This window comes from Rousettus aegyptiacus, unplaced genomic scaffold (assembly GCF_014176215.1).
Source record: "Rousettus aegyptiacus isolate mRouAeg1 unplaced genomic scaffold, mRouAeg1.p scaffold_m13_p_2, whole genome shotgun sequence".
Taxonomy (NCBI): domain Eukaryota; kingdom Metazoa; phylum Chordata; class Mammalia; order Chiroptera; family Pteropodidae; genus Rousettus; species Rousettus aegyptiacus.
In genome coordinates, this window is record NW_023416295.1 from 128,559,659 (window position 1) to 128,611,581 (window position 51,923).

General features: G+C 48.4%; 5 protein-coding genes across 11 annotated transcripts; 2 read left to right on the forward strand and 3 right to left on the reverse strand.

Annotated features, from left to right (window-relative positions):
• The first annotated feature begins 1,196 nt into the window (after positions 1-1,196).
• SP7 (Sp7 transcription factor) lies at positions 1,197-9,524 on the forward strand. 3 transcript variants are annotated; one of them, XM_016142589.2, is made up of 3 exons: positions 1,197-1,391; positions 1,838-1,905; positions 6,660-9,524. In XM_016142589.2, exons 2-3 carry the CDS (start codon positions 1,885-1,887, stop codon positions 7,932-7,934), a joined length of 1,296 nt encoding a protein of 431 aa, XP_015998075.2. In that variant the 5' UTR covers positions 1,197-1,391; positions 1,838-1,884; the 3' UTR covers positions 7,935-9,524. The 3 variants fall into 3 exon arrangements, with proteins under 3 accessions (XP_015998075.2, XP_015998076.2, XP_036092137.1); XM_016142590.2 differs by lacking the exon at positions 1,838-1,905; XM_036236244.1 differs by lacking the exons at positions 1,197-1,391; positions 1,838-1,905 and adding an exon at positions 4,728-5,271.
• A 3,124-nt stretch (positions 9,525-12,648) lies between these two features.
• On the forward strand, positions 12,649-22,915 carry AAAS (aladin WD repeat nucleoporin). 2 transcript variants are annotated; one of them, XM_016142723.2, is made up of 16 exons: positions 12,649-12,891; positions 13,522-13,649; positions 15,485-15,540; positions 15,853-15,944; positions 16,127-16,173; positions 16,428-16,526; positions 16,825-16,968; positions 20,588-20,708; positions 21,056-21,180; positions 21,370-21,430; positions 21,562-21,652; positions 21,859-21,952; positions 22,037-22,104; positions 22,249-22,330; positions 22,445-22,529; positions 22,657-22,915. In XM_016142723.2, exons 1-16 carry the CDS (start codon positions 12,769-12,771, stop codon positions 22,879-22,881), a joined length of 1,641 nt encoding a protein of 546 aa, XP_015998209.2. In that variant the 5' UTR covers positions 12,649-12,768; the 3' UTR covers positions 22,882-22,915. The 2 variants fall into 2 exon arrangements, with proteins under 2 accessions (XP_015998209.2, XP_036092136.1); XM_036236243.1 differs by having other exon boundaries at positions 12,696-12,891; positions 16,118-16,173.
• Positions 22,916-23,196: 281 nt separating this feature from the next.
• MYG1 (MYG1 exonuclease) lies at positions 23,197-28,473 on the reverse strand. Its single transcript, XM_016142725.2, has 7 exons — positions 28,110-28,473; positions 27,826-27,938; positions 25,675-25,834; positions 24,124-24,276; positions 23,849-23,971; positions 23,562-23,743; positions 23,197-23,416 (listed from the first exon to the last, which is right to left on the reverse strand). Exons 1-7 carry the CDS (start codon positions 28,341-28,343, stop codon positions 23,218-23,220), a joined length of 1,164 nt encoding a protein of 387 aa, XP_015998211.2. The 5' UTR covers positions 28,344-28,473; the 3' UTR covers positions 23,197-23,217.
• A 138-nt stretch (positions 28,474-28,611) lies between these two features.
• Positions 28,612-31,519, reverse strand: PFDN5 (prefoldin subunit 5). The gene is made up of 6 exons (XM_016142726.2): positions 31,388-31,519; positions 31,093-31,195; positions 30,760-30,791; positions 29,722-29,796; positions 29,506-29,611; positions 28,612-28,798 (listed from the first exon to the last, which is right to left on the reverse strand). Exons 1-6 carry the CDS (start codon positions 31,457-31,459, stop codon positions 28,725-28,727), a joined length of 462 nt encoding a protein of 153 aa, XP_015998212.2. The 5' UTR covers positions 31,460-31,519; the 3' UTR covers positions 28,612-28,724.
• Positions 31,520-32,464: 945 nt separating this feature from the next.
• ESPL1 (extra spindle pole bodies like 1, separase) lies at positions 32,465-51,227 on the reverse strand. 4 transcript variants are annotated; one of them, XM_016142719.2, is made up of 31 exons: positions 51,145-51,227; positions 50,631-50,723; positions 49,384-50,439; positions 49,025-49,129; positions 48,739-48,859; positions 46,787-46,923; positions 45,564-45,757; positions 45,026-45,265; positions 44,702-44,846; positions 44,452-44,590; positions 44,117-44,256; positions 43,056-43,190; positions 41,953-42,072; positions 41,314-41,485; positions 40,794-40,922; positions 40,508-40,664; positions 39,912-40,021; positions 38,077-39,074; positions 37,309-37,645; positions 36,954-37,115; positions 36,365-36,578; positions 36,086-36,276; positions 35,413-35,540; positions 35,159-35,281; positions 34,497-34,652; positions 34,216-34,386; positions 33,982-34,086; positions 33,679-33,809; positions 33,445-33,528; positions 33,113-33,277; positions 32,465-32,836 (listed from the first exon to the last, which is right to left on the reverse strand). In XM_016142719.2, exons 2-31 carry the CDS (start codon positions 50,709-50,711, stop codon positions 32,635-32,637), a joined length of 6,348 nt encoding a protein of 2,115 aa, XP_015998205.2. In that variant the 5' UTR covers positions 50,712-50,723; positions 51,145-51,227; the 3' UTR covers positions 32,465-32,634. The 4 variants fall into 4 exon arrangements, with proteins under 4 accessions (XP_015998205.2, XP_015998208.2, XP_015998206.2 ...); XM_016142722.2 differs by lacking the exon at positions 51,145-51,227 and adding an exon at positions 50,935-51,134 and having other exon boundaries at positions 33,694-33,809; XM_016142720.2 differs by lacking the exon at positions 51,145-51,227 and adding an exon at positions 50,935-51,134.
• Between the last annotated feature and the right edge of the window lie 696 nt (positions 51,228-51,923).

The window sequence follows — 51,923 nt, forward strand, 5'->3', positions numbered from 1 at the left end:
GGGCTGGGAGGGGGGAAAGGGTGTGTTGGGGAATAACTTGTAAAACAACCCTAGCTGGCTGGGCCCCTCTGAGGGAGAGATGCTGGTTCTACCACTTGGCTGCTCAGTCCTCATTCTCCCACAAACTTACCTCAAGACTCAGGTTTCAGTTAATAGACTTTTTGGTTTCCCTCTCCCAATCTGGTTGAACTTCTCTTCTTCCCCATTTTGATGAGAAGTCCAAGTTGGGAAGTCCTGCTTATGCTCTAACTTCAATTTTTCCTGCTGCAGAGGAAACTGATGCATGGCAATGAGAAAGGAAACCAGGAACCCCTCCAAAGAAAGCATGGTCACTCACGAGAACTATCTGTCAAAGGTTGGAGATTTGATGTGTGGCCAAGAGGGGCCTGGGAAGGGTAACTGGCAAGGGATGATGAAGGCTAGGGCATATCTTTTAGGGGGCTTAATTGAGATGGGCTAGGTTTGAGTAGAGATGAGTTGACCCAGTGACCTTCTACTCCCACTCTCGCTCCTCCCTGCCTTAAATTTTCTCAGAATCAGAAGATCCAGGTTCTGCCCCACACAGTGACGTAGGCCTAGGGATCACTTCCTAGGAGGGAAACTGAGGCACTGGGAGGAAGGCTAGGGAACCCCCAAGCCTGTGCCAAGCCCTCCCCCACTCTCCGTTTCTTCCTCTAGGCCTTGCCGTGAACCTTTTTAGGGTTACTAGACCCTAAAAGCTTGAACAGCAGAAGCCTTTACTCTCCCTGCTGTCTTTCATAACATACATGTTATGTTATAACGCACATATACATAAGCACATACACACTGTTCTCCTGACCTAGAGGGGGTGACTGGGGAAGCAAGCATCTTTGTGGTCAACTCGGGTGTGTATGTGGTGTGTGTGCTTCTAGCCATGTCACTGAGCTCATTTGTGTGTGAGTTTGTCTGCATTCATTCATGACAGTGACCGTGTCCTTGTGAGTAGCACTGTGTGTGTGTACGTGTGCATGTATCATCCTGTGTTTGTCCATGAGTGTGTATGTCAGTGTGTTCCAGTCTCTCTGTGTGAGTGTCGTCCCCAATCCCCCATCCCCCCCCCTCGGATCTCTAATTAGTGGTTTGGGGTTTGTTCCTTTTCCCTCCTGTTCCTTCCCTCAGCGGCAGCAGCAGCAGCGGCAGCCTCAGCAGCAGCAGGAACAGCAGCAGCAGAAGCAGCAGCAGCCGAGCAGCAGCCAGGACTCTGGAGTCAGTAGGATTGTAAGATCGGAGCCCGAGTGGGAGCAGGAGTAGAGCTGGCCTGGGAGAGGAGCCGAGCCCTCCCAGGGCCCTCAGGCCACCTCCTGCCTGCACACCCACTGCCAGACCTCCAGAGAGGAGAGACCCAGGACACCCAGCCCCAGATTCCCCAGGTATCTGATACTGGGGAGCTCTGGTAGGGGTTCCCGCAGATGCCCATGTGATTGCTGGGGGGCAAGGTGTGGGACACCTGGACTGACCAACCCTTCAATCCTTCCCCTCAGCATGCCCCAGGACACCCTGACAACTTGCCCATGTCCCTACCCCCTCCTGCTTCCACCTCTTCCCTGGGAGCCCTGTTTCTCCTCTCCCGCCCAGATCCCTTCTTTGGGGAGCTCAGCAAATGGAGCAGGAAATTTGGACCCTCTGCCTCCCTCTCTCGCCCTGCTCATTGGATCCGGAGCCTTCTCCACTGGGAAAGCTGTAATTAGAGGGTGGATCCCTACAGACAGAGAGCAGCCCCCCCACCCCCACCCCCCAGTCCCTTCTAACTTTAGATCTCTTCTCTCCCATTCTCCCATTCTCCCTCCCTCTCCCTCTCCCTCTCTCTCCGGCTCAGCTCTCTCCATCTGCCTGGCTCCTTGGGACCCGTTCCCCAGCCTCAGGATGGCGTCCTCACTGCTTGAGGTAACTGCCCCTCTTCCCCCCAGGACACGAGCCACTATCTTAATGGTCCTAAACCCTGCCCACCCCCCACCTCCCAACTCACACAGTTGCTGTGGTGCTTGTTACTTTAGGGGGTCTCTCTGATGAGTAGAGGAGTGGGGTCAAATGAGCGGGGAGCAAGGGGAGGAGAGAACAGGGCCAGGGGTCAGAGGGCAGACCGAGGAGGAGGAGAGGGGATTAGGTCAGAAGAAGGCAGGACCTCTAAGGTCGGCCAAGCACGCCAACTCTGAGGAGTGGAAAAAGGATGGAAAGAGGAGCAAGTGGAGGGGAAAGTGGGGAAAGAAGGGTGGGAGATAGATAAGCTGGTAGCAGACAGGGGGAGAGAGAGAAGGCCAGAAGGCTGGTTGAATGAGCACAGAGTGGCAATTGGGTATGGTTCCTTGGGTCTTGTCTCCTGGAACTCTTAGCCTGAGTGGTGTCTTGTCTGGTTTGTAGGTGGAGACAGGGCTGGGCCTCTGGACTGTATGTGTAGGAGAGGAAGTGGGCTATGAGAGAAGGGAGAAGGGCAGTCCTGTGCATGTTGGGGGGGTTGACCAGAGGAACTGGTCCCAGGCCTGAGAGGGAACCAAGGAGGAGGGCCAGGGTCTGAGGCCGCCTGCCCAGCTCACAAATATTTAGCTTTCAGCCAAAGACAAACTCTGCTCTATTTTGGGAGTGGGAGGCTCCAGGGCGGGCTAAGCCACTTCCCCTCCAGGCTGGGACCCCAGCAGCCCTTCTTCTGGCACTGGGATGGAAGGAACTAGGGTACCATGGGGGTCAGGGTTTGCGGTCTTGAGAAATCACTAACTCTACCAGGACTTCTGGAGGACTCATGGCACATAATTGGAAAAGGGGACTCAAAGCCACTCAGAACCTGTTTGAACATCCTGAGTTCTCCCTGCTTCCGGGTTTCTGATTTGTTTTTCTGTCACCATCTCTATCATGCCTTCTAGGTCCCTCCACAGGAAGTTAGAGCCCTCCCTTAAAGTCAACCCCCTACAGAAGCCTTCAACCTTCCATATTCCTGGGCCCCTCAGAATCCCCTATCTCTGTTCTCAGTGCCCTAGCTCATGTGCCAGGGGTGATGGGCCAAACAGGAAGCCGACTCATTCAGCCTGTAGGAGAGGTGTGTTTGAGATGGAGCGGGATCGTAACGCCTGTGTTCATTGGCCTGAGTGTAAGTGTTAGAATGTAAACCAGCGACTGCACACATGGCTGGCTTTATGAGAACTCAGGTATATGTGTATATAAGCCAGGCCAAGTGGATACCTTAGTCCAAATGAAGAATGGTATGTTTGTAAGGTTGGGAGTAGTGAGTTTGTGACTGAGTTTGAGTGAATGACATGCAAGCCAATGGGGTGGACACCATGTCCCTTGTCACCGCTATGTATCTTGTCAGGGATCCCCAGGTATCAGGCTCTACTTCTGCTGCAATGAGGACAGGCTGCTCGCTCTGACATTTACCAATTACACTCTATATTGAGCCATCATTGAAAAACACTGTGGTTGGTCTTGAGGAAGCTGGAGGACCAAGGTGCATGTAAATCCTGGGTCTACCCAAGGCAGGGGCAATGTCAGTGGGCGTGGGCATCATGCCAGAGTTGCCAGCGTGGCACTGGTTCCTAGCGGAAGGGCTGGCCCAAAGGCCTGCTGGAAAGACACTGGATTGGGATAACACTTGGCAAGAGAAGGGTGTCATGGAAAGTGGGCCTCTATGTCCCTCACTCCCTGTGAGCTAGAGATGCCCCAATACAAAGGCATTCCAGTCCCTCTGTCTCTTTCACCAATTTTGGGGCACCTGGGCCCTTAACCTTCCCTCCCAAGCCACCACCATCAGGAAGATGTGCCTGGTATGGGTGGGCTCTTTGGCAGTGAGAAGAACTTGGGGTTCAGAGAGGGAAGCAGCTGCTGTATGATGGGGGGCTCACCTGGGCTGAGTGAGATGCAGGGGAACAGGAAGGAAGGAGAAATGAGGGTGGAGGCTATGTGGGGATGGAGAATTAGAAGTTGGGAGAACTAAACAACTTGGGAGGAGGCTGAAAAAGTGGAGAGCTGAAAATCAAGCGAGACCTTCGGTACTCAGAACCCATCGCCAGTCAGCCCTCAGATGCACAGTGAGCATTCCAGTGGGAGGTCAGTCGGGGGCACTGTGAACAGCATGGGAAGAGGGGCTCCCTTCCTGGCTGCACATCTAGGTGAGAGCTGGGACAGCTCCCTTTCTGTACTTTAAGCCTGCCCTTGTGTTGTTTTTTTAACGGATGGTGAGTGGAGGTAGGAGATAAAATAACTGGAAAGTGGGACTCCTGGTTCCCTGGAAAGGTAATGCATTTGATCAGGTGTGTGGGCTCATATTTAGAAGCCTTCACCAGGACTGTCTCCCCAGTTCTCAGGGGAGAGAGCACAAGCAGTAAGAAAAGGAAACTGAGGCCGTAGTGAAAGGTGCCCAGCTCTTGGCCTCTAGAACAGTCTGAATGGGTCTGGTGCTTTCTGCCTTTTCCCTGCCCTCAGGGGCCCTGGGGGCCTCTGCTCCCCAGGTCTGGGGTCTCCTGTTGGCCTGGGACTACTTGCTTTCTTTCACCCCTCCTTCCCTCCCCACACTGGGTGGGGTCCCTGGGCTTGGCTGAGGCCCCTGTGGCCACAGTGTGAGGGCCGGGCGGGGGACGGCGTCGGCGTTTTTAAAAATAAACCGACCGCAGGGAAACCAACGGAGCCGGGCAGGGCTGGGCAGAGGGGGAGGGGGCAGTCGGGGGGAGAAGGCGGGGCATGTGGCCTGGTCTGGGGGTTTTCTGGGCCCGATTCCATAGTGGTTTTCTTAGGTGGGAAATCTGTCTTCTTCCTCCTCCTCCTCCTCCCCCTTTTCTTTTCTCTTCCTCCTTTCTTTTCCTGTTTTCCTTTGCCTTCCTAGTCCACTCTCTTTCCATCCCCTCTTTGTTTACACTGCTTTCTCCTCTCTCTCTCCATTTTGTCTTTTTACCTTTGTGCTTTTTGGGTCCCCGCCTGCCTGTTTCTGCTCCTTAATGCCAGTTCCCCCCTCTGTTTCCCTTCTGCTCCTGGGGGCTTTTATGTCAATTCCTCACTCTGTGCTAGGTGCTTTTCTCCCCATGTCTCTGGATCTCTGACTCTCCCCTTCCTACTCCCTGTTTCTACCTCTCCTTTCTGCTGGGATTGGGCTCCTGCCCCAGCAGCTACCTGCCTCAGCCCACCCTCTGCTTTGGAGATCAGAGGCTCTAGGGGAACCTTGGCTGGGAAAGACCAGGGCTTTTATCATGGTCAGATTTGAGAAAGCTTTTGGTGGCTCAGATTTGGGAGTCCATTTCATCACAGTGGTCAACAGTATCTCAGAAAGAGGTAAGTGGACAGGGAGAGCAGCAGGTTTGCACTCGGGGAGCAGTGCAGGAGTGGTGACTGCACACGCCCCTCACTGCAACCTTAAGTCCCTAGACCTACTTCGAAGATTGGTGTCACACACACACCACATTCTAGGAACTGGTAGGCAGGTCTGGGAACCTGTCAGGTTCTTTTTCAATTTTACCAGGAAGGCACCAGGTACATCAGCTTTTGAGGATCCCAGTCAGAGAACTGTCCAGGGTCAGCTTTAAAGGCCATATTTTTTGGTGGGATTCTCACTAATGGACACATATGTATGTCAGCCAGGATATTCCTGGGATGTCCTGAGGCTGACCCAGGGAAGGGTACCAGGAGCTCCTGAGGATGGTGATCTCAGGGGGCCCTGGCCTGATAGCAGCAGCAGGATGGGCTTTAGGTGTATTTTGTTTCTAAAAGGCCCCCATGTCCCACATCTACATATCTTCTTTTGCTCACTGTGCTAGAAGGGTGAAGAGAGACCAGATATGTGGGCTACATGTTAGGGGACACTGAGGCACAGAGGGGTTTGGCTGTGAGACAACATCTTAGCTCCCCCAATTCTCCACCCTGGTGAGGTGCGAGGACTTCATTTTCTTCCAAAAGGGGTACCAGCTGGCTCCACAAAGCAGGAGATGCCCATTTGCCGCTTGAAAGACATTCTTGCCTCAGCCACAGTCCTGGTTTGGCTGCAGCCCTGTTCCTTCTCAATGTCCCAGTGTCTCTGCCGTCGCTTCCTCTTGCTCTCCAGCCCCAGAGTCCCTGCCAAGAGATTCCTTACCAGGGACATGAGGATGAGGCCTCAGGGAGAGCAGGCTACTGCCTTAGACAAGAGATGAGGTGGAGACAGGGAGCGGAATATGGGGTAATGCTGGGAAAATCTGGAATGAGGGCAACTAGTCTCCTAATATTTCTGCTCCTTCCCATGCTGCTCTTTGAGCCTCATCTTTCCTCTCCAAGTTCCTGACCATGGCATCCACTCCAAACTCTTTCCCAGTGCTCAGGATCCCTAATTTTTACCTCACTCAGGTGCTGCCTCTATCTCCAGATCTTCTCACAGCTATTTAAGAGGTGTTTTGTTTGGAGGCCCTTGCACATCCCCAGCTACTCTACAGTGAGCCCTACTTCCTACCTCTTGGTTTGGGGTGTTAAGCTGCAGTCTTGGGCATTTTCTCTCCTTCCACAATGCTATCTGAGCTCTGCCCTGGGACCCAGTCCTCACTTGTTCCCCCCTTACCTCTGATTTCCCATCTTTTCAATTCTTCCCTGATATCTCTGTTCTCTTCTCCATGTCTCTAGGTCGCAGTCTTAGAGTTTGCCTTTCCCTCTGCATTCTCTTCCTCTCTCCTAATCAGTGTTCCCTCTCTCCCTAGGAGGAAGCTCACTATGGCTCCAGTCCCCTGGCCATGCTGACAGCAGCGTGCAGCAAATTTGGTGGCTCCAGCCCTCTACGGGACTCAACAACACTGAGCAAAGCAAGCACAAAGAAGCCATACTCTGTGGGCAGTGACCTTTTAGCCCCCAAAACCATGGGGGATGCCTACCCAGCTCCCTTTTCAAGCACCAATGGGCTCCTCTCTCCTGCAGGCAGTCCTCCAGCACCCACCTCGGGCTATGCCAATGACTACCCTCCCTTTTCTCACTCATTCCCTGGGCCCACGAGCACCCAGGACCCTGGGCTACTAGTGCCCAAAGGTCACAGCTCTTCTGACTGCCTGCCCAGTGTCTACACCTCTCTGGACATGGCACACCCCTACGGCTCCTGGTACAAGGCAGGCATCCACGCAGGCATCTCATCAGGCCCAGGCAATGCTCCTACACCTTGGTGGGACATGCACCCTGGGGGCAACTGGCTAGGTGGTGGGCAGGGCCAGGGCGATGGGTTGCAAGGGACACTGCCCACAGGCCCTACTCAGCCTCCATTGAACCCCCAGCTACCCACCTACCCATCTGACTTTGCCCCGCTTAATCCGGCCCCCTACCCAGCTCCTCATCTCCTACAACCAGGGCCCCAGCATGTCCTACCCCAAGATGTTTATAAACCCAAGGCAGTGGGCAATAGTGGGCAGCTGGAGGGGAGCGGTGGAGCCAAACCTCCTCGGGGTGCAGGCACAGGGGGCAGTGGTGGATATGGGGGCAGTGGAGCAGGGCGCTCCTCTTGTGACTGCCCCAACTGCCAGGAGCTAGAACGCCTGGGGGCAGCAGCAGCTGGGCTAAGGAAGAAGCCCATCCACAGCTGCCACATCCCAGGCTGCGGAAAGGTGTATGGCAAGGCCTCACACCTGAAGGCTCACTTACGCTGGCACACGGGCGAGAGGCCCTTCGTCTGCAACTGGCTGTTCTGTGGCAAGAGGTTCACCCGTTCAGATGAGCTGGAGCGTCACGTGCGCACTCACACCCGGGAGAAAAAGTTCACTTGTCTGCTCTGCTCCAAGCGCTTTACCCGGAGTGATCACCTGAGCAAACACCAACGCACCCATGGCGAGCCAGGCCCAGGCCCTCCACCCAGCGGTCCCAAGGAGCTGGGAGAGGGCCGCAGCACCGGGGAAGAGGAAGCCAGTCTGACACCCCGACCTTCAGCCTCTCCAGCACCCCCAGAGAAAGCCCCTGAAGGCAGCCCTGAGCAGAGTAACCTGCTGGAGATCTGAGCTGGGCAGAGGGTCTCCAGCCCCAAGGCTATTTGCCAGCCTCTCCTGGCTCCATGGACCACTGCTTGCCCCTCACTCCTTTTGCCCCATGCATGCTGTCTTTTGGGGCTCTCACTATCTCCCCCTTGGCTATTCTGAGCCTGGGTATCTCCCTGCATGCCTCCTCAGCTTGCCTCTTTCCCTTGCCTTGAGCCCATTATGCAAATTGTCATCGTAGGCCCTCACCTTGTGCCTGATTTCTCCACTCCTAAACTCTCCCTTCCGCATTTTCACAGATTCTCTCCTCTGCTTTTACCACACCAGCTCACTTTCCCTCATTTGGGCTCTGAACGTTTTATTTCTCCATTTCACTGTCTTCGACATGCATCCTTCTGCTTCCCATGCTTATTTACCACTATTCCTTAGCTTCCAGGCTCCAGTCTCCCCAACTTGTTCTACTGCTCTCCACGCTCCAGAGTATTCTTCCTTTTTACAAACATAATGATAATGATGATGATGATGATGATGATGATGATGATAATTTATTGCCCCCTGGTGGCCTCTTCATTAGAGACCAGATTTAGGGGGATTGGGGTTAGTGACCTGGCAGGGAGCAGGGTGCCAAGAGGGGGGCAGACCAGTGGGGATCTGATCCCAAAGATGGGGTGACCCCAGGGTCAGGGAGGCTGCCCCCAGTCTTGTATATTTAACCCCTATGTTCCAAGAGAAATGAATAGTAATAATAATAATTCTATTTATCTAAGTTATGATGACAGGTCAGATAGAGTGAGCTGGGGAGGGAGGAGGTCCATTTCTGCTATGGAAATTTTGGACAAATACATTTCTGTAGAAAGCGTTAGTGCAGATCTTGTTAATAGAATTTCTGTGGTCAGGGTCTCAGTTAATGGGGTTTCTCTTAATAGAATCTTTGCTAATAAGGTTGGTTAGCTAGATCTCTGTTAAAGAGTTGATGGGGTATCTCTTAATCAGGGGACCCCTAATATTCCTACCCCAGCCAGAAGCTGTGAAACCTCAAGTCCTATGGAGGGGATGATTGGAATGCATCTCTGCTCCTTGGACCTTAGAACAGGTTCTTCCACTGCCCCTCCCTGACACCATAACCCTATCAGCCTAATCCCTTGTTGCCATGGTTATGGAAAGCCTATAGTTCCTGTCTTCGGCTCTTTGGGGAAGCCTACTTAACAGGAGGAGGACTTTGGTTTGGAGGTGCCTCTCCTGAAGAATAGGTGAGAAGGCTTTCCCTGGGATCAGATTCAAACAAATCAAGTATTTATTGAGTGCCTACTCTGTGCAAGGCACTGTGCAAGGATGGCTAGAAGTTACGAGAAAGAACAAATTGATAGAACTAGGATAAATGAGGTCCCCCGAGCGGATTTGGGTGCATACACAGGCCCCAAACCTGGGACTTCCGATGCTCCCAACTCCACCTCCAGTGACTTTTAAAACCGCTTTGTGCCTTTGAATGCCTTTCCTGTGACTTTGGATTCTCCTTTTCTATCTCCTGCTCCCTCGAGGTCCCAAGTTAAAGGGTTAAAGCCGTTGGAGCTTGGGGAGAGGGTAATATTATGGAAGGAAAGAGATCATGTCCTAATGGAGTCTTTTTTTTTAATTTAATAAATAAAAGTTCGATTTAAAATTTTGTCCTGGTGAGAAAAGGGCAAGAGGAAGGGAGAAGGGTGAGCCACAGGATTTTTTTTCTTTACAAATTGGGGACTCTTCACGGACGTTCTATGGTGCCTGTTTGCACAGTATGTCCGCGGTAGAATACTTCCTCGTCCAGGCTCTCCGAAGGCGGGATTCAGCCTTTGACCTTGTAGAGCTCTCTGCAGAGTTGAGAAGACGGAACGGTTTCTTCGCCGGTTCTTTCTCGGACTCCGAACTAACGGACCTTGGTGGGCCAGTGCAGTGACCTGGCCGGAGCGTCGGCCCCGTGGGCGCAGCGCGGACTACTGCGCAGCCCGGCCGGGGCCCAGCCTAGGGGTGGCTCCCAGCGGGCGGTCCTGGTCTGGCACGTAACCCGCCCCCTGCCCGGGCCTGCAATCAGTTGTGCCCGCCACAGAGTTAGCGGAGGAACAAAAGCCACTCTGTGGCGGCCATCCCTCAACCACAATAGGGCTTTGTGCGGCCCCTGCCCCCAGGGCTCCCCCGCTGGGCCGAGGGGGCGTCCCAGCTGCGCCCCCTGGTCTGGGCCCGACTGCGGGCGGTGCTCCGGCTCACCGTCCCCCTCGTGGGTTTGAGAGCGGCGCTGGGGCGCCGAAGCGGGGGAAGGAGGCGGCGGGTCCGAGGCTGCGAGCGGGGCGGACTCGGGGCGCTAAACCCCTCCCCACCCGCTTGCCCTCCCACCCTGGCCAGGTGCTAAATCTGCCCACAGGCGGGGCGCGGCTTCAAAGGCGCTTTGAAGAAATCCGCGTTCGGAGGACATCTCCAGTGGACTGGGTGCAGTGGCGGGAGGCCGACTGGATGGAGGGGGTTGGGGCGGCTGAAAGCAGGGGGCGCCTGGGAACTGGCCTGCTAGAGGAGGCTGCCCCAAGTGGAACCCTGGCTCCCGCCCCCGCTCGCTCAGCAAGCTCCCTGGGACCCCCCAGGGTCTGGCCCCTCTCGCCTCCCGGTCTCCGCCTGCCCGGTGCCAGCTCCCGCCCGCCGCAGCCCCACGGTCCTCCCCTCCCCAGCCCCTCGGCCCCTTTCATCTTCCCTAGACTCCGCTTGGGGTTTTGCTGGTTTCTGGGAGATAAAAACCGCCTCAAATAGCCGCGGCGCGCCGCCAGGACAAACAGGGCCGGGCGGGCCATGTGCGCCTGGTTACCGGCCCCGACCAGGGCGCCCGGGAAGGGGCGGCGGGCCGACTTCCAGGCACCCAGACTCTGGCGATGGCCCCCGCCTCCCGAAGTGGGGGGCCCATGTCAGAAATCCCGGGCAAGGTCCCGGCGCTGCCTCGGTTTCCTGCCCAAGGAGTAGGGAGGGGCGGTCCAGACCGCCCGCTAAGCTCTCGGAGCCCCCGAGGCTATGGGTCACAGTCACAGTGTCGCCGGGGCCGCCGCGCCCCCTGGCGAAGTTAGTGGAGAGTGCGCTAGGCCTGGACTTCAGCCTCCCCAGACTCTGCTGTGAAACTCATTCAACAAACGTTAAATAAGCAGTATGGGGGAGGTGGCAGCGGAATGTGAATACACATAGTACTGTTCCTCCTCTCCAGTTCACATTACATGGTAAGAGGCAGGCACGCACCTGATAATTATAACACGACCTGTTGGTGAAAATCAGGCTTCATTAAAGGGAGATGGAAGTTGCAGGTCCACCAGTCGGTGGGGGTCTCAGCTCTCTCCACTAATCTGTTAGTCACAGGCTCCCTCTTTTCCTTCAAACCTGTCCTGCTTTCCCTTCTCAAGGAGAGCTTTCCCTTCTCAAGGAGAGCTTTCCCAGCCAGCTTCTTCAAGTCAGTTTTTTACATTATGCTCTTTAAGTCTTCTGTGACTCCCCAGGTGACAGCAAATTAAAAGCGGTCTACTCAAAGTGTGGTCTGCGTGATATCACCTGGGGGCTTTTTGGAAATTCAGCTTCAGTGCTCCACCCAGAATCTGCATTTTAGCAAGATCCTCAGTTTAGTCCTATGGCCATTAACATTCTTGAGCCCCTTGTTTTTTGACTGGAATAATCCTCTTCGGGGGAACTTTTCATGTAGAAAGGAGAGGCAAACACAGAATCCAAGAATGCTAAACTACAATACCCTCTTAATTATCCCATGAGGCTAGCAGATCTTGGGAGTGGGCACTAAGCGGTATACATCTCTGTCCCCTGAGCATGGTCTTTGGAATTACTCATTAACATTTGTTAAGTGAACGAACCAACCAATGCCCAAGGTCCTCTAGTTCATGGTAGTTATGGCTAATGATCCCTGATATCTGGTTAGCACTCTACAATTTATTAAATGGCTTTTTTTCCCATTATTTTGAGTGGGAAACAACCACGTGAGATAATTAGGACTACTGCGAGTGAGGAAGCTGAGGCTCAAAGAATTCAACTATTTCTCTAAAGCCACACAGCTGTAAGCAGAGGAGCCCCCATTCTTTAGACTCCAGTTCTAGTCTCATCCCTTAGAGTTGGAATAAGATCAGTTTCACTTTTTTTTTTTTTCTGGAGTCAGAATGCCTGGTTTTGGTGTTTTTAGGTGAAATTCCTCTGTGTCTCATTCTCTTCATGGTGTTATTACAGTACCTACCTCATGGGGTTATTGTAAAGATTATACAAGCCCTTACCACAAGCTGAGGAAATGTTACTGTTTTCCAGTTTTTCCTTGCAGGAGGCCTAACCCTGCGGGCCCTAGGTTCAGGCGGGCACAGCACTTTCGCTCCCAACGTCTTCGGCTTTCCTTCCGGCGGCTTTCCAGCCAGCTGCCGGTGTATGACACAGTCTGTATTGTCCTCGGAGCGATCCACAGTCCTGGGAGGGTTTAGGTACTTCCCTGAACGTGGCTTATTTGGGACTTTCCGAGCACTGAGAGAGTGGGAGACTGTGTTGGGGAATTCGGAACTGGGAAAAACAGTCTCATAGGAAGAAAAAAAAAAAAAAAACGAAAAGCGCTCCGACTCTTAACTAAGGGGTTGGCCCTGACAACGTGTCCGCGCCGCTCTCCCGCCAGCCGCCAGGCGGCGCGAGGATGCTCCAGAAGTCTGACCCGGATTGCGCACGCGTCCTTCTCCGTTAATCGTCCCTTCACTTCCGTTGAGCTTTGTAATGCCGTTTGTCCCAGGCGACTACCCGTACGCATCCGAATCTAGCCCGGGAACTAAGGAGCGGGACCCACGAGTTTGCGGATTCCGGGCATCCTCGGGACGGCAAGATGTGCTCACTGGGGTTGTTCCCTCCGCCGCCGCGTAGGGGTCAAGTCACCCTATACGAGCACAATAACGAGCTGGTGACAGGCAATAACTATGAGAGTCCGCCTCCTGACTTCCGGGGCCAGGTGGCCGGGGCGAGAAGGGAGAGGATCTTCAGGGATGGGGCGGAGTCTGGGAGAACCCAGGACCAGAGACTGTGGGGTGGGGGCGGGGTTGTACCCCTCACACTGGCGGACTGGAAACCGCCTGGCTGCGGCTGGGGAATAAAAGGGATGGGATTGGATGGAGGATGAGGGATGCTGAGGAGCTGTGGGGAAGGCCTAGAGGGAGTAGAGAGAATGAGGGCGAATCGAGAGAACGTGAGAATGTAGGAGAACTATTGAAAAGTTGGAGACAGTATCTGGGAGAGTTGAGAAGGCACAACCTGGAATGCGTTTTTCCATGGTGTTGCTGGGAAGGAAAAGGAAGAACACTGACATTTGTTGAGCGTTTGCTATGTAAAGAGTCTCTGAGCCAGGTGCTCACAGATGTTATAATAATCACAGCAACCCTGTGAAATATTATCGTAGTTTCACAGATAAGGGAGCTAAGACCTGTTTTCCAGTCTCACAGGTGTTATGTTTGTGAAAATGGGAACCAAGTCTCTGGAGCCTCTTAAACTAAACTCAGCCATGGGTTGGGGATAGCAGGGCGTTCAGCAGAGATCTGGGGAAGTGACTGACTCAACTGTCACACCTCTCACTTCTGGGCTATAGTGGATCAATCTTCCTGTCCTAAACCTGACTAAGGATCCCCTGAAAACCCCTGGGAGGCTGGACCATGGCACAAGAACTGCTTTCATCCATCATCGGGAGCAAGTGTGGAAGAGATGCATCAATATTTGGTGAGACATGGCAAAGGGTCTCCAGGGCCACGGTCTGCATATCTTCAAACAAATGGGGTCACCACCTCTCTGCCTTGGTTTGCCAGGCTCTCTCTAGCTCAGAGCCTTATGTCATTCAGTATATCAAATTGTCAGTTCTTATTGTGGAACTTAGGCAGTGCAACAGAATTCCCATTTTATCTCCAATGACTTGGCTTTGCTTTCTAGATTGATTATGTGAACCTGCTCCCTATCCCTACCTCATGCCATTAGCACTGTCTGAGCATTGAGCTGAAGTCAGTAAGGTTAGGTATAAGGTGGCAATGAATAATTTCATAGGTCATTCATTTTGCACATGTAGGATTCAATTCCTGGCTGTGCCGCTTTTTAGCTGTGTGACTCTGGGCAAATTACTTAATCACTCTGTCCCTAAGTTTCTTCATCTGTAAAATGGGAGTTTGTAGTGATTAAATGAATTAATGGACATGAAACACTTAGAGAGAACAGTGCCTAGCCCATATTAATCCCCTCGAGGGTTAGCTGTTATTATCATTGTCATGTGTAGGGTGAATTCTTAAAAATGAAGTAGCTGGGTTCAAAGGGTATGTTCATTTGTAATTTTGTGACCTGTTGCTAAATAGTACACCATTGAAATTGTATGTATTTACAGTCCTACCAGCAGTGTATGGGTGAGAGTCCTTGTTTCTCAAAACATGATATCAAACTTTGAAAGTTGGTAGTGAAGTATGGTTTAATTTGCATGTCTATTTGTGTGAGTGAAATTAAACGTCATTTCATTGTCCGAAAGCCATTCAGTTCTGGTTTCTTTCCCACTTCCTGCCTTTCCAGCTGCTGCTGCTTCTCTTCTTTCTGATGTCCCTTAAATGATGGTGTCCTGGGTTGGACTTGCAATTGATGCTCCACACCCGGGTGTTCACTTGTTTACCAAACACTCTCTTTTGGATATTCCACAGGCATCACACACTCAGCATGTTCATAATTGATCTCTTCATTTTCCTCTCCAAACCAGTTTCTTTCTTGTGTTTTTCGCCTCAAGGAATGGCCTTACTATTCATTCATGACAAGTAGTTTGAGCCCAGGCTCTGGGTTAGGCAGACAGGTTGAATTCTGACTCTGCTACTTCCTAGCTAGGTCACCTTGATAATTAATCTCTTCATGTTTTCTGTTCTCTCATTTAAAAATGCAGATAACAGTACCTATTTTGTAAGGTTGTGATAGTGGCTAAATTAGATGATGCATGTGAAGCATCTAGCCCAGCTCTGACACACTGTAAGCAGTATTAGCTGCTATATATAGTTAGTACCTAGGTGTTTCTGTTGATACTCTCTTTCCTTTACTAATGTCTAATTGGTTCTCAGATCCTGGCATTCTACTTCTTCAAGTTCTTAAATCTACTTTTCTCCATCCCCTTTGTTCAGGTCACTTTAGCCTTTTTTCTAGGTTCCTGAACTAGACTCTTAACATATCTCTTTCTTTCCATTCTTGTAGCCTTCTAATTTGCAGCCAGACTGATCTTTCTAAAATGCCAGTGTGATCAGTTCATTTCTCTGCTTAAAAACCTTCTGTGGCTTTCCATTCACTATCTCAGGGCAAGTCTTGACTCCTTGACCTATTCACAAAGCCCTGAAGGACGTCTGAGCCTTAGTTGCCTCACTGGCATTCTGCCCATTTTAGTGTGATAATTAAAGGACGATAGATAAAGTGCATGACACATAGTTGCCACTCATAAATGTGAATGCTCTTCTTTTTAATACATGTTTATTGACTGAATAAAACTTGTAGAGGGGAGACTGAAGAGGATCAGAGTAATTTGACTCATAGCTTCCTCTCATCAGGCGTGATATGGGCCTATTTGGGGTGCTGAATGAAATTGCAAACTCGGAGGAGGAAGGTAAGTATTTTTCCCTCCAGTCTTTTCCAGTTTTGTGGTTGGCGTCTCACCTCTATGTTCTCCCTAACCTATTAGCTCATCCCAATTACCTATTAGCTCAGCCCCTTTCCTGTAGCTCTATTTTCCCTGGCTCAGTTGTCTACATTGGTGTCATCTTCACTTCTCCCTTCTACCTATGTGAGTGGGTATCCAGACAAATTGTTGGGTGGAAGGACCGGGGGAGTACTCATTCTTGCTTGTCTCTCACCTAAGAGGGTGCCTAGTGAGAGCCTTTTGAATGGTTTAATCAGAGCTGCTTTTTCAACCCCACAGTGTTTGAGTGGGTGAAGACTGTGTCCAGTTGGGCTGTGGCACTCTGTCAATGGGCCTCCTCCCTCCATGGGTCCCTGTTCCCCCATTTGTTGGTAAGTTTGGCTGCCTTCCCTGGCCCTCCCCACTCCTGCCTGCCTCTCCACTTCCTATCCCTTAAGGGTTGGGTGGAGTGAAAGACTGTAGAAGGCAGGAGTGGTCCAACTTCACTGTGGAACTGTTGAGGGGATAAACTCCCTTTGTCCCAGTGTGTCCTCTACTGATTTTGATTTTACAGCTCAGGAGTGAAGATCTGATTGCTGAATTTGCTCAAGTTACGAACTGGTGAGTGTATAAGCTCTGGGGCTTTTGTGGGAAGTCCTGAACCTTGGAACTTCTTTTGGGAAGAGGGAAGTCAAGGCAGAGACTCCTCTCACCCCTTTTCAGACTGCTGCCCACATTCTCACTCCTACCTTCTAAAAAAAGAAATAAAAGAAAAAGTGAAACACAATGGTGTGCTCATGTGGAAGAGAATTTGAGCTTCCTGGCTGGGGTATGGGTAGGTGCACGTTCAGACTCAATGCTCACTCCTACTCCAGGTCTAGCTGCTGCTTGCGGGTCTTTGCATGGCATCCCCATACCAACAAGTTTGCAGTGGCCCTACTAGATGACTCCATCCGTGTGTATAATGCCAACAGGTATGTGGGGGCCTGCTGGGTTGGCTCTTGACTCTTTAGGCTCCATAGATTAGTCTTCCCTTCACTCTCTATCCTTGGGCCCAGGGGAATCCTGCAGTTCCTGGGTCTGGTCCACAGGGCTCCTTCCAGAATTGGATGTGTCCTTTATTCATATTTAACTGTTATCCTTCTGTCCCACAATACCCTGGGGCCCTGGATGATCAGCTTACTGGTCTGTGAATTTGTCTGTTAGCTGTACTTAGGTCCCCTGAGCCTTAGTGTCCCTGCTTTGACTCAATCCCCTACCCTTTTACCCCAGCACTATAGTCCCCTCTCTGAAGCACCGGTTGCAGAGAAATGTGGCAGCTTTGGCCTGGAAGCCCCTTAGTGCCTCTGTCTTGGCTGTGGCCTGCCAAAGCTGTATTCTCATCTGGACCCTGGACCCCACTTCCTTGTCTACCAGGTGAGTTCCAGCAGCTTGTCTTTAACCTTGGCCTGAGGGCTGTGGCCATGCTAGGGGTAGTGAGGAGGGCTGGAAGGAGAAGTTCTTTGTCCTCACAGCACTTCATATGGGAGAAGCAGACCTAAGGTCAAGGTGGAGGTGCTGAGAATAATCTAGAGGAAGAGATAAAACTAGGGGCTTCTGAGATTGCGGAAAGTATGTACCTATGGAGGGATTAAAAAGTAGAAAGACTGTCAGATATAGGTTTAAAGTAAGGTGGGAAGGGAATTAAAATGGATATAAGTTGAAACCAGGATAACTAACTAAATATAAAACCAGAAACTGGTTCTTTTAATTATGAATGAAGAAGTAAACTTTTTTGCCAGTCTTATTAAGGTAAAAGAGAATATATTAAAGTACACTATTTTCAGAATGGGAAGAGAGATAACCACAGATACAGAAGAAAATAGAAGAATTATTAGAAAATATACACAAGTTTAGACCAACAGATTTGAAAATCTAGAGGAAGTGTTTGATTTTCTAGCAAAATATAAGTTACTAAAGTGGATTATAGAAGAAATTAAAGGGAGGAATTATACTACTATAAAAGACGCCAGGCTAAGATGGTTTTATGAAAGTTCTAATTGTCAAAATTTAATGTTATTTGAATTAATCCAGACCATAGAAAAATTTAGAAAGTCTCCTGTTTTATTTCCTTTTAATAAACTTCATTATGGCATAATTTTAGATTGTTAGAAAAGTTGCAAAGAGAGAGTTTGGTATACCTTTCACCCAGTTCCTCCATTTTTAACATCTTATATTTATGCTAACATTTGTCAAAACTAACAAACTAACATTTGCACATTGTTATTAACTAAACTCCAGATTTTGTTCAGATTTCACTACTTTTTCCATTAATGTCCTTTATGGGTCCCAGGATCCATTCTGATTTATTTTTATAAAGCATATGTAACCCAAAAACCTAAACCTGAAAATAGTAAAAGAAAATAAATATTTGAGCATAGATTCAAAAATTCTAAATAAAATATTAGTGAATAGAGTCCAAGAGTATATTTTAAAAAAATCTCAAGTAGGATTTTCCAGAAATTAAAGACTATTCATCATTAGGAAATCTAGTCACATGACTTATTACATTAGCAAATTAATGGAGAAAAATGCTTATATCAATAAATGTCCTTCTCACAAAGCAGACATTTCAATTGAAGACAAAGTAATATAGGAATTCAAAGAGACAACCTAAACATAAGAGTTTTTACTCAAAATCAGCAGCTACTGTATTAAACTGAAATACGAAGTACTAAAAGTATTTCCAATAATGTCAAGATAAAGACCGAGATGTCATTGTCACCATTATTAATCAACATTATTTTTGGAGGTTCTAGTGAGTGCAGTAAGACAAGAAAAAGAAATGTGGTAAAATCTTGAAAGAAGAGAAAATTATTCTTATTTGAAGATGATATGATTTTATGCCTAGATAAAATAGATTAAACTAAAAAAAACTTGTTTGATTTAATAAGAAATATAAATGTAGTAAGGTGACTGGATCCAAGACATTGAAAATGTAATAGTTTTCCTTTATACCAACAATAATAGTTGAAAAATTGAAATGGAAAAAAATTCTATTTACAATAGGTAAAACAATTACTAAATGACTAAAAATAAATTGTTAAATTTATTTGATATTAGATATCTGAAGACATTTGAAGAATATTAAACAAGAGCTGAATAAATGGAGATAAGCTATATTCCTAGATAGACAATTTAATCATAAAGATGTCAAATTAAGTGTACTTTCAATTACAATTCTGATGGGATTTTTGTGAACTGCACAAAATTATATTTAAGTTTTTATGAAAGAATAGATGTGGAAGACTTGCCAAGAAACAAGTTAGAAAAGGAATATTGAGAGACTTGCCCTACCAGGTATTAAAAAATATGTATGTGTGTGTGTGTGTGTGTATTTAGATTTTTATTATTATGGTGACATTAGTTAACAAGTATTAAAATATTTTATGAAGTTACAGTAATAGGAAGTTATTGGCATAAGAATAGATAAACAGATCAATGTAACAGAATAACATTCAGGAACAGATCTAAGAATATATGGAGATTTAATGTATGAATGTGGCTTTCACTGTAATAAAGAAGTTTAGAGGATGTGGTTCCATAGTGTAGCAGTTAGCATGTCTGCTTTACATGCAGAAGACCCTGGGTTCACGCCCCAGTGGAGCCACGGTCCATGGTCTCCAGCCATGCTACCCTGAACAAGCTCAATGTCTGATCTCAGAAGCTAAGCAGGGTCAGGCCTGGTTAGTACTTGGATGGTAGACCACCTAGGAAGACCAGGTGCTGTAGGCATAAAAATAATTAATAAGGAAGAAGTTTAGATTTCTTTTTTTCAGTGGTATTGGGATAATTAGCTATACATTTAGAAAATAATAGTCCTTTACATTTATGTAAATAAATACTAAGCAGCAAAAGAATAAATGTTAAAAGGACTAGGAAAAAATGCAGAACATTTTTTGCCTATTCAGAAATGATAATATTAATAAAATTAAGATGTTTGATAATATCTAGTACTAGCAAGAGTAGGAAAACAAGTATTTTTATATACAGTCAGTGGGAGTACACTGTGGTACAAACTTCAGAAAATAATTTGTTGGCATATTTATTTTTTTAAAGATGCAAACCTTCTGCCCCATTCCATTTTAATCCTTTGTTCTACACAAATAATGACATGAGTACATAAAGATATAGAGAATATATTTTGTACATTGTTTGTAATAAAAATTACAGACAATTTAAATGTCCATTTGTGGAGGCATGACTAAATAAGTTATAGTTATCTCTTCAGTGGAATACAGTGGAGTCACTGAAAAGAATGAGCTAGGTCTCTAGGAACTGACCTTAAAAGATAACAAGATTTACGTGAAGTTAAAGAACAAGTTGTAGATCAGTGGCCTAAAATCTCACTGGAGCTAATGGTAGTTATAGCTAGGTGGAAAAGGGAGAGGGTGGCATTAACTCAGGCAGAAGCCTATACCTGTCAGGCCAAGTGTGTGGTCCTGGAGTTGTAAAGCTGAATGATACTGTGGTGCCCTCAGGTAGTTCCCAGCCTAGTGATGGAGGCGGACCCACAGGCAGCATCTTTATGACAAGCAAAAAACAATTCAGGAGCAGATGAGGGAGATTAATTCTGACAAGGAAAGGCAGAAAGACAAGTTTTGGAGCACAGGATAAGTTCTAGAGAGTGGAAGATGACTTTGGAAAGGGAAGAGATTGGACAATATCATGGATTATCCCAGGCCCCGGGTGGGATGTTCCTGTGGGGAGGGCTCTCATCTAGGACAGAGCATGATATCTTCCCAGCCCAGCACCTTCTAGATTTAGTCATCAGAAGTTTTTGTCTTCTTGAGACCTATAGTGAAAGCTTATTCCCTTTCACCCATTTTCCTCTGTGGACCTACTGGTGTTGACATTGCCCTTATTTTTTCTTTAACTTCCATGATCCTTATTAATTTTTCCCAGTCTAGATTTGAGCTCCAAGGGGCCAATGGGATTTAGAAATTTTAGGGGCTTTCTTCTTGTCTTCTGACTCCACACCATTTCCCCTTGGTAGACCCTCTTCTGGCTGTGCCCAAGTACTCTCTTACGCTGGACACACACCTGTCACTAGCTTGGCCTGGGCCCCCAGTGGGGGGCGGCTGCTCTCAGCTTCACCTGTGGATGCTGCTATCCTGGTGAGTTGGTCCCCCCAACCCCCACTGCCCCCGCTTCTGGTCATTTTAGCCATCCCTCAAATTAAGGAAAGAGCATTCTTTGCCAGGTGGTAGAAAATATCTCCTGCAGTAAGGAGAGTTAATTGTCCATATATTCTTAAAATTATCCAGAGAGGGAGCTGTACCATCCAGATTCAGATTTAAAATTGTGCCTGCTATAATTATGAAACCTATTTCCTTTTGTTTTAACATCCCTTTTCCTGCTTCCTCCATTTTTGGTTCTTTGTACCTGAATGAAGGGGAGCTGGCTATGACACGATAGGGTGCTTGAATTTCCTTTGTCTCTCTCTTTGTCCACACTCTCCTAGGTATGGGATGTCTCAACAGAGACCTGTGTTCCCCTTCCCTGGTTTCGGGGAGGAGGGGTTACTAACCTTCTCTGGTCCCCGGATGGCAGCAAAGTCCTGGCTACCACTCCCTCAGCCGTATTTCGGTGAGTGGGAAGAGGACAGAGGGAGGGCAGGAGCAACCTGGAGCAAGGCACTTGGCTCCTGGAACTCCCAGCAGGCAGAACATTCTGTCCCCATTCCCATTCTTTGACCTCATTCTGGGACTGACAGAGAGGGAAGTCCAGGTTTTGGAATGCAGAGATCCTAAGCTGTGATCTGTCTGTCTGGTGCAGAGTCTGGGAGGCCCAGATGTGGACGTGTGAGAGGTGGCCTACGCTATCAGGGCGATGTCAGGTAAGATTCATAGATGCTGGGGAGGAGGTAGTCCCCTGGTTCCCCAAGTCTGTCTCCCCACTTCCTCTACTTTTCCTCTTATAGTCTCTTATAGACCACCCTTCCCCCTGCTTTTTGCTCCCTGACCCCAGACTGGCTGCTGGAGCCCAGATGGAAACCGGCTGTTATTCACTGTATTAGGGGAACCACTGATTTACTCCTTGTCATTCCCGGAACGTTGTGGTGAGTTAGGGGAAATGTATCAGGATGTGGAATATCTGGGGTAATGGAAGGGAAGTAGGAACCCTCTGGAATATGCTGTTCTGAAGAATACAGGGAGGTAAGAACTGGGAGCCTTAAGAACTGTTGATGCCTACAATGGGAGAGGTGGCAGGAGACCAGTGAGAGGCCGGTTTCCTATACTGAAGTGTCTCTGCCCTTATCCACAGGTGAGGGAAAGGGGCGCGTTGGAGGTGCAAAATCAGCAACGATTGTGGCAGATCTGTCTGAGACAACACTACACACCCCAGATGGAGAAGAAAGGTGAGCTGAGTGGGTGAGGGAGAGGCAGTGAAAGAAAGGTGGAATGGGCCATGCTGAGCTCTCCCAACCTGTTCTGATCCACAGACTTGGGGGAGAGGCTCATTCCATGGTTTGGGACCCCAGCGGGGAGCGTCTGGCTGTGCTCATGAAAGGTAAGAGGTAGGAGGAAGGACTTTGCTTAGGTCACAGCCATCTTCCCATTAATTCAGTGTCCATGCCTTGGCTATAGTTCTTCTCTGCCCCTGCCCTGCGATTCTGCCTCAAGTTCCTTCTGGCCCTGTATCCATTCCTTTTAGGAAATCCACGAGTCCAGAATGGTAAGCCAGTCATCCTCCTCTTTCGTACTCGAAACAGCCCTGTGTTTGAGCTACTTCCTTGGTAAGTGCTAGGTAGGCCTTTGGTCTAAGCGTCTCACTAGCCTTCCCACACAAAATCCACATCCACTACACCTGCCTCTACTTCCAGTTGCCTGCTTACCTTTTCTTCCCCTAGTGGCATTATCCAGGGGGAGCCAGGAGCCCAGGCCCAGCTCATCACTTTTCATCCTTCCTTTAACAAAGGGGCTCTGCTTAGTGTTGTGAGTATCCAAGGCTGCTGGGGTTTGGGGAGTTGGGTGGAGGAAGTGAGGGTTCAGTTACTGTGTGGCTCTGTCATATGGCCTTTGAGCCCAATCTGATAAGACTTTTTTTCTCCTCCCTCTGTAGTGCTGGTCCACAGGCCGAATTGCCCACATCCCTCTGTACTTTGTCAATGCCCAGTTTCCACGTTTTAGCCCAGTGCTTGGCCGAACCCAAGAGCCCCCAGCTGGGGGCGGAGGTTCTGTTCATGATCTGCCCCTCTTTACGGAGACATCGCCAATCTCTGCTCCTTGGGACCCTCTGCCAGGGCCACCACCTTCTCGGTCCCACTCCCCTCACTCCCACTTCTAATAATAAAAAAATTCCTTCTTTGTTTTCCACTCAATTACAAGACTTTTCAAGGGAGTTGCATTGGGGTATAGTGAAGAAAAAAAAGGGCATGGACTTTAGGTTAAGATCTTGGTTCTGTCACGTTTTAGCCACTTCTTTTGATTTGGTCAAGTTATCTAACCTTAAGAACTGGATGGTTTTCAGTTAAGTAAGAAAGCAAAGCTGAGAAAATACCAATAGGCCTGAAAGTCTAGTATAGGCTCTGGTACTTAATAAATATTTTCCCAAGTTTCAGCAAGTTCCAAGAATGGTACAAGGCAATAATGGGGCAAGGACTTGGTCAGTATGAGACAAATTTTATTGGACAATGGGATTTGTGGGAGGCATAGATGCTGGGCGTTGAGCCAAAGTGGCACGAGCCATGCTTAAGGCACCCTCTCGGGTGCGGTGCCCACCAATGAAGCCGCTGGCATGGACAAAGATGCAGCCAGGAATTCCACTGACCTGGTCCAGGGCCTCATCCCGAAGACCCCACCATGGCTCTGGAAGGGGCAGCCTACAAGTGAGCAGAAAGAGGAAGTTGGTAGGAGCAAATGGAGGCCTTGAACTGAGAGAGAGGGAGCAGAGGCCAAACTTAGTGGCCTCCTCTGTAGGGCTACAACAGTCATGAAGGTCTGTGGAGTGATTCCTTAGGGTCTCACCTGCTATGGAATGAGTGGAGCTCCTTGGGCACACATTGTACCCGCCACTGTCCAGCCTGATCAGTGTAGACAACAAAGGTGATGGTCACCGGGGGCAACAGCCCAGATTCTAGGTAATAGAGGTGCTCCTTCCAGGGGCATCCACCTTTTGCCAGTTCTATTATCTCCCCACTTGGGTCTACCTGAAAGGGAAGTGGGGCATGGCTGGAAGCAGGAACCATTGTTGACTAGCAGCCTGCTAGCAGTCCCTACTCCCTGAGCCACAACGCCTATTCCCAGACCTGTACCTGTAATCGCTGGGCTAGGGCTTCTTCTACCAAGGCCCGGGCTGGCAGCCAGCTGTGCTGGTAGAAGTCTAATCTCTGCAGAAACTCTTCTCGAACCATATCCATTGCACGCTTGAACCCAGCCTGGGAATTGTGGGAATCAAAACAGTTGTGCTGGCCTAAACTTTTGACTTTACTAGGGTTTGGGGATGAGGAGGGAGGTGGGCAACCACTCTTATTTCCTCCCTTGATGCTCTTACATGCCTCACAGTCTCTTCCCCTGGGGACCTCCTTACCTCAGTGTCTTGGTTGGGCTGGTTCCATGTGGGATTAAGCCGGGCAACCCGGGCACTCAGCGTAGTGGTCAGTGCATATCGAGGCTTTCCCTCCTCCCACTGGGAGATCCCATTGTCGACTGCATCTACCTCCTCTATGAAGTTCTCGTACATCTATGGCAGTAGCAGGAGAAACATTCTTGAGGATACCTATCATTTGCACAGTTTTACAGGTTTCAAAGTATGTGCATATACTCTTCACAATAGCCTTGTGGGGATCTCAACATCATAATCTGATTTCTAATCCAGTGCTCACTCCACCACCACACAAAGCCCCAGCTGAGGCCAGCATCTGTGGGGAGGGAGCTGCCAACTTCTGAACAAAGATCTTGAGTTCCATGAGGGGCTCTGGGAGTGGATCCCTATGGCTGAGGGAGGGTAAATTGCCGCGGGATGGGGGAGGTTGAGTAGGCTATTCAGTGACCTGGTTAATGAGGTCTAGGAGGGTCTTGCCAAGCACACAGGTCGTGTAGGAGAGAATGGGTGCTGGACTAGACATCAAGTGCTGGTCTGTGGTCCCAGAGAAACCCATTACGTATTATGAGGCATCAGCAATTGCTATCTCCTAAACCTGAAGAATGGTAGGACAACGCCTCAAATAGTTTGGGGGCAGAAATGATACAGGGTATCACTGCTTAATGCTAAAGTACCCTACAGTAGGTTTATATACCAATACATCCGTGGTACATAAAAAAAGTGCTACTCTCTGGGAGAGCCGAAGAAGAAAACTCTATGCCGAGGACCTCTTGGTCTGGACCCCAACCTGATACTCAAAATTTAATTTAGTTCAATTGCTTAGAAATCCTTCAGCAATAGAAAACTGACCTAGGCAGTCTACAAGTGTTAATATTCCCAAAGCTCCAATTTAACCATTCATTTTTCCTCACTATTTTGGATTGTACTAATGCTGTATCATAGGGGCAGAAAATAGGTAAGCTGGGACACAGGAGTGAATTCAACAGCCTATCTGCAAAAAAAACAGCTGCGGGAAAATCTGAAGTTTGACCTGTGAACTGCACAGGAGTATGGTCAAGTAGGTATCCTCAGAATCATTATTTGATCTGACATGCACACCAGGGCCCACTACTCCTGTTCCTTTCCTAACAGCAGCAACCTGCTGAACTGCTTTTAGGGGATGCTGGTAGAACCTGAAGTTATTTTCATAATCAGACCCTTCCCAGCTGATCATTCCAACTCGTGTGCCTGTGGTGAACTAAAGTGCCTAAGATATGCTCCCTCCCGCCTTCAGGGCACCCAGAACTCCTGAACCATATGTCTCCAAACATAAGCAGCCTTCTTTATTACCAAGTTGTTGAACAACCATTTATTTATGTCAGGTCAGGACTGGAAAACACTGCTTTATGATTTTCAAAGCCTCTCTCCACGTTACCTTATCCACTTACCACCACCCCAGGTACCTTGGCCTGAGGCCCAGTCCTGAGTGCTGAGTGCCACTCCCAGCTGGCCTGGTGGAGATGCATGTGTGGAACATCTCTGTCCTTAGGTCCCCACCTTGTCATAGAGGGTGGCCACCATGCTGTCCTCTTCGCTAGTACCCAGCAACTGTGCCAGCAGCTTGTGCCCGAAGTGTAGATAGATGAGTCCTGCACTGCTCAGCTTGGTCTGCCACGGCTTCCCAGGGGACAGGGAGCTCATGGTCTCTGTGAAAGACCTGAGAAGCACAGGGAGGTAGGACTGAGGAAGAGTGGCCCAAGTAAACCCACAGTGTGTGTGTGTGCATGTGCAGGTACAGGTTGGAGTGGGAAGGCTAGGAATACTGCAGGAGTTAAGTGGCGAAAGCCCAGCTGGGGAGGCTTTGGCTTTTCCTCAGGTGTCAACACAGACCTCAGCTTAGAGCCTCCATGAATTTATTCAACAATGGTTGAATGAATGCTTACTATGTGCCAGGCTTTGTGTTTAGACATTGGGAATAAAAAAACTAAGACTATGTCCCTTTCTACAAGTTCATCTGCTAAAGGCAGATAACCAACCAAGCATATGTTCTAGCTAGGTTATAAACAAGGAAAGTGGGGAGGGGATAAGGAAGGGTTCAGGAGAAGAGCCTTCAGGTCATTCCTCAAGGATGAGTTAGTGGGTGTTCACCAGCCAAAGGTGAAGGAAAAAAGGTACTCCACGTAGAGGGAATAACATGTACAATGTCTCTTCATGGAACTGCAAGAAAGGCTACGTAGATGTGAGGGGTGAGTGGCAAAAAAACAGGGTAAGCAGGGGCCAGATAGTGGCAGGACTTGCATGCTTTTGGAGTTTGGACTTCATTTGTAGGCAGTGGAAGCCACAGAGACTTTAAGCAAGCAAATGTACGTTACTGTGCCAGCCAGCATGGAAAATAGATGCAAGGAGATTACCTGCAGTGGTCCAGGTAAATGTGGAAGGCAGGAATTGGAAAAGCAGTGGGGCGGAAAATTAGGGAAAAGTATGTTAGGGAAGTAGAAACTACCTGTAATTTCTAAATACTAGTCCATCAGAATCACCTAGGGAGCTTATTTTTTGTTTTAATGATTTTTATTGTTAAATACTGAGTAAATACAAAAAAAATTATAAAATATTCATAAAGTATAGAACCTAATAATAACCTCTAAAATAAGGTTCAAAAAGCAGCAAAACTTAATAGTTTAGTATACATGCTAAACTATACACAACAGGGTATGATAAACACAAAATTCAAGATACTGCTTGCTTCTAGGGGTGGGGGGGTATGGGATAGGGAAGAAGCATACAGATACAGATGCAAAGGTAATGCTAACGCCCTCGTTCTTAGTTTGGAATATTGTTTTGTGGGTATTCGTTTTACATTTTATATTCCAGAAATATTAAATACATTCTTTTTTGTCAATTACTGCATAATTTAAAAAAAGTATCAAGAGAGGAAAATACTTCCAGACTTCAAATAAAATATCTTAATAATCCTTCAGAGATAATCATTTTAAACAGTGTAGTACACGTGAGATTTTTTTTTTTTTTATTCCTTTATTTTCAAAGAAATGATGCCTGAGCAGTTTTAAACTGAACAAAGAGAAGTAGAAACACTGGTGGGAAAACTGTGATGTGAAGTCCAAGGGAAGAAAGTAATAGATTGGAAAGGGGGCAAAAAAGGGAAGTGTTTCTGGAACTGGAAGGAGGGAGCTGAGGATGTTTAAGGGTGGGAAACAGGATGTGCATGTAGGAAAATCTCAATTTCCTTTGAAGAGTAAAAGGCAGGCTGACTCACTGAGGGAGCCTGATGAGGTAGGGGAGAAGAGAAGACTGGAATGGTACTGTGGATAACGGCTAACCTTGGAAAAGACAGATTTCCCAAGAGAAAAGAGTAAATGAAGCAGAAGACGACACACACCTGAACTATATACCACCACAATCATGTGGACCCAGCAGTCTGAAGTGGGCACTAAGGACACATGAATGGATTAATCCCAGCTGGAAGGGGCCTGAGGGGAGCCAAAGGAGGCCTGAACAGATTAGAGGGCTCAGGAAGGTCCAAGGCCAGGTAGATGGGTGCAGAGTAGGTGGAGAGCTAGAATAGAAAGCGGTAGTCCCACGGGACCCGAGTTTGCTTTCAAGGATGAGGCAGTTCTTTCCCTGACAAGGACCAGTGCATTGAATGACTGAATTGGAACACTGAAGTTGAAAAGGTACCTGGGAACCCACCTCTGGTGATGGTCATATCGATGTCTCTGAGGGTCGTACTCGCCACCCACGTCCACTACGATGTCGCAAGAAGCCAGTTTTTCCGGGTCTCTGGTTCGCACAATCTCTGCATCCTACCGGGGTTACAGTACGTGAGGGGGTTACAGGAGGTCGCGTGGATGGGGGTTAATGTTGGGTTTCCAAGGGAGCCAGGGAAGGTGGGAGGAGTGCTCGGGCCGGTGGAGCCAAGCAAGGACCCAGGAAGGAACGCGGGCAGCCCCAAGGTCAGCTTTGGCTGACTGTACCCGGTACTCCGGAAGGAGGCGCAGCAATGCGCATGCCAAGGCCTCATCGCAGTGGAAGGTGCCATTGTGTGTCCCAATTCGGGGCGGTGCCATGAGGCTGCTGCGGGGCCGTTTGAAGGGCGGGACGGACTCCAGGCTGAGCTTGCAGTGCCAGACACGGAGGGGTGGTGGTGGCGGCAGCGGCGGCAGCGGCGGCAGCAGAGGTAGGAGACCGCGCAGGAAGTGGCGGCCCATGCAGCTTTCCCCTCGCGCACGCTGGAGCGCCGACCCGGAAAATAAAGCGCGCGAGCGGCCCTACTTCCGCTTGTCAGCCGTTCCCACGGCAACCGAACTGGAAGGGCGCGTACACTGCGCAGGGAAGGCTTTCTCCCGGCTCCCCCAGGGGTTACGATGGAACCTCCGAAATAAGCACTGCAACGGGCTCCGGGAAGGGACATACCCTCTCGACCACGGCCCACCCTCTCTTCACCGGTCCTTTGCTTGATGCAAGAAAAGACCAACATTCTGCCCAACTGGAACATTTATTAGCATTAAACACCTCCCGCCCCCCTAATCCCACCACAGTTCCAGGGCCCTTAAAAAAGAGTCCCTTTGCTCTGTTTCTGAAACAAGCTCTCAGGCCTTGGCAGCCTGAGTAGCTCCCAGGGCTGTGAGCTGCTGAATCTTCTGGCTCATCATCTCCATGACAGCTGTGGAAAAAAAGACGGTCAGACTCTGGTCAAGAGCGAAAAGGGAGAACCCAGAACTAAGGAAAAGTGACAAGAAAGTTTAAGCACAAGTAGATAACTTTTAACACGGTGATCCACTGTAGGAGACATACTAACAAATTTTAGAGTTTACACTGTGTCAGTAGATATGACAACCACTGGGATATAAAAATGAACAAAATACACAACGTGGAAGAGATTTTTGTGTTTACAACAGTTCTTAATTCTGTGTAACAGAATCACCTGGGGGAGTTTTTTAAAAAACACTGAACCCTGGAAATCTTTCCCACTCCCCCCGCCCCAACTACTTAGCTTAATTTAGCTGGCATGGGCCCAGGCTTTCTTTTTAAACTCCCTGGGTGATTCCAATGTACAGCCAGGGTTGCAATTGATACTACTTAATCAAGGTTATACTTCTTTCCTGTATGTTGATTTACATGTATCTCCTCCCATTCCATTAAATAGAAACTTCATAAGAATATAGACATGATTTCCTTCCTCTAAATTTCTCGAGCAACCAACTCAAGTATCTACAAACAGTGGAATCTAGAGAATAACACATCAAGACACTAAAGAAAAAAGACATAGTTTTAATCCAGCAAAAGGGATACCCCCAAGGTTCACACTGCAATCCATGTTCTTTATCATGGAGGTAGACAGGGTGAAGAGGTGCCCCAGGCCAAGCTTACCCTGTTTCATGGCATGCTTCTCCTGCAGAGCTGGCTGGATTTTCTCCATTTGCTTGGTGAGGAAGTCTATTTTCCTCTTGAAGAAGTCCTTGGCATCCTCAGCTGTCTAAAATGTCAGAGGTGAATGAGGGGCTAACAGAAGACCCCATGCTGCACTCTAAATCTTCCCCTAAACTCCCTTTCTCTGCTCAGAGGGGTATGCTTCCTTCTACTCACCTTCTCTACATAGTAGCCAGTTCCAACATCGATGAGCACGTGTTCCACATCATGTAGCTTCCCAGGGACATACATCTGAGAAGCAAGGATTAAGGGAAAACTAGCACAGCATGAATTAGATTCCTTGTCAGCCAGCTGGCTTGGCCTCCTAAGACCCCCCCCCCTCCCCCTTTTCTAAAAAGCTACAAGGCACAGGGACTGAATAATTTGGAGGCCTTACCTATAAATTCCAGATGTGGAGAAACAGAGAATTTGGTTCCTTGTGGAGAAAATGACACACACTGAAACACTCTATTGCTCTGATCCCATCACCCCCCTTCCAAACAGTTCTTTCAATTCTTTCCCATTAGTCCCTCTAGAAAGGCTGGAAACAGTATTTTCCTACTGCTGTAGAGGAGTAAAATTGAAAAGCCAGCCTTACTTCCCTTCAGCACCGCGAACCATGAACTATCTAATTCCTAATGGATTTAATGTTCAATGTTTAGCCAATCCCTACTATACTGCTATTTATGTGTTTTTCTTTTAGCCTGTCAGTTCTCAGACTGCAGTTTACAGGTGTCTTATTGTCATAACTTGATCATTCAAGTGAAACAATCAACAGGTAGGCACAATCCAGGTTTTTTAGTAACAACAGTTTAGGATTAAGATCCACGATTAAACTGAAATTGAGGATTAATAACAGAGCCAACATCCTTGTTTCTATATCCTTCCAGTCTTCTATTACTTATGTCCTTTAAGTTATGAGGAAAAATGTAAACTGGTTGTTTCATCTCCATATTAGATTATATCCTCAAACAGCAAAGGGAAATAATCACCCCTCAATTCTACATACTCTTTGGTGCTCACAAGGTATTAGGTTCGATGTTCGCCCCAGGTTACAGTTAGGAGAGCTAGGCAGTGTGTATAGTTAGAGTGTTCTCAGAATCATGGGGGTATTTTGGAGTTATCAAAACTACCCTGCTTTTTTTTTTTCTTTTTTTGCGGAGGAGTAGTGAGGGAGGAAAGGAAAGGGCAGGGTAGTTCCTGTGGAAAGGATACAGAACTCGTCAGTGGGACGAGTAATTCTTTCCCTGTGAAAGCAATTAAAACAAACATTGGGGAAGGTTGGCAGCTCCAACGTTAAGACGTTAAAGGGAGTCTCAACGTGGCACTGCGCACAGTATGAAAAGAACGGAAATGGGCAACAGGAGCAGTGAAATGAACCGTACACTTCAACTGTAGATTGGCAAAGTGCAAAGGGCTCACGTCGCAGTACACAATATGTAATGGAGTTTTTTCTCGTCTCGGGTAAATTAGACTGGATTAGGAGGCGAGACGAGAGAAGCCGGCTCACCACATCCCATAGGTTGCCTTCGCGTGCCTACCCCATACCCTCGTTGCTCTTGTTCAGCACGTTCAGACAGTCCTTGGCTTCCACATACTTGGTCTGTACCACCTTGAGCTGAGCAATGGACGTAGACAAGAACTCCACTTCCTACAGAGTTCAGGGAAGAGGGTCAGTGTGGGGGCTGGGGAAGAGGGGTCACCGCCAGAGAAGGGGCGGGGGTTTCGCGTGGGAAAGGAAGCCTCCCGAAGTGGGGACGAATGGGGGGGAGGGTAGCGAGAGCGTACGCAGGGCAGGAGGGATGTGAGGTGGGAAAGGAGTGTCTCTGGAGTTCGTCCTCACCTGGTCCAGCTGATTCTTGAGCATTTCCAGCTGCGGTAGATTCAGCTCGGTGATGTTAACCGACTGCGCCATGTTGGGAAGGAGGACTAAGAACGCGGAAGCCAGCTGTGAGCAACTCTCTAGGCGTCCTCTGCGCATCTCTATGGCTGCGCCAGGAGGCCTCGCTGCGCCAGACATCTCTATGATCCTTCGTCCTGGAATGGGCAGAAGAGCTGGAACTTGAAACAGGCCTTCTGTTAAAGATAGCGGTGTGTTCTTTTCATAAAACATCCCAAGCTTAGCGTAGTAAAGTTGTAGCAAACAGGACTCTTGCCTTCAAGGATTTAAAAAATCTTAAAAGTACTCAGGCCATAAGCACAAAATTGCAAAGCAATGTATGCTACTCCGTGTGGGTGGTATAAACCTAGTAACGGACAGGTAAGGAAGAAGCCTGTAAAGTTCTCGGGTCAGGGGGAGTAGCATCAGGAAAATGGTGCTTTGGGTCGATGAACCAGAATACAGTCCGGCGGCGGAGAGAACAATAAGGAGGCATGTTATCAACCAACAATTACAGCACAAGGTTTAATACAATATTTTACCATGTGCTAGGTGTGAGGGATAATGAACGTGTAAGATAAGTGCTGAGAGTAACAATCTAATTGTGGAGAAAAAAGCCATACACAAGCAGAACCCCACAGGATCTGCTGCCAAAGTGCACTGACAAGTATAACAACAGTTGTATGTGGGGAGAGACCTGCAGCTTCTAATATCCACTTAGGAGGGAGGGAGGGAAATTCAGGAATTAAAGCTGGCGTCACTCCCAGGATACCCGAGGGCAGGAAGACGGGACAGACATGATGGTACCTGGTCAAGACATTCTCAATGAGTTTATCTCTACCCTTTTTTGACCTCTGTTTCCACTTTGAGCATTTTGAGGCCCCTCTCTCCTTTAGCTTTATCTGCTGAGGCCAAACCAGACCCAGCTTTGTCCTATGGTTTTGCCTTCCCAGTACTCTCAGACTTGAACTACTGTTCTGTTTGTAGCACCACTGTGTGTGTGTGTGTGTGGGGGGTAGTCTTCAAATGAACTACACAAAATAGAATTTAAGTAATATATCTTTATTATGATAAATTTAAATTAAAAGGAAATGTTTCATATAAAACACTGGGGGAAATCACTTAAAATATTTATCCTAAGAGTTAAATCTAAGTATGGGAGGTAGAACAGTTCACATGGCTTCTATCAGCAATATGACAGCTCTAAGGGGTCACCGCAGGGAGACAGGGAAGCCGTAGGCTACAGGTGCTGCCCCAATAAGATACTTGAGTCGAGGAGCCTGGCGGGCCTGGTTGACATAGTAGAGAAGAGGGGCTCCTGGGCCTGCTCCAAGCCAGCCCTGCAGCAGCGCCTCTGTGTAGCGGTCGATGTCACGGTCAGTCACATCCCAGAGGTTACCCAGAAACAGGGGACTGAGAAAAAAGGAGGAATACAAAGAGCGGGCTCTTAAACAGAATACATAAGAAAACATGATTGAGGTAGTGGTTGGTGATTAGAGAGGACTGAACCAATGAGGAAGTCCCTTGGCCCATGGTTCTAGGAGAGAAGGCAAAGGGTTAAAGGCCCAGGCACGCCAGGGAACTAGGATGCAATGAAGGTGGGGCCCAAAAGGGAAAGATTTAGGATTCAGACCTGTTAAAGAATCTGAGCTTTCGAACTAGGATGGGCCTTGACTCTTTGAGACTCACCAGCCAGCCATGATATACTTGAGCACGATGCCAGCCCCCTCCAGGTTTCCATGCACAGCCAGGGCTGCACTGCTGCAGCCAAACAGCAGGGCCACTGGCCGGCAGCTCAGCCGCAGGACAGCCTGCCCATCCAGGAAGCGGGCACCGGCCCCATGCCCTGCATAGCTAAGGCAGAAGGTGAGATGAGTATGACCTAGCCATACTAGGCCTCTGCTAATGTCTCCAGACATGTCCTGAGTCAGCCAGGGGCTTTAAAGCTCCCAAAGCAAACCAAAGTGATATGCTATGCTGGATTGGCCCTCTCCCCACCCCTCCCTGCCCTAAGCACTCACATGTATAAGTCATGCTCCGTCAGGGCTGCCTGCACCTGTTCTGGGCTCGGCACCTCCCCAATCACTCCTTTCCAGCCAGCTTCACTGAAGGGAAAAGGCAGGAGTAAGAATAGGGGTCATGTGGAAGAGAACAGAAGAAATACTAGGGAGAAGGTGGGCTACAACATCTGATTCTGGAGAAAAAGACATGTTACCCTATATGTTGTCTTTACCCTGCCCCACTTCCTTTCTTACTCGTATTCTCCTGACCTGCTAAAATTGGCTCGAAATTGCTCCTCTGTGCTTGACAGGTTATTGTGAGGGTTCAGAACATAGAAGGTACTGCGCGGATCCACCCCTTGGCTCAGCACTGACGAGGCCCCAGACTGAGGAAGAGACACTGGCAATCAGGATGCTGGTCTGGCCAGAGGGTTCAGCCTCCAACAAACTCCAAGCCCTATTCCACAACTGATCCATTCCTAAGACCCACTCCTATCTTCACAGGTCTCCCCCAATCACATCACCAATCGTCCCCAGTCCACATGCCTTGAACCCCACCTCTTTGATGCTGGTGTAGCTGAGTAGAAAGCGGAAGGAGGGCAGTCGAGTGACAGGCAGTGCCCTGAGGCTGGGCATGCTCTCCCATGGCAGCTTTTGCAGGTCCTGGGCAAAAAGCACTCAGAGGTTACTTATGGTCCTAGCCAGGTATATATACAGAAGTCAGAAGGAGCGTGGGGATGAGCTGGTACCCAATGCCCACCAGACAGTGCCTTCTGGCCTCTAGCTCCTTACCTTGTCCAGCACTAAGACAAGGTGCCTATTGCTTAGTACTGTCTGCCCCTGTAGACGTCCTATGGCCTCACTCAGGAGTTCTTGGGCTCGCTCTGGCCGGGCTGGGCACAGCCCATAGGCCAGAGTCTGAATGTCCTGAGGGGTGAGGGTATTGGCACCACTGAGCATGACCTGTAGAGGAACAGTGGTCAGTGAGTACCATAGGTCCCAGCTCCACTCACAATGGCAGGTTGGAAAGAATTAAGTCTAGCTTCTTCTCCTTCCCTGATTTCTCAACTCACTTTCAGCAGAGTGGAGTCAGGATATTTCCAGCCACATTCCTGCAGCAACTCTTGTAGGTGGGAGGCCTCCTGAGCAGGGCCAGGGTCTTCACTGGATGGCAGCAACAGCCCCCTCCAGCAGCCCAACACATGCTTCTCTAGGGAAGTGATGAGAACCTGAATACGGAAAATAGAACCTTTAGTCAGAGAGGAAGCTGAGTTTCTTTTCCCACAAGTATATATATTTTGGAGATGAGATTTCCCAGTGTGTATAACTGTCTACATATCCTTCTGCCATTCATAAAAGGCAAGAAGCTACAAATATTTTGCATTTCCTAAGACACTAGGGGAGGAGTAGAGATGATTTGTTACGTATCACTGTTTTGGCAACTATGAACAGGTGGGCAATGAAAACTAGAGTTGAGAAGCTGATTCTTGAGCTTAAATCCTTTTTCTTATATGTACCTTTAAACATTCCATTGTCAAAACCCCTTCAACTTTTGGGCTCTTGTTTAAAGTCCTTTCCAAGTGACATAATTTTTTATTTAGGCCTATATTTCCAGAAAGGACTTGAGGTAGCTCAGTACCTCGGTCACCCCTCGCATCCCTGAGAGAGAAGACACTGGCACCCCCAAGTCATTCCTAAAAGAGGCCTAACCCCACCCCACCTTTGGGGCACACACCTCCATCCTATGGTCCAGTTCTAGCCGCCCTGTCCACCATTCTCGTTTGTCAGTACAGCTGCTGTTCTCTTTCTGTTCTTTCTGGATGGCATCAAACTCTTTCAGGGCTGAACTCAGAGGAAACTTTGGGAGATGGGGTTATGAGATTTCTGCTTGTCCACTGATCACCATCTCTCTATTCCCCAGCCACAGAACGTGAGCTTGACCAAAAGCCTACCCCAGCCCAACACTGCTCCATGGCCCACGAAACCTACCTTGTTCTGGGCAGTGGGTATCTGCACAGTGACCGGGGGATTGTCTTTTTCCAGCCGGGTCAGCAGGAGGGTGTTGCCCACTGTTCGAGGCTGGAGGGTGGCCAGGGCCAACACACACACAGTCACCCCTGATATACAGGACATACCCAGAATCATTTCAGCTGTTACAAGGAATTCCCTTCCCTGTCTTCTGTATTCAATCCCTATCAATCACTCAAGACAACTCTAAGAAGTCTTCACTGGTCAGTGGAGTTCAAGGTGCTCTCAACTGCCTTAACAACTCCCTAGGGACAGAGACCATGTCTTATACTTCTTTGTGTCCCTTGCAGAAATGAACAAAGGACCCTGCACAGAAGGAGGCACTCAAATCATCTGTTAGTATGTTTCATGTTAGTATAGTGAGAACCCTGGACACCTGAACTTATCCCTAAAGAAAGACATTGAATTTGCTGGTAACTCAAAGTTGAGGTTAAAAAAAAAAAAAAAGTTTGCAGATTAAGGTCTATCTGTTTGGTGAGTAACAAAATGACTAATCAATGTAAAGGTATGACATGTCCTTCCACAAGGGTCCTAAGTCTATGTAAGCTAACTAATGCCTTATAATAACCTACACCCAATTCTTTAGTAAGATGAATAAAAACACAGAAGAACCAGCTGAAGCCTGCCACCATACCACTGGGGATCAGAGCCAGGTGCTCCTGGAAACTCTCCTTCTCAGGCTGGGGGAAATGGCCAGATCCTGAAGTCCTGAAGGAAAAGAGGCTCTGGATGTGGGCTAGGGGGACATCTCCAGGCTTCTCCTGGAGACTCAGGTCTTGCAACTGTTCTGCTATTTCAAGTGATCCTCGGTGCTTCTGAGCCTTGCTGCAGGCAACACAAATAGGGGTAAGTTATCCCTCTTTCAAAGTCTGGACCTTCCCTGTAGTCTGCCTTATGGATGGCAGGAATTCACCTGAGCTGCCTGTGAAGGTGGGTGAGCAGTTGGTGGCGACAGGTGATGGAGACAGACTCAGTGACGAGGCAGGCAGTGGCATAGGGATCCTGGTGGCCCAGGCACAAGGCCAGGAGGCGGCAGAGGTGAGTGTAGAGCCCACTAGGAGGGCAGTGACGGATCCCACGGAAAGCAACACTCAGTGAGTCACGGATGGAATCCAGGGTAGAGATACCTAGAGAAAGGTCAAGACACTTGCTACACTTCCCAGCTGATAGCAACTTGCCAAGAAAGAGTCCCTGTAACATCTCCCACTTGGAAAGCAGCAGCTACCATTTACAAAGGGCAATGTGCCAAGTAGAGTGTTACATACCTTCCATGTATCAACTCACCCCATCCTCTCCAAACCCCCCTTTACAGTTAAGTCGGTAGAAGCTCAGAAAGGCTGAGTGACTTGCACACAGGTAGCAGAGAGTGCTACAAGTCAAACCCAGGTTCAAAGGCTGCTGGATCCAGGTGCAGATCCAAAGCCAGAATCAAAGACAGACTGGAAAAGCATTGGGATCAAGAGATCTAGAAGCTCAGCCCTTTCCAAGTGACCAGACCTCACCAATGGCTACAGAGGCCGAAGGGCATCGGAGCTGAGGACCAAGATCCTTGTCTCTCTCCTTATCTGGGCACAGGAGGGGCAGCTCCAATTTGCTGGAATCCCGTCTCAACACCTCACATTCTCCTATGGCTGTGTCAGGCCCTGGAGCTGATGTCTTTCCACCTAGGTAGAGAACATGACTTTCCTATGGCACATCCTCCTCCTGCCATCCCTTTTGTTCTCCCTTCTAGGATCCAGTCCGGAGCCAGCAGAAGTTCTTTCAGTACTGTCTTTGGCACCAGTTATTTCTTGTTTTGGTCCCATGGCAGCCCCCCAAAACATATGAACCTTCTATCTCCCACCCCTGCCATTATACCTGAGGCCGAGTCTTTCCCATCAGAGCCCCTGAGGATCTCAAAGCTCATTTCCATCTGGTTGTCAGTCAGCAACTCCTCAGGGATGGTCCTCATAATCTCAGGACCCAGCTCCTCACAATGTCTTGACGCAACCTTCTTGGCCCTCCGGCTCCTGCCACTGAGGCCAGAGTGCCCAGGGGCACTACCTGGGGCAGCCACTGTATCAGTCTTCAAGCTCGAGCCCTTCCTAGTCTGGCCCCGGCCTCTGCCCCGGGAAGCAACGCCCCGTCTCTTGGGCCCCTCTAAAAGCCGTGTCTCAACTGGGTCTTCCAAGTCACTGTCATCACTGAAGTTCACCTGGGATGGGTGGGAAAAGAAGGGCCAAGAAGCCTTTAGTGACATCATTTGACAGCAGGTGGCGCAGTGGAGGCACCAACACAGAGGCCTTTGGGAAAAATTTAAAAATTAACCTCCCACATATACTGCCACATTCAATCAGGGGCAGAAACTCCTGGGTGTGGAAGGAGGGAGAGAAGGAGGCACTAGAAGATAAGGAGGAAGGATGAAAGGGGAAAGGAATCCAGAGGTAAGCAAAGTGCCTTCTCCCTGAAACAAATGTAGACTTGGAACTCGGTCTTGTGGAAGATGTAGGGATCCTGCGGGTAACAGGAGAGTTAATGTCCCACCAGGCCCTGGGAAACTATTCCATAGACATCTGATCTGCAGAACTCTACTTCGGGACCAACCCCATCCAACATCAACACCAACTGGCCACAGTCATACCTCACCTTCAGGCGGGTCTGGACCCTCTGTTGTACCCTGGGGGCCTTGAGAATTTCAGGCTTGCTCTGTGTAGGAGAGCCATCCTCAAACACAGTGAAAGGGACACGAGGGCTGGCTAGCCTAAGCCTGCCTGGGGGCTTAGGTGTACAGGGTGGTCCTCCACCTTCCAGACCTTTCAGACCTTTCCGAGAGGTATTATGGAGGGGAAGGGTAGCAGAGACCACCTGCTGGCGCCCTCGTCCAGAATGTTTTTGGCTCCGAAGCTTAGAGGGCTCTGAGCCTGGTGGGGTCTTTATTGATGGCTGCTGCCAGCCCCAGGAGCTTGCAAAAAGTTGGGTAGTGCAGCAGCTGAGTCCAGCCAGCTTTGCAAGGGCCTGAATCAAGAGCAGGTTGGCTCGCCAGGGCTCCAGGTAGGGTATCCGCGCTGCTACAAACTTCAGCCCTGACTCCAGGACCTTCTCCAGGTTCTTGTTTGATGGCCCATTCAGCACCTCCTGTGCCAATTGTGTGTATGCCTGAGCCAAGATCTCATCAAAGAGGCTCGGGATCGGGGAGGGGGGTGCTTTGTGATTCAGGGAAGCCTGTAGAGCTTGAGTGAGGCGCTCAGTGGCTGCAGGGCAACCCTTTAGCACGACTTGCAAAAGATCCAGACTCTGGGCCTGATGGCCCATGGCCAGTCTCACCCCTGCTGTGACCAACACCCATCGTAGACAGACCGCTGAGAGGACAGGGCTGGCACAGAGCGAGCAGTCACAGGTGGGCGAATGGGTCAGGAAGCCAGGGCTAGGCTGAGGCTTTGTTTTCAGGATTGGGGAGGAGTTAGTAGAAGGTGCTATGGGGCCAGGCTCCTTGGCCACTGTGGCCACCAGCTCCAGAACAGGGCCTCTTAGGAAGACTTCCTCTTCTGGGAGCTCTGGAGGACAGGGGATCTGGGCTTGCTGCTGCCCCTTCTGCAAGCGGACCTTCTTCACAGAGTCCGGGTGCTGGGCTAGTCCACAAAACTCTAAGGAGAAAGTGGAACAAGAATTATAAAACTGGGAGAAATGATACCCAAAGCTTCCTGAGCTACCACAGGCCCTAACTCTCTAATATGTGTTATTTACTCACTAATACTCATGTATATTACTGTACTAACATATTACATATTAGTATGGTTTATTTTTTCAATAAAATCCCTAATGTCTTTTTCCCTTCCAACAATGGACCAACAGAGCCCACAAAAACCCCCATATGTGCAGCTCAGAAAGCTGCATGGTTCAGGAAAGCAGGAGGCCCAAGTCTTGATCCTGGCTTCTGCCCCTGATAGCCCCACGTTTCTGGTCCAAAACATTGAATTTCTCAACTTTCTCATTTTACAGATGAAAAAAAAAAATCACACTTGACTGTCTGGGGTTTTCTCTGGGTCAAATGAAATACTAGAGGCAAAAATGGTTGGTAAGAAAAAATGCACCATAAATAAAATGTTATTAGCTTAAGCCTCCTGAGGAAACTCCAACTGTGCTGCCCAATACAATAACCACTAGCCACACGTGGCTACTGAATATGTAAAATGTGGTGAGTTACTAAGGAACTCAATTTTAAATTTTATTAAATTTAAATTTAAATAGCTAAAATGTATCAGACAATGCTGATAACTAGAATCAGGTAGGTTCAGTCCTGGACAGGTTAGCTGAAGGAGGAACATCAATGGTCCGATTGAGGTAAAGGGAGCTTTGCCCTGGGATCAGAAATAAATCTCTGATTTAGAAGGGAACCAAATCTCGACGTATACAGATGTGTTATACAGTATATGTGTCACTTTCACCACTGCCCATGGGCACAGGGGCATGGGTGCTCTCACCTGTGCAAGACTCAAGCAAGAAGAGAACCTGTCGTAGGTCTGACTGACAGAGGTCAATATCATTGCGTGCCAACTCCAGCTCCCCCTTCAGCACCAGGAACAGGGCGCACCTTGTTGGGAGAGATGACAACAAATTAGTGAAATCCTTTTGATCCTGGAGAGTCTTCACCTTTCTCAAGCAGAGCCATCAGTCTTTTCCAGCCTCTAAAAGGCCTTTACTTTCTGAAGCTGATTTCACAGCTCCCTGGGGAAAATCCTCTACACTGCTCTCTAACAAACTCATCCTTGTGCATGAGGACGGGATTTCCAAAATAGCATTCCTCAAAAAAAGGGATTTAGGGAAATACTGTATGTTGGATCTTCCTTTCTGGAGATTTACAATGTGTACTGGCATATTGGAGGACATGAGAAGTCCTATAATAAATAAAAATGTCTAACCTTGACTAACTGAGCATTTTCTACTTATTTAGCTATGGAATGCATTCTTTTACCAACCCCTCCAAACATATTAATCTGTGGAATCGTTTGGGAGCTCATGGTCAAGGGTAGGGGCACTTAGGTTATGGAACTGGCATCCTCCTGGGCCCTGTACTCACTGGCGTGGTATCTGTAGCTTTGTTGTAAGTTTCAGGGCCTCCAAGCAAAAGGCCTTGGCTTCGCTCACACTACCTAGGCAGCCCAGACGGGAGACCAGCTTCTCTGAGCAGCTCAGCACCTCTGCAAGCACCTGCCATTTTTGCACCAGATTTTCACCTGTAGCAAAGGAGAGAGACAAGACCATCATTACTCAGTTATAGCCTGGATCCTCTGGAGACAAAACTGCCAGCCCCACTATCTAGGCTATTCATTCCTACAGAGCCTTGCTTTCCTCCTCAGACTCACCATAGTCCAGAAAAGGTGTCTCCACAGCTACTTTTTGAATTGAGAGCACATCGCTGCCCATGAGCAGGAGAATGATGCTTCGGAGGAGCTTATGGGAGTCAATGAGTGCTATTTCAGGTGTCTGCCAGCCTGTGCAGGTGAGGGTCGGGAGAACAAGAAGAAAGATGGTGTAGCCAAAACTTCTACCACCTTCAACTACTAAGATAGCAAATGCAAATAATGCTTCTATTCTTTTCCTTCTGCACCTAAGGCAAACACAGCTAATCAGTCATAGAACTCTTTCCCCCTGAGACCACATGGGGTCTCAGAATCCTTTTGGTATAGTATTCCAGGCAGTTATCAGGCAAACAATCAAAGTCAGCCAGCAAACAAACTCATCTGTTATCCCAAGATTACCCTGTGCAGCTTCCAGGTAGGCTCATTCACAGTTGGACAACAGAGGGAACAAGGGCTGAGAAAAGCTGAGAGCAGACAAATCACACACATCAACCAAGGAGGGCCATCTACCCTATTCTTTTACCTTGAGCACAGAGCTGCTCCCACAGGGAAGCTGATAGGCTGTCTGATGAGAGGCTAAGGTAGACTGCCACCAGCTGCAGAGCCTGGACACGCAGCAAGTACCAGGCCTTGGATGACCTCTGAAGGGCAGGGTCCTGAAGCACAGACAGCAACAGAGAGGCACCCTCCGTCACCTGGAAGAAGGGTCCAGAGGAGAGCAGTGAGGCCAGATTGGCAATTCGGAGCTTGAGATGCCCCTGGAGATCATCTGGCCCAATCCCCTGCTTTTAAGAATGATAAAGCTGTAGAGAAAACTAGAGCATGAGAGGGCATAAGACTTGGCTAAGTCACACAGCTAGTTTGTGAGAAAACTCAGGGCTTTTGGAACCCCTGAATTTCCAGTCTAAGACTTCCGTATTGTCCCAGTTCTATTCAGGGAGACTTTCCCCCTTGCCCCTGAAGAAAAGAATGAAAAGAAATGTATCTCTACTAGGATACTGGTGAACAATTCATTGAAGGGCAAGACTAGGAAATAGCACTGCTTCTCAGGGTCAGGAATATTCTTAGCTCCAGGGAAATCTCAAAACTCAGACAAATACCTAGAAAATCCTAAAATTCTTCCACTACCCAAGGTCTTTGGGTACAAGAAAGTGAGAAATACCTTGCGGTAAGCATAGCAGAGTTGACTTCTCAGTAGGTCACAGGTCAAGGAAAGGAGCAGGTATGTGTCAGTGGTACGATCCAGAAACTTCAGACTTGATTCTGCCTCTTCCAGGTGTAACTGAGGAAGCAGTTAGGGGGGGTGTGAGCATGCTGGTGAGGACAGGCAACCGGACTCTTCAAATTAAAGTGAATTAAGGCACAAGTGAAACGCCAAACACGTTCAATTAAAATATTTCAAATATTATAATCTACACAGGAGTTATTCATTCATGCACTAAAATATTGAGATACCTTTCAGTTAACCACTATACTAGAAAGACAAAGCTGAACAAGGAGCAAGCAGGATCTTCCAACCAACAGCTTGCAAAACAGTGGGGATGCAGGCATACCTATGTGATCATGATACAACACCGTTAGTGCTACAGGGACTTTGAGAAAGTGGTTGATTCTGACCTTGAAGAAGAGGACATATAAAATGCTTTATAAAGAAGGGTACAATTGAGCTAGGCCTTGAAAAGAAAGTACAGGTTTTCTGAATAAAAAAGGGGAAGGGGGTTGGAGGTGTATTTAGGGTAGAGGACCTAACACAACCAAAAACAGAGAGGAATATAAAGTAACTGGGACAGATTGGCATGAGGGTCATGGTAGGGGGCAGTAAGAAAAAGTATGAACCAGAATAATATAGAAGGTATGCAATATAAAGTAAAGGGTCTGGATAGCATCCTTCAAGTCATGGAGAAGCCAGTGGAGTCAAGAGATAAGCAGGCAAGAGATAAAATCAGATCTGTGCCTAAAAAGACCACACTAGTAGTGGTTAGAAGACAGTAGAAAAGAAACCGAAGGCAAGACCAGCTAGGATACATTGTGATAGTCCTCAAGTGAGTGAAGAAGCATCAACTGGTTTTGCAGTGAGGAGAAAGACACCTCCTTGTCCCACATCTGCCTCTCAACTACTCCACACTTTACGACCTTCTAGTCAAATACAGCAGTAAAGGCAGAGAAGCTGCCCCTTCAGCATCTTCTCATCTTCTCATCAAAGAAGTGTCACTACAGCCAGGTACCCCTCTGTAGCCCCCCAGGCTAGGCTGGCTGGGCACTCACCTGGGCATAGCTGGGACAGCCGAGTGTCAGGAGGAGCTGGGTGACGTGGCAGGAGGAGCCAGCTGCCTTTGCGTGGTCCTCCAGTCTCTGGGAGACAATCCGTACTAGCAGTAGGACATCCAGAGCCTGCAGGGGCTGGTTGGCCAGAAGCAGAAGTTTACCTAGCTCCTCTCAAGCCTTCATTTCTACCCACTGCTCCCCAGCCCTTTGGGATCTTGGTCTAACCTCAGGGCCTGCTGGAATGTGGCTACCCAGACAGAGCGACCATTAGCCATCCTCAGGGAGCCTGCAAACCATTCTACTCCCTTATGTTTGAAACTCCAGATGCCAGGATTTATTGAGTGCTTACTATGTGCCAGGCACTGTGCCAAGAGGTTTACATGCATTAACTCACTTTATCTTCATAGCAGCTCTAATCCCAATTTCATAGATGAGGAAACTAAGAATCACATAGGTTATGTTGCCTAAGTTTACATAATAGGTATGTGGTAGAGCCGAGACTCAAAATCAAGGGCTGAGGTAGCTTCCCAGGCTCCTTGTGCTAGAAATACCGCCTAACAACCCAAAGTAACAAAGATTCTTTATGTGCAATGTTCTTTTTCTGAGGTTCCTAATGTGACATCCAGGTTTCTAACGTGGAATCCACGGAAGAGCTTTAGGGAGTCTGCGAAACATCCTGAAATTGCATGCAGAAATACGTGTATAGGCATTTATGTATTTTTCTGAGTACGCAGGTTTCAAATTATCTAATAATATAATAATTATGGTTCGCATTTGAGTATTCTGTTTCTGTGCACATCTTCCATGCATTTCATCAAATGCTGACAATGCGATGAGGTAGTATTATTATTACCTTCATTTTAGAGATAAGGGAACTTGGTCTTAGAAGATTAAGTAACTTGCCTAAGGCCATGTACTAATAAATGATAGAGCTTAGATTTAAACTCAGAGAAGCTGATGATAGAGCCCATACTGGGTTACTTGGCTTCTCAGAAGGTACACAGTCCAAAGAAGGTAAAGGTACTTGGTTTTTGGTCTGTGTCAATGTCTTTCCCCTTTACCTTTGCCACCAGCTGATAGAGGGCCGCTAGGATCTGCAGTGAGGCTGCTGTCTGCTGGAGACACCGCAAAGCGGGAGCCTCCTCCTTTGTAAGCACCTCCTTCCACAGGGCCAGGGCTTGGTCCAGGCATTTGGACTGAGCTATAATTTAGAAGAAAAGGACCAGCTATTCTCTCAGCGAGAACCACTTGGGAAGAACGCCACCTTCTCCATAACAACCTCTACTATTTGTGCCCACCCACTTTATAGCCTACAGGGACAGTCTCTCCCACACCTGGGGTCCCTATCCGGTTGTCAGAGCACCATAGAGACTATCCCACCACACTATGACCTCACCAGCATCTGCAGCCAGGTTGAAGGCAATGTTACTGTATAGAAAACGATCTTCCTGGAGTTTATCTTCATAGTTCAGGTCATTGACTTCAAATTCCTCCAGGTTACTAGGGGCCTGGGCTTTCCGATCCTGCTCGATACCCTGGGATGGGGAGATCAGAGTCAAAAACAGGGCTGGTGCCAGCTTACTGGGGGTCCAGGGAGAACAATTCCTGTATCCAGTGCTGCTCAGCCCCACAGCAGCCATACTCACCTCCCGCATTTTGGTCTCCAGGGTACAGATGTAAAGCCACAGCAGGGCTTGTGCTTTATCATCCAGGAGCTGATCCTCGGCCTGAGTCTCAGGCTTCACACACTCCAGAAGCTGTAAAGCTTCCCGGATAGCATCCAGGGCAGAGCTGTAGGGAAAAGATGCACTTAAGCAGGGCCTTCTGCAGAACAGCTGGTCTCATTCTTCGAATGAGCTCCCTTGACCACAAACAGAAGGGGGTACACAGGGATGGAGAGAGGGTAATAGGCTCCCCAAAGGGTCAGAGGACCTTGGCTTCTCAGCAGGTATACATACAGTCCTCCTTACCAGTTAGTCTGCTGGGCAAAGTCATGGTAGCAGAGCACCTGAGCCAATTCCACCAGGTGGGTGGCTCGAGCCCAGGCCCCAGCTGGTGTCTCCTCAGGGGTCAGCTCCAGCAGGTCACAGATGATGTTGAACCGTTCCTGTCCTGTATCGGCCCGCACTGCCTTGTAGGCCTGCAGCTCTTCCCTAAGCAGGAGGGCCAAGGTTTCTGGGTCCCAGCTGTTTAGATTGTCTCGCAGAGTCCTGAGAGACAGCAGGCTCAGACTGGGTGACCGTGAAACAAGCAGCCTCTGCCTCATGCTAAGTAGTCCCAGCCTTGGCTTGCTGAGAGCTAGTACATTTCCAGTTGTGAAAGCAAGAACACTGCCTGTTGCCACTGTTCCCCCAGTATCCAGCAGAGGGGCTGGCACTCAGTAGGCACTCAGTGAGTGAGGGGAAAATCAGTGTCTTTTACAAACATAAGGATGAACATGACCAAGAGTATAAAAAGCCATCCCTAGCCATGGGGCAAACATGGTTATCCCATTTCCTGCCAACTTACCTCAGCTGTAGTTCCTTGTCTCCAGCTCTGGCAGCATCCATCTTGACCCGGACCCAGAAGGTGACTGGCTCGGCCATGTATTTGGGGTCACAAGGCTGCAAGGCTGCCAGCCACAAAGCCACCATCTTGCAGCCTTGGGCCTGTTTACCCAGTTTCTTTAAACTCTCTACATGTAGCCGGAAGCACCTGTGTAACTGACCAGAGAAAGAGAACAGATCAGACTGGAGAAGGGAACCAATGAATCTGTACAGTGAAAGAGGACAGGTATGCACAGGTACAAATACCATCCGTGGTGGGGGTCCTCTGGCTACGACCCCTACCTCAAGGTAGCATACACATAAGAACTAAATAAATACCTTGGGTGCTCTCAGCCTGAGACTTCCATCTATTCTACCCATATATTCATCATCCACACCCTTGAAAACTTACTCCTCCTCCTGTAATCCTTATCTCAACAAACTGCCCAAGTCAGAACTTAAGACCATTGACTCTTCTCCCTCTAGTCACTTATTAGGTTAATCCTTGACTTCTTGTTCCCATTGGTTCTTTCTATCCCTTGGGAAGCCACTTCAGTTCAGAAACCAACTCTTTTCTGTCTAGGCTATTAGGGCAAACTGGGTGCCCAGTGTTGTCCTTGCAATCTGTTCATTCACCACAGTGATGCCGGAGAAACCCAAGATGACAATCTGCTATCACGCCTCCATGTAAATCCATTAGAGGCTCATCAATTTCCCTCATGATGAAACCCAAGGCCCTTTATGACCCACCTTGCCTGCCAATCCAGTCAACCCCTCATTTCATGGGTATTCTTGCTTTAAGTCAAGTAGTTCTCACTCTGGTTGCCCAAAGGATCACTCAGGGGAACACTTTAAATATCCAGATATCTGGGCTCCAGTGCCATGGGCTCCAGTGCCAGAGATTCTGATGCTATTTGATGCAATCAGCTAAGGGGCAAGCATTAGAATTTTTTTTCTTTTTTAAGTTTATTTAGGTGATTCTAACGTGCAGCCAGGTTGAGATCCACTGGCTTGGGTCAAATATAAAAAGTGAATCAATCAAAATAATAATAACAGTACAAAAGAGGTCTGGGAAACACTGCCCCAGTTATGGTGCCAACGTGCAGCTCTTAACACTTTATTCCAAGGCAAGGTCCTGGCCAAGTCCTTTCATGCTATTCAAGCCTCTTCCTTCCCCCAACATAACCTCCCTTCCTGCCTTCATACCTTCTCAGGAGGCACTGCAGGATGGGTGCCTGGCTTCACCAAGCCCAGATGCTGACAGAAAGGCTCAGAGATGGCACAGGCCTCGGCATAGAGCTTGTGACTATAGAAACTGTAGGTCAAGTTACTGGTGTAAGAGGCTGCAGGGGAGAGAAAGGACAGCTGACCACAGGAATAGTTCCCACTGCCCTCTCCTATAGGAGGCAGTAGAAAGAAGCTCAACCTGTGGTCAGCTCAGCAGCTTTCAAATCAGACAGGAATTCCTGTTGCTAGGGAATGAGAAAGGGGCAGCACTCCCCTTCCTGCTTTAAGTCAGCCCACGCCCTCCATTCCAGGAAGACAATCACAAATCACCCAGCCCCTCTGCACTCATTTTATAAGAGCTGAGTCCTCATTCCCACACAGGGTTCATCTCTCTTCACATGCCAATCTCTGTCTTCATCTTGCTTCAAAGGTAAGCAAGTTAAGGAAACACTCTGGCCTGTCATTTACCTTCCTCTCCTTCCCTCATTCTGCCGAAGCCACATAGCCTCCTTGATATTCCTTGAACATACCTGATTCTCTCCTACCTTAAGGCCTTGGCACTGGCTTTTTCCTCTGCCAGGGATGTACTTTCCCAGGTGTCTACACAGCCAATTCCCTTATATCCTCCAAGTTTTGCTATGTCACTCTTTCAATGAAGCCTACCCTGACCACTGTTGTTTTAAATGGTAACTTGACTCTCTTACTACACCCTGAACTCCTAATTCTTTCTTATTCTGCTCTACTTTTCCTTTCCCACATACTTATCTCTTTCTACATGTTGATAATCAATTATTCTATTATTGTCTTTCTCCCCTAACCAGGATGTGGCTCCAGGAGGACAGGAATATTTGTTTTGTTTACTGACAATATCCAAGTACTCAGGACAGTGCTTAGCACATAGTAGATAATCAATAAATTATTTGTTGCATGAGTACGATTTCCTTAAATCCTAGTTTATGCAGCTTCTTGGATATCAACATAGATGGCTGAGACAAAATAAAGTCAGTCTTCGATACTGTGGGAAGAATCTTCATACTAATTTTTATGACTCCTGGTGATATTTTCATCTTGGCTAGGTTCAACCACTGAAAACAAACATGATAAGTTCTCCAAAAGTTTCCAGTGACTGAACCCATTAGGTTTATATTATTTAAAGGGCCATGCTTTTCATAAAATGGGATGATTTATGATAAAATATAAAAATAGGTAAAATTTATCTATGCTGATAGGATAGTGGTTGCTATTGGGGGGTAGTGACTAGAAAGGGGTACAAGAAAGGATTTTCCAGGGTCTGAGTCATGCTGTTACTTGACCTAGATGGTGATTATGAAGTACGTTCACTTTGTAAAACAATCCATCAAGCTGTACACTTATGATCTTAGCATTTTTCTGTATGCATATTTCAATAAAAAGGGAGGGGAAAAGCATATGTGCTTGTTGGTTTATAGAAACGTAGTATATCTCCAGAAGAATACATAGAAAATTGATATTAGTTACCTCTGTAGAGGGGAACTTGGGTGATTAGGATTAGAAGAGGCTTTTCACTACATGCTCTTTCATGTAGTGAACCATGTGAAGGTGTTAACTGGTTTTTAAAATTTCAAGTCATAAATGTTCTTTAAAATTTAAATGTATAGAAAGGTCATAAAGTTGCATATCAGGTACAAATGTTTTCATGAAACAAATACCAAATGAGATTTCAAAGTCAACAAGAAAAATTTGTGCCTGCTATTGTAAGTTAGCCTCATCACCATCACTTCTCTTCTGCTGTCAAATATAGTGTAATTGATACTTATAAACATCTTTTTCACTGGCTCCTTTAACCATAAGGAGCCCCCACAATGGTCACAATCATCCAGCAAGTGCTATTTGCCTGCCTAATGAGTGACGATCCTCCCAAGAACCCTATATCTGGGCCCCAAGGCACTAACCAGTCATCCCCAGGTAGTCAGTCAGCTCTCGGCCTGACAGGCCCTGTAAGGCCTCCAGCATCCAGACAACAGTAGATTTGCAACTTTCCACTAGCTGGGCTAAGTCAGCCAAATCAGCTACCTGAAGGGACAAAAAGGGCTTGAGGGTGAGGAGACATAATAGGTCCAAGGTGACATTCGCCCCACCCCATATATAAAGCCAAAGCAACCCCAAAGCTCTACTGAGGGTAGTGGAGCAAACCCTTTTCCTAGGACATGTCCAGGATTTTTGATTCCCAGACATTACCTGACAGCCTTGGGCAAAGTCATAAACCACCACAGTGTAGAGATGAAGTCCCTGAAAATGCATCTGAACCAAAGACTGGTGCTGCTTGGAGGAGTCCCCACAGACCTGAGGAAGTAAGAGGAATGTTGGTTTGAGGGACAGAGTTCTGGAGAGCTGAGGCAGCCCAGCATGTAGGAAGAAAGACATCAGGAGGGGCCACTGCCCTTTCAGGATAGACTAGGCTGCTTGCTGGCTGGTCAGGCATTGTCTAGAGAGCACCTTACCAAGGAGGGAGGCAGGGTTTCCAGATCTTACCAAAGACCCTAGCCTGATAGTCCACGGAACCACATTCCCACCCTACCTCTAGGTCCTTAACTCACATCATCCTGCAGCTGCTGAATGAGGGAGTAGTAACCGCTAAGAAAAGCAAAGAGGCCCCGAATAGCATCAGGTCCATAGCGCCTCTTGGTGCGCCGCTCCAGGCCTGAGAAGAAGAACTGGCAACTGTCATACAATGCCCGCAGTGGGGGTGACGGTGCCTCCATACTGCTGTTCAGGAGAGCTGATGCCTTGATCAGAAGCTTGGCCACTGTGTGGGGTCCTCCCTCCTGGACCTGCAGCAGTTTAATCCCCAGCTGGCACAGCTGGAGGCTGGGGGCAAGACTGGTTTTCCTTAGGTAATCCTGGGCTTTCTCTACTGCCTTGATGGCCTTGGTGTAGAGGCGGCTCCAGCAGAGGCGACGGCAGTGTTCCACGGTGAGTTCCAAGAGACAGAGGGCCTTCTGGGGAGAGAGACCAGGAGAGTCCCCTCCCTCACTCACCAAGGCTCTGATTACATGCCTGGAGAGTTGGTCATCTAGGAAATCAGCATCTGCTTCATTCAGACCATGCCCACTGGCATCAAAGAGCTGATGAGCAGCTACCACTCGACAAGCTGTTGGAGAAGCAAAGTGGGGAACCTCACAAGGGGTACTTTCATCCTCCAAGAGTACTAGAAAGCTCAAGGCCTTCAGTCGAGCTGAGTATGCAGCTCGCTGCTCCACCAGGGCTTCTGCCCCCTTCCAAAGCAGAGAAAAACTGCCCCGAGCCACAGCCTCATAATCCTGGGGAGCAGCTTGGGGAGAACACTGCACCAAGCAGGCATGAAGGGGCTGAGCAAGTCGGAGTGTGGCCTCTGGGATTCCCTGTGCAGCAACATTCCGCAGAAAGATGAAGAGAATTCGTTCCAGGTAGAGGGGTGGGCACTGGGGGTTGGACGCCAAGTAGCCATTGCAAGCCAGTTCTGCCAGCTCCAGCAGGCTCCCTAGGTGCCTATGGCAAGCCAGCTTAGCAGTCAGCTGCTGGTTGCAAGCCCTCAGGATGGTATCACAAGTTTGTCTCCTTTCGGCATCAAATCGGCAACTGGAAGAACCAGCTGGAAGTTTGGACAAGAACTCCTAGGAGAAGAGGAAGATATGAATGGAGATATCAAAAGAGGGAAAGAGATAGGGAAAGGAACTGGAAATGAGGTTGCTCAGATTTACTAATCTGTCTCCTCAAATAAGGCAACCCCCACCCGGCACCACCAAAAAAACAAAAAACAAAAAACAAAAGCCAGGTGCATCCAAAGCCAAACAACACCCCCAACCTTCAAGTCAGGCAACAACTCTTCAGCCTCCTTCGGGTTGCTTAGCAGAGTCCCAAAGTTGACTCCTTTGAAGCTCCTCATGGCGCCAGAGGGCTAGGGGAAAGGAAACGGATGAGAGAGGGCAGAGAAGATTCGTAATGGGGTTAAATGAAAGGCGGGTGAAGGGCTTGAAGGCCGTGGGAAAAGGAGGCAAAGAATCTCGTCAAAATGTTATGGGAAAAAGCCCAAGCTAGGACGCCGGGCTCCCGTTATAAACCGACGCTTTCCCTTTTCCTTCCTCCAGGCCGATCCCTGGCCTCATTACCCATTCCAATCTGCCACACCGGAGGCCTGCATCGAGCTCTTCAGCGCCCACCAGGACGTCCCGAGGTCTCCCGACCCTGCCTGGCAGAGCTGCCTCGCCTCTTCTCAGGTCAGCTTTGGGGACCCCATTCACCTCGTTGCATATACACGCTCATGAGTCCCACCGGGCCTTAGCCCCAGAGCTCCCCTCTTTCCCAGATCTAGGGCTTACCGGCCAGACGGAGTACTCTGCAAAGATCCAAATGCAACCTTCGTTTACGCGCCAGCCCCTCCTTTCAAATATTCACAGCGACCAATCAGCGAGAGCTGCGTAACGCTGGCGGACCGCGCGGCATACTGGGAGTTGTAGTTTACCCTCTGCACTGCGTTGTCACGTGACTTAGGATGGCGGGATCCGGCTGCTCTGGCTGTCATGGCCTCTTGGGGGCGCGAGTTTCCCCTCCTTTTCCAGTGGAGGTGGAGTTCCTCGCTACCCGTCCTGTAGTAGCTATCGGGAAGGCCAGCCCAATGCCTCCTTCTCCCCTTTATCTTCAGAGCTCAGTAAGTTTAAATTTCAAGAGAAGAGAGATAGGTTAGACGACAACAAAAAACTTACTTGGCAATTCACGAGGTTCAGCTTACTAGGAAAAAAAGGGCATAGCTTTTCATGGAATTCTTTTAAAATATACTTTGCTGGAGACACTGACATGAGCACTGTGGGGACTTCTAGCTCTACCTTCCAGCCTTGCTTCTTCCATCAGTTGGATTGTATGAGGAAGATAGAGGATCTAGTGCTTTTTGATGGGGGATGGAGGTTGGCGAGTGGAACGGGGGTTGTGAGTGACAGGAAGAACTAGGAAAACTTATTCACTGGGATATTTCATAGTTTTTCATGACTTATATTTGGTAAATTCTAAATACTTCCTCAAACTCAGATTCAGTTGGGTCTGCTTCTCTTTCCTTCCTCTACCAAAGAATTCAAAACTCTCGTCTTCCAGTTAGCTTTTTCCT

Excerpts from the sequence above, each read along its gene's own strand:
- MYG1 (XM_016142725.2), bottom strand. The coding sequence starts at position 28,343 with ATGGGCCGCCACTTCCTGCGCGGTCTCCTACCTCTGCTGCCGCCGCTG. Across the intron at positions 23,744-23,848 it reads CCCTAGCCCAGCGATTACAG|GTAGACCCAAGTGGGGAGAT; the intron begins GTACAGGTCTGG and ends CTTCCCTTTCAG. Across the intron at positions 23,417-23,561 it reads CTCCACTCATTCCATAGCAG|GCTGCCCCTTCCAGAGCCAT; the intron begins GTGAGACCCTAA and ends GCTCACTTGTAG.
- PFDN5 (XM_016142726.2), bottom strand. The coding sequence starts at position 31,459 with ATGGCGCAGTCGGTTAACATCACCGAGCTGAATCTACCGCAGCTGGAA. Across the intron at positions 29,797-30,759 it reads TCGTCCCACTGACGAGTTCT|ATGTATGTCCCTGGGAAGCT; the intron begins GTATCCTTTCCA and ends CTTGCTTCTCAG. Across the intron at positions 29,612-29,721 it reads CTGGCTACTATGTAGAGAAG|ACAGCTGAGGATGCCAAGGA; the intron begins GTGAGTAGAAGG and ends CTGACATTTTAG.
- ESPL1 (XM_016142719.2), bottom strand. The coding sequence starts at position 50,711 with ATGAGGAGCTTCAAAGGAGTCAACTTTGGGACTCTGCTAAGCAACCCG. Across the intron at positions 34,387-34,496 it reads CTGACTCCACTCTGCTGAAA|GTCATGCTCAGTGGTGCCAA; the intron begins GTGAGTTGAGAA and ends GTTCCTCTACAG. Across the intron at positions 33,529-33,678 it reads AGCAGGTCAGGAGAATACGA|TGAAGCTGGCTGGAAAGGAG; the intron begins GTAAGAAAGGAA and ends TTTTCCCTTCAG.
- AAAS (XM_036236243.1), top strand. The coding sequence starts at position 12,769 with ATGTGCTCACTGGGGTTGTTCCCTCCGCCGCCGCGTAGGGGTCAAGTC. Across the intron at positions 16,527-16,824 it reads CGTGTGTATAATGCCAACAG|CACTATAGTCCCCTCTCTGA; the intron begins GTATGTGGGGGC and ends CTTTTACCCCAG. Across the intron at positions 21,431-21,561 it reads CGCTATCAGGGCGATGTCAG|ACTGGCTGCTGGAGCCCAGA; the intron begins GTAAGATTCATA and ends CCCTGACCCCAG.
- SP7 (XM_016142589.2), top strand. The coding sequence starts at position 1,885 with ATGGCGTCCTCACTGCTTGAG. Across the intron at positions 1,906-6,659 it reads TGGCGTCCTCACTGCTTGAG|GAGGAAGCTCACTATGGCTC; the intron begins GTAACTGCCCCT and ends CTCTCTCCCTAG.